Source organism: Amphiura filiformis, unplaced genomic scaffold (genome assembly GCF_039555335.1).
Source record: "Amphiura filiformis unplaced genomic scaffold, Afil_fr2py scaffold_597, whole genome shotgun sequence".
NCBI classification, from domain to species: Eukaryota; Metazoa; Echinodermata; class Ophiuroidea; order Amphilepidida; family Amphiuridae; genus Amphiura; species Amphiura filiformis.
In genome coordinates, this window is record NW_027306061.1 from 556,860 (window position 1) to 628,948 (window position 72,089).

Consider the following 72,089-nt stretch of genomic DNA (forward strand, 5'->3'; position numbering starts at 1 on the left):
GACACAGAGCTAGAGTGAACATAGCAATTGTATCTTACACACTCTCACATAAAACAATTGGCCTCACTAACCCTAACCGAACCAAACGTCAAAAAATTCACAAAGCATATGCACGCGCGGGTATTCCATGTGATGCGATTAAGCGTCATCATACTAACAATCATGTGGCCACGGCTTGGCCTGCCAAGCTAGACCCCGTGGCAAGGTAGGCGCAGCACGGGTGTGACACCTGAGGGTCGGGGTTCAAAACCGCACCGAGAAAAAAAAAGTTTTCTCTTCTTCTTTCTTTCTTCCTTCCTTCTCCCTCGCCAAAAAGCAACTGGGGCGTTAGGGTTAACAAATACTGTAAACGTGGTTATTTTCACGAGGGTTTTAATTTCGTGTTTTTCGCAAATCGGCATATAACCGCGAACCGTGAACACACAAATAGGTATATTTAGTGCGTAGGTGTATGAAAGAAAGCTCAAAATTGGAAACATAAACACACACGAGTGTTCAAAATGAGCAAAACACAAATTCAACTCCACATGAAAATAACCACTTCAATTATCTATTCTAAACAGGTGCAAAATAAGATGAGTATTTTATAGTGAAACTTTAGTGTTAATTTATACAATTTCCTCACGATGAGTATGTAGCAGTTACATATCTTCTGCTCAGAAGACACCAACTGGTTACCTAAGATGTACAATGAACTTTCAAACCAGAAGACAAACCGGCCATATTAGCACGAGGCTCATGTACGGCAAAACAGTGAACATCCCACTTGTTTCACCTCGCACCCAGCATTTTCATCTTGTGTAATTCAGGGCCTAGATTTCGTCTTGGTTTGCAAGAATCAAAATCAATCATAGTCACTGCACTTACTGTATGATACAATGAGAGAAGTCGCTTCTGTGATTCTCATCAAAATCTAGGCCCTGTAATTACAGCATAAAGCTTTGCAACTAATGCTAACCTAAACACTGATTTGATTTGAGTTTTTGACAAAAACTGCTAAAGGTACACTTTTTGGTCCCATGAATAACAATCCTATGTGTCAAATTTTCCTACTGAGTCTGCTTTCTACTGAAGTGTTCCGTCTCCATAGCAGTTGTACACCAAGGTTAAGGTCCATTCATACTACCACCGCACCCGTGATGCGTTGCTTTGCGATGCGGTGCGTTGCCGCACTGCATCCGACTGTAAACTACTGCATTGCGATATCGCAATAAAGTTAAATACATTTTAACTTGGAAATGCGACGAGTTGCGGTAAAAAGTAATCGATATATCGGTATCGCAAAGGCACGCATCGCAAATGCAGTGGTAGTATGAACGGACCTTTACTCCAAACATATACTGTAAACCCTATGTATATATATCATATATACAGACATGGATATTGAGCGTCTCTCAACGAGAACAGTTACTTTATACTCCCAACCATATATGACCAATCAAATGGGCTGTTCTTTGCAAACCAAAATCAAAGTATCACTTTCATTGGTCAAAATGTCACTGTCATAACTCAGTTAGGAAGTATCTGTGTGTTGTATGGTCCAGTGTTCACTATGATTTGTATTTGTAGACCAAGAAGCTAGGAGTGCCTGTGTATCTTGTGGCGAACCCTTTACCATCCGGTGTAGGATCTGAAAACGCTATGTCATCCATGGTCAGAATGGACCCATATATGAAGTGATTCCTACAAAATAAAACACACAAAAAAAAGCTTATTAAGTAAATTATCAAATATGACCATTTCTTGATTACATATGACTGTTTCTTAAATCATTTCACAATTCAATGCAAATATGTGACGTGTCATGTCAAAAGGAGACACTTTTGGGCAGGATCGTAAATGGAGAAATAACCAAAAATCTGCCCGGGGTGATTTTTTCACAATTTGGGTTTGTTGCGAATTTGTGATGTTATTAATGTTAAAAATATTGTCTGATAGTTTCAGAAAGGAATATAACATGCATCTTGTATTTTTTGGAACATTTTTTCAAGGTAATTCCAACTTTCAACATTGTCAATAATATTTTTAAAGGCCGATATCTCAATTTGCAATTTTATAATACCATAACTTACTAACTCAATATCTTCCGTTAGGAATGTCCAATTTCATTGGGGAAAACAGCGTTGTGGAGTAAAATATCTCCCTATTTAAGATATATAAAAACCTCAAAATTGACATTCTGCCCAAAAGTGTCTCCTTTTGACATGACATGTCACATATAATTGGCTATAATCAAATTGCTTGTACTTATTATAGAACGTTATCAACTGAACATTATAGTCAGGCATCCCAGTACTAAACTCATGCTCAAAAGACATTGCCCAGCATCATTATGTAGTCTTTCCCCCAGCCATACAGTGAAAATATGTTCAATCCCAATCTATATAGCATTTATGTTTCAGAGCATGTGACTTGTTTTGTAAAAAATTGTGAATTGAATTTTTATTTTTCCCCTCAAAATTCAGTGTACACATCACTTTAAGCTTAACCCTAACCCTGCCAAACCCATCATAATCCAACACCAAGGTGCCTCCCCTTCAGCAGCACAGGGGCAGGCAACACATAAGCTCCTACACTCAAACCACCAAGGTTATAATGAAAGACAGAGATAAAAAAATTTTTATCGCATCTGATGTCACTGTCTATTACAATCCTTGATTGGTTATCACAGGTTAATACCGCGTAAAAGGAAGGCCGATTTATCTGGTGCCGGTCGGAGAAAATGAATAGCAGAAAAGGGTGAAAAATTACGTACTTTTACAAGACAAAAAGGAACTTTTCTATGCATTGTTGATATGGTGCCTTCACGAAAGAAAGTTTCCTACTATAAAGACTTAACTTTTGAGATGGTTTGTATGTTTGAAGGTGCAAAATTAACAATAAGGAGCCCGGTTAATATCGCCACGTTCAGTAAGTCATCATCGCGACACTTGTAAACAAACCGTGCTCGAGTTTGATTGACAGATGACGACAGACGCGATAAAATCTTTTGATCTCTGTCCTTCATTATAACTGGTGGTAGAGTCAACTGTCTGTAACTTCCACACAAAATCCTGACACTCACCTAATACAATCAACCATCCGTCTTCCTATGTTTTTACGTCTCATAGTTGCAGCAACCCATATGCGACTGATGCCACACACCGCCCTCTCTGGTGTCGTCTGGCAGCACCACGCCCTCTGTTGTTCTTTGGCAGCTACCTCTTCTTCGCTGCTGCTTTGTGATAACGCTAGCTGTGGATCATTATCTGGGATCACACGATAACCCTAGTAGCAACATAATAAAATAATGCAATAAATTGAATGCACAATATGTGTATGTCCAAAATAATGCACTTGTCGGCTGATACATATGTCACTTTTTACATAATAGCTAGGAATAAATACCAGACTCATCTCAAGTGGAAGTCACTTCAAATCATCCCCAAATCACACGGTTTAGGAATACAAAGAACATTCCTAACCCATGTAACTTGGGGATGATTTGAAGGACTTACACTTGAGTTGGTATGTAAAAAGAATTAATATTAATAAAAATTTTAATATGGATGTACAACAGGTACATAAAAAATTTAAACCAAAATTCTGGGGTTTTATTAAGTTTTTTTTCCAATTACACAATTTCATATTGCAGACACCTCGTGGAAAATTCAGGAGCTTGTGATTTGGATCTGACAAAAAGCACAAAATATGTATTCAAGATGTCCTTGATTTATTCCCATATTATACAGAGCAGAAAAAAATTTAATTTCCTGGGAATATAATCTCAAAATTTACTTCCAAGAAGACAGGATTGCCCTATGTATTTCTTTATTTTCAAATCTTAAAATTTCCTTCAAACATCAAATATCCCTACAAAAATATTCCCAAATTCCCACTTTGAAATGCTTTTTTTAATGAAATTATCAATAATGAGATATCTCACTCAAGATAATGCCATAAGAAGCTGGAGATTAAGAACTTCATAATGTTATATCACGTGACCAGCCCAGCGGGTCAGTTGCCTGATGAAGTCCCAGACACAACGTCGCAATAATTGCAAAAAGTAAGTTCCAGTATTAGATTTAATTCCAAAACTCTGTTTGAAACTACTGGATGACTAAGAACATTCACTCAAAGAAAGAAGGTGGTTTGGGGTTAGTACAAGAGTGTAATGACTTACAGCAGTAATTTCTTCAGCAATGAGGCATCCTGCAACCTTCTTGTCCAAAGTCACAAACAGGAGTGTCTGATGGTGTTAAACAAAAACAGTGTCAACATCACAATTTTAACACTGATTTTCAGTTGCATCTCAAAATGACTTTTATCAACACTTTGATTGACCATATCGTTTTTGCTGAACCATGAAATGGTATCAGCCTATAACTGTGTATGTTACTAGGTTACTAGGTCCCTAGGTTACTAGGTTACTAGGTCCCTAACTAACCATTTGGTCTGAAATGGACATATCTCTAAATGCCACGAAGGTATCACCCCATGAAAGAGGAAAACATAAAGAATATAATAAAAATATTTCCAAACGTCAGAGGTCATCCAGGGGTCACAGGGGTCAAACAAAGGTCATTTTAACCAAAAATGCTCCAATTGAGCTGAAATTTAAACGCAATGATCCTTATGACATTCTAAACATGTTGCAAATATTTTAAAATTCATTTAAGGTCATAAAGGGGTCAAAGGTCAAGTTTTTCAAAATGCTCCAATTGAGCTGAAATTTATATGCAATGATCCTTATGACATGCTAAACATTTTAAAAACATTTTAAGATTCATTTAAGGTCATTAAGGGGTCATAAAGGGGTCAAAGGTCAAGTTTTACAAATGCCCCGATTGAGCTGAAATTTAAACGCAATGATTCTTATGACATTCTAAACATGTTGCAAATATTTTAAAATTCACGTAAGGTCATTAAGGGTCAATAAAGGGGTCAAAGGTCAAGTTTTCAAAATGCTTCATTTGTAGGTATAGGCCTACCACAATATACTGCCGAAGCCACATGGTTCAGCTATGGTGCGGTTATCGCTCTAGTTTAATATCAGTGTGATGCACATAAGATGGGAGTCAATCTTCTCTGGATTAATCTTTTTAATGTAAAAAACTAGAAAATTATATTCCAACTGACCAGCAGGGAAGCAAAGGATGGTTTCAAAAGGATACAAGTTAGTACAGCTGCTAAGCTCCCAAACAGGGAGCCATTGTGAACTTTTTAGTAGAAGATGTGGAGCCATTTTGGATTTGAAGTCACAAAAGGGTTCGGTTTTTGCCGGCAAAAACCTGTTTTTGCCGGCAAAGTGGCAAAAACCTGGCAAAAACTGTTTTTGCCAGTTTTTGCCCGTTTAAACCGCAAAATGGCAAAAACTGGCAAAAACTCACACATAGTCACTCAAATATTAAAAAGTGACACAGAAAGCTCATAAACAGTAACACACATCTTTCAACGAATCATTCAACATATTTTTTGTCTCATCAAGTCCTTAAAATGAAAAAGTTTTGAATTTGATACATGCCACATTTCGATTAAATGCACTTGAGCAATGAAAACGCATGCCTTTAATTTCTTAATATATTGCTTATAATTACAAAATCTGGCCTTGTTACACTCGGGAACTTATTTTTGTAACTTAAAAATTTGTTTTGAGATGAAAAAATTGAACTATAAATCACTTTTTTAGTTTTTGCCATTTTTGCCGGCAAAAACTGGCAAAACTGTTTTTGCCAAGTGGTTAAAACCGCGGTTAAAACCGCGGTTTTTTCCACCTGCGGCAAAAACCTGCGAACCCTGTATAAAATAAATGAAAATGCTCCGATCTTGTTGAGAGATGTACCAAATTACTCGTCTGATCACAAGAATTAAAACATTGTATAGTTTGTGCTATCTACAACCTATCGTTATGGAGTTATTGTACAAAAACCACATTTTTAGGTAAGATGTCACTTTTTTGGTTGTACAGAAAATCTATATAGCCAAGATGTCATCTCAATTTCAGTCATTCTTACCTTTAGTGATTGTTTATCAGCAATACTATTGCCTTCTAAGAACCCCAGCTCATGATCAACCAACTCTCGTACTTCTTCAATCTGTAAAATAAAATAAAAATACAATCCATTGGATGAAACACTTTTGAAAAAAGTCTTGTATCATATTCATGTAAGACATTTTCTTTAACACATTTTGCCCTATATCAGGTATCTTTAGCCTTTTGAAGCAGTCTGCAGTGTCACTTTATTGGGTAATTAAGGTAGGATAACCCAACAAAGAAGTCCAGGGACAATGTCTTGGATAGATGTGGAGTTCAGAGGTGCTGCCAAAATTGAAGGAAACACATAATTCTTCAGGTTGCTGATCCCAATCTAAAGCAACAATGCAACACAATTAAGGCCAGAGTAATGGAAGACACATTCGTCCATGACCGAATTTGAGATTTTTTGATATTTATCAACACTAAGCTGTATATGTTGTTAACGCCAGCAAATGTGGTGTAAATAAAACAAAAATTTGCAGTCAAAATGCCACTTTTTTTTTTTTTTTGCGGAGCAGAGATTATAGATTCATTGGTGCAAAAAGATGCATATTTAGACCATGCACCAGATACAGCTTTTACAAGAGTGAAAGTCTTACCGTTTTAAAATTTAAGGACATTTTGTGCATAATTTTGACATTTTTTTATTAAAACATCGATTTCTCAGAGTTCACTTTTGACAATATTGCGCGATTTTTGTGACAAGATAACTCGAAAAATATGCAAGCAAAGGGTAAACTTTTTGCACTATCCTTTAGAGTACATCAAAGTCTAGGGAAGGTTTTTTAATTTTTTCAAAATACTTGTCTTAGTTAAACAAAAATATACACCATTATGTGCAATTTTTAGCTTAATAGACAAAATGGCTTTTTTCACATGTTTTTTCAATATTTCAAAAAGAGACGAATTTCAAAAAATAAAAAACTTTCCCTAAGTTCATGTCTCTTCTTCATGAAAAGCTAACTGATTTTTTTTTACTCGAACGGATTTTTTCTAAGCTGTCACAAAAAAATTGGGGTAAAAAAGTGAATTTTTGTGATTTTTTCAAAAACTTGAGATTTTTGAACAAATCTGACATCACCATGGGATTCCTTGACTCATTTCCTTTCCAAAAATGTATAGTTTTATATACTTTGGACATACAATTCAGATACAATGAAGCTCGAAAAGATCCATGTTCTCTCCCATTACTCTGCCCTTAAATTGTTTTGTATACAATTTTGTCAGATGCATACATACATGTACTAACCTTTTTTAAGGCATATTTTGGTGAATCACTTGTTATTATCAAAATTCGACCATCATGGAACTCATGTAAAACGGTCTCCGTCTTCCAACCCTGTGTAAAAATAATTGAAACATGCAACTTGTATTAGAAAACAACTTTGACATGATTAAACACCTTAATATGTAAAACAGAGTTGAATTGCTCTTTCAGGGATGTAAATGGGCTACATATCCATTTTCTGAAAATCCATCTGGTCCTGATACAGGTGGCCGCAATGGTGTGCAGTATTGAACATTTAGGGGTTTGTCCGAAGAATAGGGTGGAGGGTATCACCCCCTCCCCTTCCTAAAAAAGGTGTTTTTTTTGCTCTTTTATGACCAAATTATTATCATCCAATTCAGAAATACATTCCAGAGTTTTTGGCCAAAATTCCACTAATTTTCTAAAGATTTACATGCATTCCTGATTTGTAAGATGTTAATTTTCTCTATTGTCAACATTTCTGGTTACCCTATCCCAAGTCTCTCAGGTTTTTCATGACCAAGGGAAAGCTGTTTAAATGGTCTGTTCAATTGTAATAAAAAGAACCAAATAGTTTACCCAAAGAAACTCTTATGGTATCGCCTATCTTCACATTCTTACCGGAAATTTGACATAGGTGAGGTACTTCTTGTGGAATTTAGAATGATTAGCCTCATCCTCGGGATGCGCATGTGTGTACACCATACTGCACGTCTTGCATATTGTGGTCCCAAACTTCTTCTGTCCTGCATCCAAAGTCAGCTGATCTCGTCCGTCTTTGTCTGTAAGCTTCTTGAGGATAGGTGACCGTTTCCTTGATGACTGTGGAGTGCTACGTAGCGAGGGGCTGGTTGGTGGAGTGAACATGGGAAACATTCTGGGCTGTTCCTTCACTTTACTTAAGGCATTTCTTGGTGATTCTACATAGACAAATAAAATTATAATTATAAACGTTAATTTTTGAAGAGCTTATTTCCAAACCCTGTTAAGTCCACAACCACATGTTTCTCATTTACTTGTATGATATAATCACAATTACTTTGAAAAGTTTTGACATTAGCAACAATGAGTTGTACCATCAACAAGCAATTATATACCACAATAATGCTGGTTAACAATATGCATACTATTGTTCTCATTTGGGAACCAAAGGCCTCACACAGTATTATTACTGTGCATCCATCCACTGTTTGCTTTGTAATGGTGCATCGATCCAACTGAAATTTGAATACCTATAGCATCACAACCCATTGCAATATCGCACAGGTAAATCAGAAACATGTGTTTGTGGACTTAACATGATTTGGAAATAAGGTCTTCATTTGCAAATTGTAATTGAAATGCTCATAGACAAAAGTGTTGGTATAAGTTTTAATATGAAAGAATCGGCCATTTTGTTCTTGGGCACATACAGATCGTAGTACATCTTTCTTAAAAACAATGATCTTCAGGAAGGTTACATTGGGCACTCACCAGTCACCAACATATCAAATTCTAAACCTAAAAGTTAGTCATCCACACCATGATAAGATATAACCTTTGACCTCTTAATGATCTACACTTTATTACGTACCTTGTGAAGTCAGAGAACACGATTCGGGTGTATCTGGCTGGGTACCTCTCCGCAATCCAGATGACTTCGCTGGTGATCCACCAGGTCTTCTAGCTGGTGACTTTCTTGCTGATGGAGAAGCTGCTAACAGAGACTTCTTTGGTGTGGATCCCTTCTTGCTTGGTGTTGCAGCTTTCGTTGGTGTTGCAGCCTTTGTTGATGTTGCAGCTTTCGTTGGTGTTGCAGCCTTTGTTGGTGTTCCTCTTCTTGGAGATGCTGTCTTACCCGGTGATGCCAGTCTCTTTCTGCTTGGCGTATTCTGTCTTTGTGGTGATCTTCTAGGTGTTGATGAGGAAGATGAATCTGTCCTTTGTGATTTGCTGGGTGTTGATGACTTTGCTGGTGATGGCGAGGCTAATCTTGGTTTCTTCGTCTTTGGAAGCTGAAAAGAGGAAATATCACAACAGTGTCTTTGAGATTTGCCCATGAAATGAATACAATTGCTCCATATACATTATATATGTGGTGTGATCAAGCAAAATCAGTCTGAAGTCAGACATATTCAATTTTCAGTTCCATATAGAATTGTAAACAGCATTTGCAAAGCTACATTTTGCAGAAAAACCGATCGCAAATATTGCATCAAGTACAAGTTCGCCTATTACTGTTCAAAAGTGAAACTGCAACATCTGTGTTGTTTCTGAACTGGTTCAGCAGTCTCCAAAAAATGGAGGTGTAATGACATGGGTACTAGATAGCTTAACTGCCTTCAATTGCCTATTCCAAATGGTTAATATGTTGGTTTGGCTTTCATTGGGGTATCTGATATATTTCTGAGTTCCAAAGTACCTTTACAACAGCTATATAATATCTATTCCGTTTGCCCATCCATCGATCAAACTCCCCACCCATTCTTTTCTCTATATGTGAATGAGTTTATTGTGCAATGCATTATGGGGCACTAACTTGAGGCTTAAGCTTTTAATTTTATTCAGATTTTGACCTCCAGTGGGCTATTCCAGTTAAAATCCAAACACCCCCTATGGAAGACATGATCTTAATCTCCCACACAGTTGGTATTTCAAATGGAATCACCCATTCAAGTATAACCCCATTTGATTCAAATTCACACTTCCTGTGTGGAAGATTACGGACATGTCGTCCATAGGAGGTGTATGGATTTCAACTGGAATTCGCCCAAATAGTCATCGTAGTTGTGACTATTTGGTACCAACTACAAAAAAGCATATGCTGAGCAACCCTATAGTTTGTTTTGGCATATTATTAATATTATTGGCGATATGCTGAGCAACCCTATAGTTTGTTTTGGCATATTATTAATATTATTGGCGAAAATTATTTGTTTTTTGCTACAATGCACTTCAATGAAGTCTCCACTACTTAGGCTACAAATGTAGTATAAATTCACATAAGCATGTGCCAGTCAAGTAAGTACTGCGCTCAACTGTGTGCATGCTATTCTATATCAATATCAATACATAATATGCTCATTTTTTTCGCCAATTTTAAGCCAAACAAACTTTAGTGAAAAGTATAACACCTGATTTTGCCGTCTAGATATGTAGAAATTTTAAACCCAACTTCAAAAATAAACAGAAGGGAAAACAGCAGTATAAGCTAGCATACCTCAACAGATTCCAAACTCTGTTCCTTCGTCTTCATCCTTCGTTTTCTTGGTGACATCTTTGGCGTAGCACTGACAAAATCTTCATTTTCGTCAAAGCTGCTGTCAATGAGGTCCTGTATTCTCTGCTGGATATCGGTCACTTCCTGGTCCACGTCATCCATTGTGTCCTCGCCAAAATCCAAACCACGCACTGCAATGGCTTTGTCGTCGTCGGCTTCCTCTACTGATGGACATTAAATAAATACATTTTAGGATTATAATAATTCAACAAATAAACTGAAGAGAATCAGATGAAGCTATGAAGTTCTTATGAGCTACAAACACAACACTGAATACTACAGTGCTCCATGCAAAACCAACAAGGATGGTAATTGGACCATCAAAACTCATTTGAAGACACAGAGTGGTGATTAGGAGGAAGTGCTTCGACCTCCACACCAACTTATTCTCCCACATGCGTTTGGAAATGAAAATGATATGAAAATACTTGATATTTTGTCGGTGTTATTTCATTTTATCTTATCATTTTTTTTTGTTTTGTTTTGTGGTTTTTTTTGCTTAAGCTTTATATTGCTGAGGAACTGAACATTCTGCCCCATTGCTTTAACTTATTTTGAGATGAGTCATTCTTTATCCCTTGACCAAAATTAATACTTCTTCATGTAGCACAGTTATGTACCAACTGGAAGGACTGAAATGAGCAAGATTCCATAATAACATGATGGAATTTACAAAAATCTACTGTTGATTTTGGACCAGAGGGACACATTTGCCAGGTATGCCCCCCCCCCCTGCGAATGCCACTGTTTACATAATAACATCACAAGCATAGAAACAAACAAGCAAGAAAACAAAGGATGAAGCAACAACAAATAACCTTAAGGTGGTACTACACCCCCTAATCAATTAATTTTGTGACTTATTTTGCATTTTTCTCAAAAAATAACTACACACTGGTAACAAAAGTTATGTATATTATAGGGCGAGGAATCCAATTACTTCACTGAAATTTCAAGACAAGTGGTTCATTATATATAGAAATGAGGTACATTCTAGCGGTACTCTTTTCTTATCATAAATAACGTACCGCTTGTCTTCCGAGTCACTGAAATTCCAGTGTAGTAACTGGATTCCTTGCCCCTTTAATATACATAACTTTTGTTACCAGTACAATGTATGTTATATTTTTTGAGAAAAATGCAAAAATAGTCACATATTTATCAAGGGGTGTAGTACCACCTTAATACCCTAAATTCTAAATACATGTACATATACATACCTTGATTCTTTCTTGGAGAAGATTTCCTAGGACTTGGAGACTTCTTTGAAGTGGCAGTTTCTTCTTTTGCAGTGACCTTCTCACTTTTCTTTGCCGATTTACTGGCCGACTTTGGCTTCTGCAAGCCCTGCTGTTGCATGTACAACTGAATTCCCTTCTTAGCTGACGTGGCCTTCCATGGGCTCCGTTTAGGAATGCTTCGTCGTGGAGACTTCTTGGGTAGTTTTTTTGATGGGCTTTTTCTGGCGACTCTTTTAGGGCTCACAGCTGGGCTCTTCGGTGTTTTACTTGAAGTTTTAGGTTTGTTCTGAGCTTTTGGAGTCTTTTTGACAACACTTTTAGTTTTTCTTGCTGATTTTGTTTGTTTTCTGGCCTTCTTCACGTTTGTTTTCTGAGAAGAAGCTGCTGCCTTCTTCCTTGGAGATACACTAGAATATAAATTAGATGAAAAAAACACATTAATGTTCATGCCTGGAAAAAATGTGGGAAGCTCCTTCCCGGGAAATTACGGAACTTTGGAGGGAAATTAAGGACCTTAACAAAGAACAGGGTCAGAAATTCGCAACCAAGTTCGAGAATCCTTTTGAATTTTGCAAGAATCCATGGATTCTCACCATATAACTTTGCATGATAAACTGAAATATTTACGAAAATCTATTCAGATTCTTGCAATTTTGATGACAAGAATCTTTGCGAGATTGGATTCTCAGATTCTGGACGATTTTCTGACCCTGAAGAAATTCATTAAAATGCGGAGAGAATTTTGAATTTTTGAAGGGAAATTTTGAGCATCTCCCAGGGAAGTTTTCATTTTTACCTGCCCTGTTAATTATAATGCTCTGCATGCTACATGTAGCTACAGGCTTCACCACTGAACCAATACTAGACTTGATGGGGTGACTTTACTAGTACTAGGCATGTTTGTACTCATTTTAATGCATCTTTTATGCTGATTCTAAATATGGTCATAAAAATGTACAATTCTGAAAATTTTCAAGAAAATTTGGAACTTTTCATCTGCAGTCGATGCCCATGTGGAGAGGGTTGATTGCCGGTTGAATTCCATGTGCTGTAAAAGATGATTAGCTTATCCCTATAATAAAATAATAATAAATATAACACTGATCTCTGAATAGAAATTGTACTCGTTTTGATTATATTGCATTATGTTTGCTATTGGGCGTCTGTGGAATAAATACAAAAGCTGGGCTGACTATATCAAGCTTAATAAGTTAAAACTGTATTCTTTTCTCCAGGCAAGCAGTGAAAATAAATTTCCCGCATTCCCAAATATAACCTTTCAGCAAAATGCTTAAAGAGAACCCTACATATAGCTCAGGCAAAGCATGAACTTGACTTATGGCTAAAATATTACCGTACTCATAACTTACATGTAACACCATTTATCTTTTCTTGCCTATAAAAGAGAAGGAAAAAAACATGTTTGCCAAAAACCAAAAGTGTAAAAGTTGAAGAACCAATTCTCATGAACTCCACACACTGTTTGCTAACTCACCTTTTACTACTCCCTAATGTAGTAGCATCATCCGCAGATTTGTTCAGTTTTTCTCTGAGCTGCTTTCTTTCCAGTGGTGTGAGGTACCTGACCTTATTTTTTGCGCTGTAGAAACTCTTGGCTCCTATCTTCTGTGGTGAGTTAATATCCGATTCGTCCGATTGGCTGCTACTGGTGAAAGAATAATGGCTACGAGATGAGGCTCGCTTGGAAGGAGAGGATTTCTTCACTGATGCCAGTGTTCTAAAATAAAAATAAAAATTTTAATAAAAACAAAGTGTTAAATTTGACTTGCAGAACCCTACATGAATCATAAATTACAATTTTGGTAAATTTTACATACCAGTACATGTATATACTCATCTTATATATAATTTTGTAATTTTCATATTATAAAACCAAAATTTTGACATTTACTTGACAGTTTCTCAGGTCATTGACGACATACTTCTTCAAAGTGATGGTATCCCATCATCCTGTCTGCTGGTGGTGGTGGTAACACAGCTCCATCCTGGCTGAGTGAGTCGATGTTCTTTGTTTGCTGCACACATGTGCTTAAGCCAGAAGTATGCAGTGGCAGCGCTGACGGGGGGGGGGATATTTATCTTCCCCCACACTTTTGAGGCAAAACCCCAAAAATCATGTAAATTTCCAAATTTGTCAATTTTGCCCCCCCCCCCCCTCTGGAAATTCACTTTTCCCCCCCAATTCGTAGCGCGACCACTGGTATGCCATTTCAGAATGGCCCATTCACATCAAGAACAAAGACATATTAGTTACTGGCTTGAACTGGTGCGCGGCAAACAGAGAACACCAACACATTAGCAAGGGTGTCTCAAAACTACCAACTTGTGACTTTATACTCATTTCACGGTAGCACTATTGCAACCACTCTTTCAGTATAAATCACTCACCTGAAAACTGAAGGAGAGCTTTCAGGAGAGTGATTACTTGCTCACCTTAATGATCAAAGCCCGACACATAAATGCTACATACCTTCTTGAGGCACTTGCTTTGGGAGACAAATGAATGTCCAGATCAGACAACCAATCAGGAGTGTCCATTTTACGTGGAGACTTCCGTGGAGAAGAATTCTGTGGCGGAGTCGCATCGACAGCTGGAGTGGCCTTTGACTGCTGCTTACGCTTTCTTGCTGATGCACGAGTACTCATTGTGGATGCACCTGGAGACAACCTTGGGATAAATTATGCAAGAGAAAGTAGGGATTCTTTTTTAAAATTTTATACAGAGATTCTTATTATAATCATGCCTGTAACATGATCTGGACGGGCTTTCCTAATTTGAATAAAATCGCACTAAAGACATCACTGGAAAATAACCTACATGTAACTTAACAATAAGGCCGATAAAATTAATGTTTTGGTTCTCGTCCAGAGGATTTTCATGAATTGATGAGGGAGGGAGGTGTTTTTTTTTTTTTTTTTTTTTTCAATGTAAAATTAGCATTGTCAGTAGTTTTCGGTCTTCTCCAACAGTGCTCGAGGAAACGATGAGGCCCTTCTTTTTTTTTTTTTCAAATGTGAGATTCTGAGTTATATATCCCCTAGAGTACCACAAAAAGACTTGGAAGTGATGCTTGTTCTCTAATAAACTTATTTATATGTATGAAGATTTCATAAATCATTCCAAAGTCTAAAAAATTAAAAATCTAAAAAAATAAAAAAATCTGACAAATCCCAGAAATTGAGGAGGGAGGGGACGAGAACCAAAATATTAATTTTACACGGCCTAACAAAAACATTTCACCTGTATTAACTAATTATGCTAATTGCCTACATGTACTAGGATTGATTTTCAGAGGATTGATTTTGTCTTCTCCGCAGCCAGTTTGGTTTTAAGCTCCCTCCACACAAACACCAAACTGGCTGCACAGTGCCGCTGGTATAGTCATACCAGTTGTTCTCATCTATGTAATCGTCAATCGTAGCCTACAAAACGTGGCTCAAACGCTCATCATGACAACAGGAATTGACGCAAATTTTACAGTACAATCAGTCATACCTACATGTACATGTAAAAAGGATAAAATTCAAATTAAAAATATTATAGGTATGATTTATTTGTAGTGGTAGTTAGTGTCTGACCAACTTTGGTGTTATTCTGCTAACCCTAACACCCAAAAATCTTACAAAATCTTACGATGAAAAAATCTGCGCATGCATGAATCCCAGGGTCTGCGATGACGCAATCACCCTAAGTGTTATATGCGCACGGAATTGCTGGCCGGGCAGCAATAACCCGTGTAGCTACCGGTCCGTGATCGTGTGCTTGGCATGCGAGGGGTCAAAGGTTCAATCTCGGGGTGCCAAGTCAAAATTCTTCTTCTCCTTGACTTTTTCGGATCTTCCGAACTTTGACTTCCGATCCCAAAAAGCAGGGTCCAGTGTTAGGGTTAACTAAGATGTATTTTTCCAGATTAGAGCCTATATACCATAACCCTAACACCCAAAAATCTTACGATGAAAAAATCTGCGCATGCATGAATCCCAGGGTCTGCGATGACGCAATCACCCTAAGTGTTATATGCGCGCGGAATTGCTGGCCGGGCAGCAACAACCCGTGTAGCTACCGGTCCGATCGTGTGCTTGGCATGCGAGGGGTCAAAGGTTCAATCTCAAAAGCCAAGTCAAAATTCTTCTTCTCCTTGACTTTTTCGGATCTTCTTTGACTTCCGATCCCAAAAAGCAGGGTCCAGTGTTAGGGTTAACATGTTTACATGTACCTTTAGTGTATAAAAGGCAAATTCAAATTTGTCATCAAACCACATCATGAAGCCATTGAGTAAAGAAAGACAAAACTGAAAACAGTTACTTTTGTAAACCAATCAGGTTAGACGTACTTTACTGGCGGGGTCACATAAATTAATACCGTAAAAGGCCGTCACGTTCATTGATTGGCTTACAATTGCAATGAATGGTTTTTGCAACCAAAACGGGTTATATGGCGCCCGTCGGAAATTTTGCACACGTCCATGACGTCATGCCCCAGTACCATGAGGCTTCGCTTTTCTGCAAAAGCGAGCGAGTGGTATAAAGTCAGTTCCACACCTGTGATTTATGAATCGCATCCACAGCGCATTTGACAGTTCTTTGTGAAATTTGCGATTTTCAGCAACGGGATTCCATGAAATTGACGATTATGTATTATTCTGCAGGATCGGTCAGGCATGGAACTTAACTTTTTTTGCCACTCGCCAATCGGGCGAGTAGGTCAAAAAATTTACCCGTCCGAACAAAGTTGTACTCGTCCGATAATCACGGCCGCCAAATCGCGATCAGTGCTGTTTTTCGTGAGTCCATTTTCTCAGCATGAAAGACGAGACAGCCGCCGTGTGTTTTAAAATCCATGACTCACGGTGTGCATGAAGCCAAAACCTTAATCATTAATTGATGATAAAAATAAGAAATTTCCATTCTTTTATATTTTGAAATAATAAAAGCCCCAAAATTTTGACCAACCTGCTAGGAATAATGCAGTAATATTTGTAAATGCAAGTATGCAACGTCAGGAAATCTTTTTTATGCTGCGCAACGACCGACATTCATGAACGATGGTTTGATGGGGAAATCCCGATTGATGAAATAATATTCAGACTGACGAGTGCCGACGTGCGGTAACTGTTTATTTACTTATTTATCACAACCTGAAAATATTCAGTTTTTAATACATGTATATTAAGTTAATGTTTTCCTAAATAATCTACGTTTCCTTTATTAATATTATTGTTACGATAAATAGAAGCAACTTTTTTTTTGTATTATTGTGGCACCACGTGCTTGGTGTTTTAGCATGACTACAAAACGTTAATTTAAGAAGTGCGGAAGTACATGTACATGTACATGTACAAACATTTTGTGAAAATTGGCTGAGTTTGCGCGTGTTTTTGCACCTGTTTCTGACCAAAACTGACTTAGAATTGAAAAGAAGAAAAAAATATCATAGCAACTACAGATGGAATATATGATAAACTATCACGGTGAAAATGCACTTTTATTTTAGAACAATCGACATTTGCTGAGGTCAAATTGTACTCTGAGCCTGGGCAAGGCCGGCCGTGAAATGTTACTCGCCAGTCGGGCTGGTGAATTTGAAACTTCACTCGACCGGCTGCAATTTTACTTGCAATTGGCGACCGGACGGGTGGAAATTTCCATCCCTGGGATCGGTAATAATTAATATTTGTTTTATTTTGTGAGTAGTGCAAGTTGAAGTTAGTGAGTTTGTGGTTTTGTATGAGGAAGAGTGTTTTCAGGAAGCGTAAATTGGCAGGCCATCATGCTAAATTGTCCACCTTATACATGTATGTTAGTTTGCCGATTAGCTGGACATATCACACATGAAGTGTGATATGTGTCCAGACTGGATATCTATAGGTGAGCAAATTCTTGGCTAGACTTCTCGAGCAATGTTAGATGTTAGTGCCGTACTATTAAGCTGACTTTCCTATTCGGGGAGGATGACAATTTCAACCTCCTCGTCTGTTTACATACAGAGAGGTAGGCTACCGTAGACAAAACACTGTTCCGCTTGTCCAAATACTCAAGTATCAGAAGGACGGTCCACAATGATAATAGCGTGATTCACGTAACATGAATAGGGATTAAAAGGCTGTCAAGTAGAACCATGTGCTTCTTTTGTCCAATTTGCCATCAAGATTTCATATGGAAACAGTTCAGACCCAGAACACGATCATGTCAGAAATTAATATTTTGTTCTGGGACTGATTATTTGGACTAGTTAGACATACTTTTAGGGGTTTTATTCTTACATGTTATAACATGTAAGAACAACCGAATACAGCATCTTGCTGTAAAAGAGTGCCAGACAACTACACCCATCGAAAGTGTGTCATCAGCCCTCAGATCGGCCCTCAGACACACACATACAGGCATAGAGTTCTGCAGTAGCATGTTTTGTTGACATTTTGTGTAATGTTTACATCCATGACAGTTCTAATACCATCAACAGACAACTCAAATACAAAGGATGTCAGTTGGCAATCTTAATGTTATATGCAATCAAGTTACTGAGTCATGCAATTCAAGTGCCAATATTGATTACCTGAAGTGGCCTATTGCAAATGACCAGATATAACCTTTCTGATTTTCTTGTTATTTTGCAATAACAAAACCATGTTTTCCTTGATTTTGGTATGAAATTGAGCAAATAGAATTAATTGTCATGTCAATTTGCAGTGCCGTATATTACGCTGACTTTCAGATTCGGCGAGGAGGACGATTTCACCTCCTGGTTTGTTTACAAACAGAGAGGTAGACAAAAAACCGCTCCGCTTGTCCAAACATTCAAGTATCAGAAGGATGGTTCACAAATAGCGTGATTCACGTAACCTGAATAGGGACTAAAAAGCTGTCACGTGAGAACCATGTGCTTCTATTGTCCAATTTGCCATCAAGATTTCATATGGAAACAGTTCAGACCCAGTACACGATCATGTCAGAAATTAATATTTTGTTCTGGGTCTGATTATTCGGACTAGTCAATTTGGAGTTATTAGGGGCAACTAAAACTGATATGAGGTAAGTTTTATATGTTTGGAGATCTGTATTGCCTATTCTGAAGGAATGATTGCCATGTAAACAAACCATCCCTTGGCCCATATGGACATGGTGTACTACTTTTCAGTACCCTGTTTTCCATGGGTGACTGTACCCATGGATTCGATCCATGTACCAGACAACAAGCTTCCGGGTTTTTTGGAGAACAAATATTAATACTGTTACGTAAGACGAAGAAGAAACCCGCCCCGGAGCCCGCCCTACTCATTATTTCATTGTACTTATTGCAATTTGCCTCCACACATTACATGTACATAATCAACACAAAGCTTTTGTGAGGACTAGTGAGTGGATAAGAAATTGACAGCGGAGGATACGAACGACACGCCGATTTTGTCAATCAGTTGTCAATCATGAATTGCTGCAACGTTTTAGTATTTTGCTGCATGGCATTCCACAAGCACCATGACAAATTATGCCGTATTTTTCCAAAGATCATCTCATATGAAGTAAGCTGAATGCGATCTGTAGACTGTAGTTTTGTAACATTCCGATCGCTTTTAATTTGCTTGAAAACATGTGAGTTCATGTTGTGTAAACATAATTAGCATGGACACAAATGAAATTACAATGCAATACGATACAATGTGAATGCGCGCGCAGCAGATCTATAGAAATAACGTTGCCCGGTTTTCAGAATTAGACCACGTCTGACACTAGCTCGAGATACTCTAGCTAAAATACAGGTTTACATTTACTATCTTACATTATTTTGCTGTATTTCAGCTAGAGCGCCAAACAACAAGCTTCCGGGTTTTTTTGGAGAACAATACTGTTATGTAAGACGAAGAAGAAACCCGCCCGGAGCCCACCCTACTCATTATTTCATTGTACTTATTGCAATTTGCCTCCACACATTACGTAATCAACACAAAGCTTTGGTGAGGACTTGTTCGAAAATTTCTAACTTTCGTATGAACAACCGATAGCTTGTGATACGAAAGTTAGAACGTGGAAGGATTTGCGCTCATGTAACGTACCTTGTTTGGTACATGTACACGGTTGGCATGCAGGTCCCAATATCATGCATGAATAAAACTTCTTCCTCAAGTTAATTATAGAAAAAAAAATATGAGGATATTATTCTTGACATATTAGTGACACCATGTGCTACATTCCTTCATCAATTCATCATGACTTTACTCACGAAAAACGTCATTTTGTGCCAATTTTTCTCGAGTGATCGCCAGACATCACACAGTCCCCATTGTAAATAGGTGATCAACACATGTAGTGCTGGGCTCACATGTTCAAGAACCGGAAGGGTATCACCATCAGTTTGCAATGACAAGTTAACCTTTGCAAATCGGGAGATGGATTGATTTGCCCAGCACTGGATTTTCTCAAATCTTTAATCACCGACGCAGTTGGCAGTTGTCAAAACATCTTTGATCAAGCAAGGTTGCAGAATTAAACGGACTCATAATATGGTCGGAATTTGCACTTCAGCGCCTGTGTTTCCGGTTAAAAGGAAGCAAACACTTCAGCTAAGATACATAAATGTTAGCCAAGCTAAATTGAAGCCAAACTGGACAATCTAAAAAATTGTTTTGCTGCGTTTTAAAACTGAAGACGCTACGATGACTGACCGTGTTATACTAGCAATCTCTATCTTCTATTCACATATTAACTATCGTGTCGTCGTGGATAGTAGATAGATTTCTTGATCAAGTGAGGACTAGAGTGGATAAGATATTCACTGACAGCGGAGGATACGAACGACGCAACGATTTTTGGTTGTCAATCATGAATTGGCGCAACGTTTTAGTATTTTACTGCATGGCATTCAGCAAGCACCATGACAAATTATGCCGTATTTTCCCAAAACAAAGATCATCTCATATGCAGTTGTAATAACTACAAATTTCGAACGTTTGAGGACTTGTTCTCAAGTTGTAGAAGGTGCCATAGGGTGTCTTGAATGTTAATTATTTTCATTATAAATGTCACAAAATATTAATATTGACAATAATTAACAACCTGTTTGACCTCTCCATATATTCATACATTGCTCACCTGTGTTTTCATATCATATTTTGTTGTGAAAAATTATTACAAATGTGTAATTTGCAGTCATTTTTGGAGCAACAATTTCTTCGTACCGACGGCTAAGCTAGTCACGATTATGCACTTTCAGTTTCCCACGCGTTTGAACAGGAATTGGATTGCGTACTTTTTCGATGTCTAGTGAGCAAATTTTTCAATATTTTGAGAAAATGATGTGAAATTTTCTCTCTATATTGTTTGGTAATAATGTCTTTTGCCAATAGTATGTTTAAAGTTGTAATTTTGTGTTTTTGATCGCAAAGATCGGATATTTTCGCTCCCGATTCAATTCTGAACCCTTCGCAAGGGTGCCGATTTCGCAGAACTTTGACGATAATTTTGCCTTTTTGGACACTAAAATGCTTTCGATCCTTAATTTTGTTTCAACCGAGTCTTAAATTAGCAAGCACAATACGGTTGGTACCACTTTTATATACATTGATGAAATTTTTAAGATTTTTTTTCAAGTTTCTAACCGGCGCAAATCGTCAATATTTCCCATTGACATCCAAAATGGCGTAAGCCAGTCCTCAATATACATAGGTACGGCGTATATAGGACTGGCAAGCGAGTCTAGGCTAAGCAGTGTACGTGTGTATGTGAATGCACATTAAACACATACAAACACATACACAGTACCTGTTGGAACCCGCCGGGAGTTTCAATTATTGGAACTGTCTCATATGTAACGAAGTAAGCTGAATGCGATCTGTGCTTTTGATCGCCTGTTATCGGCGAATTTGCTTGAAAACATGACATGTGATGTTGTGTAAGCATAATAAATTAGCATGGACACAAATGAAATTACGATGCAATACAATGCAAATAATGCTGCCCAGTTTTATGCAGAATTAGACCACGTCTGTCTGACTGTGCTAGTCCGAATAATCAGACCCAGAACAAAATATTAATTTCTGACATGATCGTGTGACTGTGCCAGCCCAGTGCATGCATTGGATTTGCATGACATGTCTGCAGAATTGTGCAGTTTCGGGGTATTGTTTTTACAATCATCATATTTCACGACAAAATGGGAGTAATCCTCATGTTCACATTGATCTCATACATACCTGAAGTCTTAAATTTCAGTTCGTTCGCATTAAACAGACGAAGAATTAGGTCAAACGCTTTTAAATGTACAAAAACTGCAGCTGTTCAAGTCCGATCACTGATAACCCGCCGCCATTTAAACAGAAATGGCGCGAAACAACCTCTGCCACAACCCACACAGTCGAACGGTTTATACATCGCAAATATATTTGAAATCGGCAACTATGCGGTTGGACAGAGACTGCATAACAGAAAAAAATAAACAAACTTCCTGAGCTGAGCTGCGGAAACCTGTCTCAAAGTCTCTGAATTATACTTAGGCTGTAATAGCCCAAATATCCGTGCCAAATATAAATTATTTAGTCACCAAAACGGACAGAACTGTTCTCTCAGAACATCCTGAAATTTACCGTGTGAGTGGTATATTGCACGTACCTTCAAATCGACGTACGGTAAGGGAGCGATCGTTATTTATGGCAGGGGGGGAATGGGTAAATTTAGGGGAACACGAAATTTTTTGTGGTCTTGAGGGGGAACCTGAAATTTTTAGTTGAACCAGGAGGGGGGATTGTTAAATTTTAAATGGAGAAAATTGGGAAAACAAGGGGAACGCGAAAATTTTGAGCGGACGCGAGGGGGAACGCGAAATTTTTGTCGATATTTTTGCCAAAACACCCATTCCCCCCCCTGCCGTAAATAACGATCGGTCCCTAAGCCCTATTTTATGTCATGATGAATCATGATCTGATCATGTCACTGGCACTGCATGCTGTGATCATGCATGTAATGTATACATAAGCTATAATTTTACATTACATCCATCATTGTACATGCAGGCCTACAATACAAAATTAAATAATTGATGTAAGGCCAAGTAAAAAATAAAACATGTTTCACGTCCGGTTTTCAAAAAAGGAGGAAGAGGGGCTTTTTATTTTCTATTTTTATCGCAAAATTGGTGTAAATACCCATAATTAGAGCTGTTTTAACGTATAATCCGTACATACAATAATGCCTGGAAAAAGGAGGAGGCCCTTTTTTATTTGTTGTTCTGAGAGTTACACCCCCTCTAATGATCACAAAACCTTCCTAAAATGTTTCTTGTATCTTAACAAGGCTATAGAAAGCATCCCAACTTCCTAAACATATTTTTTGAAAAGTTATAACAGAATTTTAAAAAATAAAAATTTATTTGAGAAAACCTCAAAAAAGGAAGCGGGAGGGGACGTGAAACATGTTTATTTTTTTATTTGGCCTAATAATGTATTAAGCTTACTCATGTAGTGATGTACTGTACTGTCTGTCTATATCTATATGTTCGTGTTGATTTGTTTGTATAGCATGGGTATCAACAAAAATATATTAATTTTGGTCAAAAAAACAAGTTATAGGCCTAAAATTACTTGTTATTCAATGTTGGAAACCAACCTTGTAAAAAAAATTATTATTTTTTAAGTACCGGTAGCCGTATTTCTACGGTTTCCAACCTTGAATAACAAGTAATTTAGGGCCTATAACTTGCTTTATTGGCCAAAAATATTGTTGAAAATTATTATTTTAAAATAAAAAATTACAATTTTTTGATGTCGACATGTCAACAATGTGCCGATGTCGACATTATGTCAACATTTAAGACATGCATGTCGATGACGGCATAGCATTCCAAAATTGTGATGAACATTCCAATTTTTTTTAAATACTACCAATTGTTGGGTCTGAATTGTCTATCAAACAACAAACAAACGCCGTATTTTATCACTGCTTGCCCCGTCGTTATTTTTTCACCCTTGGTCTATAAAATGTATACAAAGTTAGGTTTCAATAACAGGAAACTTCTTTTGGTGAAAACACCATGTCCATAAGGCATAGAAATGTTGTTTTTTGCCCCCTAAAGGTACATGTATTAGTGGATTGTGCACCATTAATATCATGATTTTCGGGGATTCCTTTTTTGTGATGAAGGCACCAGCCGAAATGTCCGTATTCCAGAATGTAATGAACATAACTCTGTACTCCCCGGGAGATGATGTATTTTATGACACTCATACCCCCTGGAATAGTGCATGATGGGAAAGAGGGAAAAAGGTCTATAACTTGCTTTTTGGCCAAAAATATTTTTGAAAATTATAAAAAAAATTTCAATTTTTTTATGTCGATAATGTGCCGATAATGACATTATGTCAACATAAGGCATGTTGACGACGGCACTATTAAATTACAGGAATTTCCGATCAGTCGGAAGTTCATTCCCATTGTTGTCTACGGGAGGACTGATGTGTTATTATATCCCGTTTTGCATCTGAGATTTTTACCCACAATGCACTATGTTCCAAATTATCGAATAAACTTATTATTTCATAATAAGGGCATGGTACGGTAATGAAAGTTTTAGTTTTGCATCCACCGCCCACATGCTTGTATAGCCATTCCAAAAATGATGTTATGTGTTTCATGGTGAATGGTACTATTTAAATCAAAATCAAATGGGACCAGATTTTGTTTGAGTGTTAAAAATGCCAATACTAAGTTTTTGTTTTAAGGTAGGAAATTTGTTTTACTGGGGTGCATTACAGTCCCCGCAAATTGTTTAGGTGCTTTATTTTACTGCTTTAAAAAAAAAAAACATGGTCATGATATTTCCTTGTCATTTTGTTTTTCAATTTTTCAGATGGAAAACAAAAGGAAGCTCATTACCTATGTTCTGGATGCTGCAACAGAAAACCTATGCAACAATCTTAATCCTGCCAAAATATTACAACGACTCAAAACCAGAGGGGAGTTATCAGGGGATGACATACAAGAGATCACAAGCTCTGCCAGATTTGACGATAGAGTGGATAGGATGCTGGAGATGTTAAAACGACGCAGGCCAAGCGCCTACGATGAATTCATGAGGGCTTTGGCGGAGTTTCGACAAGATCTGTTTGATGAGGTGAAGGAAATTGAGAACGCTTGTCCTTGTAAGTGTAAGCTTTAGTCAGTGTAAAACAGTTCTGACCAGGTCAACGCAATTGGCTATTTTTTTCCTATGGGCTGAGAATATATGATTTGCAAAAGTTCCACGCAATCTCCGTGCTATTAGCTATTTTTTCCGCGCATATCAATTGTCCCTGGTTCTGACTGACCAGAGGAACTGTATGCGAACTAATTAGTGCCCTGAACATTTACTTTAGGCCAAAAAAAATAATTGTTTGTTTGTCCTCCACAGCTTTGAAAGAGGAAGTGTGGCGGGCGGATTTTTTTTTTTTTTTTTCGGATTTAGCGTATTTCTGGACCTTGCTAGAGCTAAATGCTACAATCATTCATGGTGATTTAAAAAACCAACATTTTGTTTCTTTAATATGCAGTTAAAGTTATAATTTGTGTTCATGTCATAGTCTTTTAATGATTTGGTGGGCTTTTTTTATTTTCAACCATGAAAGATCTTAGCATTTAGCTCTAGCTAGGTCCAGAGATACTCCAAATCTGGAAAAAAATATTGAATTTTACTTATTTTTATTTTTAAAAAAAATTGAAAGAAAAAAAAATTGGTCAGGCCTTCATCTGAGGAGCGGGCGGTGGAGGACAAACAAACAACTTTTTTTTGTTGGCCTTATCGCAATATTGTAATGTTTCCATAAAAATATATTTTATTTTTATCCCTAAAATAGTTTTCACTGTCAGATTCATACCCTTTTAATGTTGAGCCCTATGAGGTGAAACAGTAATATGAACATCACATCGAGGGTTCAGAACCAGAAAGCTGTAACTCCCTATGACCAACTCTCACAAAATGAGCAATTGCTTTGGCAGAGCTGCCAGCTCTCCCTCTTTTCACAGGAGACTCCCTACTTTTAAACTTTCAGAACCCTTAATTTTTGGCCATCTCTCTGAAAAGGAAATGGTTTCATCCATTAAGATGTACACATTTTGACAAATCTCCCTGATTGCAACAGGAAATATCCCTTTTTTCAAGATTCAAATGTTGGCAGCCCTGCTTTGGTCTACAAAAATCAATATTTCCTCCATAATGTCTTTTGTTTTCTATTGAAAGTTGTCATTAATGGACTCTATCTTCAATAGTGCCATGGCGACTTTATGCTCATTTTGTGGGAGCAGGCTTTGACTCTCTCAACATATGCATTCCAATAATATTTGGATCATATCAATAACTTGCTCAGTTGTTTTATTAAAATCATAGATTTTGTTTATCAAAGTAGAGGGGTTGTGTAAAAAGTAAGAATTTGAAGAAATTGTAAAAATAAGAATTTGAAGAAAAAAGGAAAACTGGATATTTTGTTATGCAAAAAATGTTGTAATTCAAGAAAAGAGCAAATTTTATTTATCAATAGAACAAGTGTCAGCTAAATTTGCAGCACAAATGTGTATAAATTTCCTGCGATCATACTCATTGAAAATGATTCCCTTTTTCATGCTATCAAAGTGGGTGGGGGGGGGGGGGCTTAAACACAAAATTAGCATAAAGTTGGCTCCCTGCTTTGGTCTACAAAAATCAATATTTCCTCCATAATGTCTTTTGTTTTCTATTGAAAGTTGTCATTAATGGACTGTATCTTCAATAGTGCCATGGCGACTTTATGCTCATTTTGTGGGAGCAGGCTTTGACTCTCTCAACATATGCATTCCAATAATATTTGGATCATATCAATATAACTTGCTCAGTTGTTTTATTAAAATCATAGATTTTGTTTATCAAAGTAGAGGGGTTGTGTAAAAAAATAAGAATTTGAAGAAATTAGACCAGATGCTGTAATTTGTTCAGATGAATGAGAGTATAGACCTTTTTGCCATTGATGTACTGATTTATCTACATGTATGATATTGGGACTGAAAGAACTATGTATAATTGCATACATGTGTGTCAAGACTTTAAATATTTGGTCCTTCTAAAATGTATGTCAGTGTTTTGAACATATGTCACTGAACACATCGGGCAAAATTATCGGGCTTTATAGGCCTACATGTTGACGTAAATTCAAGAAAGTAGAAAACTTGGAAGTATGACTATGCTATATCCCGGGACCATATCTGCCTCTGTATTTTGCAAACTAAAACAAGAATAGGGCCTACTCTTATTAAATAAATACGAAAATGAGAGTAGGCCTATGACTGAATTAATTTAGATGCCAAGTCACTGAAACTGATATCGTAGAAGTCACCGTCACCAGCGCTTGCACAAAGTTATGAATGAATCATGCCGATGATGCCGTACAATGGTTTATACAATACTTTGGTTTATACTCATCACATGTATATCGCCATGGTCGGGGCACGTATGTAGGGCTATTTGAATGCTTGTCATGGGTCGACCTGGCCCTGACCTGGCTAAAAATCCTGGCGTTTGCGGGCCGAATGTGGCAACCCAAAATTTACGGTCGACCTGGGAGAAACCGATTTATTTATAACTTAGGTGGTCTATCGTAGCGATACGCTATTTTTGGTCGACCTGGGATTTTTTTCTCCCAGCTTGACCCAAAGCGCTACACTAACCCCTGCCTGATATGCCACTGACCAGCATATATTATTGTGTATGTATCATAATTTACAAATAATGATCTCTATGTTTTTTCTACACAGTTTCTGCATCTTCATCTGCATCTGCATCTTCGTCATCAAATAGAAGACAATATCATCCTTATGCAGCTCCACAAAGACGAACACATGCTTCCAACATCTCATCTAGAACTGCAGCTCAACGTAGACCAACTACCAATACAGGAGCTACTACAAGTAGCTCAGCAGACCTAAGCAATAGAAATGATAGACTATGCCCCAATCACGCAGGTAGGTTCTCTCCTTCTTTAGAACTTGTTGAGGGGTTGAAATGCCTAAAACGTGCATTTTGTTATGTTATTGGCTTTAACTCAAGAAATGTAAGACCTTTGGAAATTTAAAAGCTCATTATTTTCCTTAGGGATTCAATCATGTTTCATCATCTTTATGGTTTACTTCGCGAGGGCAGACATGAAACATGATTGAATCCCTTTCAACAACGAAAACATTAGGGCATAATACATGTATAACCGGTATCGCATCGCATTTGGCTACACAATCTGGCCAAATTGCTATGCAATCACACAAACATATGTCATTGCTATACATACGAGGGGTATCCAAAAGTTTTTGACATCGCCCAGAAGCGAAGGAGCTATATCGATGACATTTTGTCAGTGTAATTACTGGTCCTTCTCTACATTATGGTCCAAAAATGGTCTCATAAGTATGTTTACTTTTTTTTACAGGTGGCGCTTAGATGGGCAGTAGGCGCATAACCTGCAAAATGGTGAAAATTGAGGCACGCAGCGTGATTAAGTTCCTGCATTTGAAGGGTTAGGCCTACAATGCTCAGAAAATCTATGATGAAATGAAAGCTATCCGCTACGGTGATGATTGCTCATCATATGGCACTGTTGCTTTTTGTAAAAGGAATTTCCAAACTGGCCACATGTCCCTCACAGATGAGCCAAGAAGTGGACGCCCATCACTTTCGGATGATGCGCCACAGTGAAGAAATTCAAGAAAGTGGAGGATCTTATCATGAAAAGGTTATGCGCCTACTGCCCATAGCGCCACCTGTAAAGAAAGTAAACATACTTATGAGACTATTTTTGTCAGTGTAATTACTAGTCCTTATTATACCCGCATGCGAAGCATGGACGGGTATCTTCCCATCCTGTGGTTTCTTCTCCTCCTTTTCCTCCTTCTCCATCAAACACAACATTCTGTCAAGGCTAGCGCTAAAACTACAAAGGCCCTGGAGCCCATATGTGGTACACGATGGGCCCTACCCAAGAAGTGCCTTTTGCCCATCTTGGCCCCAGAGGTCAAAGGTCACGGCCCCAGGGGCCCAAATGTGAAAATACAAAGCACGCCATTTCTCATCAAATGAAGCAGCCTCAGGGCCCTGAGTTGGTACACTGATAGCCCTAGGGGTACTCTATATTTACAAATATACAAGAGACCCATATGTTATATATTATGGCCCCCAGGGGCCCAAATGTTAAAATATGGTGCAACAGATTGACAAGCCTAGCTCTAAAAGTACAAAATCACTAGGGCTCATAAGTGGCATATGTATGGGCCCTAAGTTGTAGATGTGCCTTTTGCCCATTTTGGCCCCAGATGTACAAGGCTAGGGGCCCCAGGGGCCCAAATGTTAAAAACAAAGGGCCGGCCGCTTTCTCAGCAAATAAAGTAGCTACAGGGTTCAGATTTGGTATACAGATAGGTCTTCAGTATTATATTTTCATATGTATATATGAACCCCATATGTCACATAATATGGGCCCCTGGGCCCCAAACGCTAAAACATAGGGCCGGCCGTTACTCTGTAAATAAAGCAGCTTTAGGTCTCAGAGTTAGTACACATATTGCATCTTAAAATCACATTGTTATATGTACATGTGAGCCCCATATATCACATTATATGGGCCCCAGGGCCCCAAATCGCTAAAACATAGGGCCGGCCGTTACTCAGTAAATAAAGCAGCTACAGTGCCCAGCTTGAGTCTACTGATAGCACTAGAGAATTAAACTTCAACATATGTCCATGGACCTCATAAGTCAAATATTATGGGCCCCAGGGCCCCAAATGTTAAAACAAAGGGCCGGTCGCTTTCTCATCAAATAAAGCAGCTTCCGGGCGCAGAATTTGTACACAGTAGCACCTGAGAATTATATTGTTACTAACACCCCAATATCCCCCTCCCCACACACGTGGACTAAACAGACATATCCGTATTATAATTATTAATATAATAATTGGAAATACCAGCGTGAAGCCTTAAGGCTGTTCCAGTTAAATTACATACCCATTGGCTGTTCCATTTAATTTACATACTCCCTCTGAAATGGTCTCAAAATAGGCTGTTCCGCTTAATTTACATACTCCCTCTGAAATGGCTGTTCCATTTAATTTACATACTCCCTCTGGAATAGTTTTCCCTAATCATATTGTATAGCCTCACTGTGAATAAGAGAGACTGACAACGGCAATCTATGGAGAGACAACTCCCCTGGGAGGGGACTTTTTACAAGTTCTTTATTTGCACGAGAGTGCAGCAAATAAGGACCGTAAGTTTGGGTACACCGATAACATGCGGGTATAGCCGTATTTGTGTACAAATATATAGCCTTCTAGTGTACATTATGGTCCAAAAATGGTCTCATAAGTATGTTTACTTTCTTTACAGGTGGCGCTAGATGTCTAAACATTTAGATATTGTAACAAAAAAAAGACTTTTCTGATTGCTTGCTTTCTTAAGAATTTCAAATTGAAAATTGAAATTTGATATCCTCCTGCATATATATCCATAGTCAAGCATTTGAAAATAGGTAAGATTTAGATTAGAAGTCTTTGATAAAAAAAAATCTTTCTCTAACTACCTACCCCCCATAAATTACGTCATGCCATTAAAATAACTACTTTGTTTAGGACTAATGGAAAATTTAATGAATGAAACCTCTGATTGTATGGAACCTGTTTTTCATTCAACATATTACAGGTGATGCAGCTGGTATTTCCCAAGCCTCACAACCCGATGAAAATGGCCCATCAGACCAGGACACAATGATCGGTGAGTTCTATACAGGATGATATTGAAAATATTAAATAGGGTTTTATTAATAGAATTGAGTGCATGCTTGGGCATTGTTCATATACAATCAATCGTGCTCTCAATTCTGTTAATGATCCCTGTACATACACTCCCCAACATTTGGTGAAAATCTTGTATTTCAGCAGATAATATAATAAAAAATCCAAAATGTAACATTCTTAAAAATGTGATTTTTTATTTGGAAAGTAGCAATAAACATTGAAATTAAACACCTTTCTAGGGTGTGGCATTCATGCTTTAAGAAATATTGGAAGATGTCTTTCTAAATCTACATGCTTGCTTACACCTAGGATTCTTGTCATTGCCAAAAGTTGACAAAATTTCGAACACAAAACCAATTTGGCAATGAAACTCCCAATTTACCCATAATCCTCTGAGGACACCCCTCCCAATGTTTTAAATAAGTATGAGCTTTAATTGCTGACCTACTTATACATGTTAATCATTTGGTGTAGCATCTGATTGCCAGTGGCAGCGCCAGGAATTTATTTTAGGGGAGGGGGAAAAATCAACAAAAAGTGGACATTTTCGTAATATTGAGTTTTTACTGGGAAGGGAGCAACAGTTCTGACTAGGGAAAATATGCCCCCCTGGCGCCGCCACTGCTGATTGCTCCATTAAATCATTACAAATATGATTTTCTTGTTATAATCTTTGTTTATGTTATTTTGCAGACCCTGATGCCCCTGGTGACAGCTCGTATCAATTTAAAATTGAACCTTATGGCTCAATGCCTGCTGAACCTGAAATGCCTCGTTACTCCATGACACACATACCTAGAGGTCATTGTGTCATCATCAACAATGTGGACTTCTCACCATGCAGACCTCGCCAAAATTTGAAAGACAGGAGAGGATCGGATGTTGATGCTGGTAAGTATTTATCAAAGAATTGAAATGAAGCAGGTAGACTGCCATTTTGTCATGTTGCTGATGGATTGTTTAAATTCCAGCTGGAAATTGTTGATATTTATTAATCCAGTTGCACAATTTGGCCAAAAAATTTAATTCTGTTTTGAATTCTAAAATCTTCCACACCTTTTCCACTTTTTATGGACGAATAGACTACCAGATTTCTATTGCTGCCACACCTAGAGGTACACTGCTGCCCAGCTACTTCATTGGTACTCAAAGAGTACATGTGTGGCACTGGCACTTGAAGTATATTAGTGGAAGAAGGGCCCAACTCCAGCTCGTATTAAGACCTGTACCATTGCCATTAAAACATCAAATATAATTTCAAATGTATGTAATATTGTATTTTCATGTATTAGAGGTCCCCTGAAGATGAAAACATTCCAAATATTAAGTTTTTTCTTAATATCTCAAAAACGGATATCGGCCGATTTTACAACATCGATATCGGATCGGTAGACAAATGCCATATTGGTTGAGCCCTAATAATTTTGCCTTTATCTCAATTTCAAATTTGCCACCTTTGGCCTCCATGGACCAGATTGTCTCATAAATGCTTTTCTTTTGTTCACAGCACAATTGGAAACACTATTCACAAGCTTGGGTTACCTTGTAACTGTTAGGCACAACTTGTCAGCTGGAGAGATGTACAATCTTCTGGAATCATGTCGCACAAGTGACCACAAAACTTACGACTGTTTTATATCATGTATCCTTACTCATGGCAGTCTAGGAGTGGTGTATGGATGCGATGGTCTAAGTATTGAAATAAAGGACCTCACTGGCCTATTTGTTGGGGTGAAATGCCCTTCCTTAAGAGGGAAACCCAAAGTCTTCTTTCTCCAAGCTTGCCAAGGATGTGAATTACAAGGATTACAAGAAGGTGTGGAATTTGACGACCCAAATACAAGAGCAGCTTTGATTCCAAACGAAACAGACTTTCTTGTGGGGTACGCCACTGCACTGGGCTACGAGTCTCTCAGGTCTAAAACCAAAGGTACATGGTATATCAGCACGTTGATACAAGCGCTTCAATTGTACCATGATAAGTTAGATATACAACATTTACTAGCACGTGTTAATGCCCATTTGGGGAAGTGCTGTACCAAAGACGGAAAGAAACAAGCTTCCATGCACCAAAGTTTGTTGACAAAGGCCTTGTACTTGTAAATTTTGCATGTCAAAAAATATCATTGCAGATGTGCTCAAAAACTGTCACCTATACTATGATCAGCTGGTATTATGCTTTGTATTTTATTTATTCATACATTTCTAGCATTACATCAACGCAACATTTGCAGCTTAATATACAGGGTGTCCCAAAAGTAACTTAACATTGTGAATTTGCCATAACTTGCGTTGTGTTAATAGTGTTGTTACAAAAATTGCACAGTATGTAGATAATTCTTTTAGAAATGTTCTGATACCAAACACGCCTATGTTGTCATTACCCTTTGGCATGAAATTAACGGATATCTACCGTACCATAAAACCCACTTTTATAAACGCAAAATAAGTCTCTTCATTTGAGATGTGATAACACGATATAACGTGTTATCGTTTTAAAATCTGTTTTGTTTAATTTTGCTGTGTCTGTTTGATTGTTTGTTTGTTTTCAATGCGTATTCTTCATTTTCTGTTTGATCTGGATTTTATACGGAAACTGCTTAAGATCTTTTCTGAGGATTCGATGAACAGTTGTACGCGGTACGTTGTTCTCCATTGAAAGTCGACGTACTGTTCGTCTTGGGCTATTCGCCACCGCTCTTCGTATGACATCGATGTTTGTAGCCGATCTTCCTGTTCTTTCACGTCCTGCCCGAGGTAGATCATGAACAGATCCAGTTGATAGAAATTTCTGCACTAGTTGCTGGATTGTATTTCAGCTGGGTGCATAATTTACATTAAAATGTTCCCTAAACTTTGCTTGAGTGAGTTTGTCCGACTTTGTCTCGGCAAAGAATCTGAATCCGTTGATCTATAGGAAACTCATCTTCACTTCAACTGTTTTAAAGTAAAGTTTAATATTGCCAATATATCCTAATTATAATCTAAAACAGCAGTCACGCTTACGCTAGGCCATGTAATCCATGAATGTTCATACCTAAATGTAGCGTGTGCAGTGAGTGAACCAACTCTATTGTTCAGGGAAGCATATCATTCATGTGCTTGAACAAAGAACATGAGCTTGCTTTTGTGGGTTTGATACACACATATGTACGGTCGCACAGTAAGGTCAAGGTGTTATCAATAATGCTGTTTTTGGTATCAGAATAATTCTAAAAGATCAATCTATGCGAATATGTTCTCCATTTTGGTATGAAGTGGGAAATATTTGAGATATGGCAAATTCACAATGTTAAGTTACTTTTGGGACACGCTGTATTACTGGTTTATACCTTATTTTTTCTTTTATGTGATTTTTGCTGCAAAATTTAACATTATATGTCTTAATCAAGTATACTTTCATGTGTAACATTAATACATTTTGTCTATTGTATATGCTATGTATAGACTTTTTCTGTAACCATTAAATAGGTGCCACAACTCTACACACAACATTATTATAGTATAATTTTAAAATCGTTAATATATTTCCACCAGATGTTTGATGTCAAATGTAATTGATTTTTCATGAACAAACATTTGATAGAAGGTAACAGTGAATTGAAGCAGATTGAAAAACAAATATTATATTGAATATATAAAGAATGAATCAGCCCTCAGAGCACATGTCATGCTCTATTTGTGGTTACTGTAACATGGCTAGCAAGTGCACAACCCATAGGTTTGCTGAGCTTAAACACTAAACAGTGATCATATGCATATCATAGATGAACATACATACATTTTGTTTCCCCCACGCCACTGTATTACACTGACCGTTTTGAAGTAACATCAAAAACAAAATTTAACCGAATTTGCAAGCTACTGCGGCACTTGAAACCCTGGCTATAATAACATATGAAATGAATTATGGATTGTATGTAAATCATGTACTGGTCTCAGTATAACATTGTAAAATGTTTTGATTATGTGGTAATAAGATTTGGAAAGCAATATTATTTTAATAGTACAGTAGTAGGTTTAAGGCTTAAAACAACAGTTGCAAGACTTAAATATATTTTAATTTATGATATCTCTATTTGTATGTTTTGAATATGTGGTATACCGTAAACGTTTGCCTAATGGTGCTATAGGCTCCCTTGGCATAACTTGAATTTTAGACACAAACTACAAAAGTGCCCTCCCATAAAAATCCCAAATAAGGGCACATACCCTTAATTCTTGTTGGGAATTTTAGAGGAAGCAGCTCTCTATAAATTGTATATGAAATTTACCCCCAGGCAAAGGAGCCCAGGTGCGCCATTAGGCAAACGTTTACTGTAAAAGCTTTGAAAGCAACTGATGATTTTAATGGTACAGTAGTAGGTTTAAAACTACAGTCGCAAGACTTATATTTTAATGTATGATATTTATTTTGTATATGAAATAAATACAATGCATTTTTAACTTTATACTGAAGTATCTATAGTTTTTTCTTGTTTTCTATATTGTAAATGGTTCACAAGTTCCTCCATATGACTTAAATTGAAAGTGTTTTACGAAATTGAAATATTATAAAAAGTTATTGGTAGCCTATTTTTTACAGACCTGGTCCAATTGACAATGTCACGTTGCGTTCGCACACACTGGCTCATTATTACATAATAAAATTTGCTATTTCAAAAGTTGCACTTTGATCTAGGAGGGTCAATCCATAAGTTTTACCTTCACTCTTGTGACTTCTGTAAGTTTTAGTTTCTTCAAATGTAGAATGATTATACATTCAAATTTCACCTACAAGTGAGGGCAAATGTATATTGATACCAAACCATTTTTGTAAATGACTTCAGAACCAAAATAAGATTTGATACACTGGAAACGGTAAAAACAAAATATTTACATGAAAATACGAGGGGCGGTCAATAAGTCTCTCTCATGAGCAGGGTCACTACATACCTTAATGTACCTGTCGCAATTTTTCTTGAAACCTTCTATGTCAACAAAATGGAAGTCTCCGATAGCTCCTTGAGCCACTCTTCAGTGAAGGCTCGCCAGCATTTATCACCACCAAACCTGATATTGTAAAGGTAGGACTTAAAATTCTATAATAGATTTCACTAGCTTGAGGCCATGCCTGAATCACAATATGGTTACTTTAATTAACTGACCCCTCTGTCGTGAATGACAGCTTGACAAACTAAGAATATCGTTCAGGACACAATCTCTTCACATGATGGCTTGCCTCAATTTTGCTAGCAAAATTGTATGATACAAGTGTATATGCCTTTGATTGTACTTTCATTTAGCAAATGATCTGTCATCAAGACTATCCCTGGATCTCAGAAACAGCGATGAAGACCTTGCACTATGGTGACCGAGTGATGATCTTCTTAGGGTGTGCGATCCAGGTGCTTCCACTAAATTCACTCATAATTCCAGTGCCTTATCTCCTTTAACCGCATATAGATTAAACTTGCATTGGTCCTCATTCTAAGTGTATAGAAGGTGTGGACCTGAATATGTCAACTGGTATCAATTTTGTACATGAAGATTCCGGGACCCCATCTAGAAGACACCCTGGAATACCAAAATGTTAATGGATTAATATTGAAAACACATTCATCAGAGTTGTCATATTTTGTGGCTATCTCATCTTTCTTATTTGGCTCTTTATTCATTATCAATGTCACTGTACCAGCACGTATATTATTAATGGTGACGTCAGCAAGTCTTTTGGACCTTGGATGATCTTCAAGGATGCTCATTCCATTCTTGAACTCTAAGAACCATTTTGTTGCTGTTGAATACCAAGGACTTAATTACCATTTACAACAACTGTACATTGTTAAAGTTCATTTGAGTTTTCACCACCGTCGGGAGACATTTCCATGATGACCCTGTATTCACTTCTGGTAGTACCTGTGAATTCATGGAGGTAGGTTTCCTCTGAAGAGTGTCCAGCCCATATACAGTGATGCAAAATATACAATATCTTTGCAGTACTGTTTTGAAGGAACAAGCTTTCAAATGAGACCAAATTCAATACCGCGTGACAAAGTAGAATACCGAGTTCTACGAACTTTTTGACCGGCCCTCGTATGTGTATCATCCTACCAGATTATCTCCTTCACGTCCTTGATCTTCATCAGCTACAACATATAAGAGATTATAATACCTCATCCGCATCCTTGATCCTCAGTTACAACACTAAGTGATTATAATTCCCCCTTCACATCCTTGATCTTTGCTACAACAATAAGTGATTATAAAACCTCCTCTACTTTCTTGATCCCTGCTAGAACAATAAGTGATTATAATAATTCCTGTACATCCTTGAACCTCAGCTACAACACTAGGTTATTATAAAACCTTCACATCCTTGATCCTTGCTGCAACACTAAGGGATTATAATACCTCCTTCACACCATTGATCTTTGCTACAACGCTAATGGATTATAATACCTCCTTCACATCCTTGATCCTTCTTGCAATACTAATTGATTATAATACCCCCTTCACATCCTTCATCCTTGCTACAACACTAACTGAATATAACTCCTCTTTCAGATCCTTGATCTTTGCTACAACACTAAGTGATTATAATACTTATTCACATCCTTGATCCTCAGTTACAACACTAAGTGATTATAATTCCTCCTTCACATCCTTGATCCTTGCTGCAACACTGAGTGATTATAAAACCTCATCTACATTCTTGATCCTTGCTACAACACTAAGTGATTATAATTCCTTCGTCACATCCTTGATCCTTGCTACAACACTAAGTGATTATAATTCCTCCTTCACATCCTTGATCCTTGCTACAACACTAAGTGATTATAATACCTCCTTCACATCCTTGATCCTCAGTTACAACACTAAGTCTACTTTTTTTGATCATCTACTTTTTTGATCCTTGCTACAACACTAAGTGATTATAATACCTCCTTCACATCCTTGATCTTTGCTACAACACTAAGTGATTATAATACCTCCTTCACATCCTTGATCTTTGCTACAACACTAAGTGATTATAATACCTTATTCACATCCTTGATCCTCAGCTACAACACTAGTGATCATAATTCCACCTTCACAACCATTGGTCTTTGCTACAACACTAAGTGATTATAATACCTCCTTCACATCCTTGATCCTCAACTACAACACTACGCGATTATAAAACATTCACATCCTTGATCCTTGCCTTGCTACAATACTAAAAGATTATAAATACCTCCTTTACATCATTGATCCTTGCTACAACACTAAGTAAATATAATTCCTCCTTCACATCCTTGATCTTTGCTACAACACTAAGCGATTATAATACCTCATTCACATCCTTGATCCTCAGCTACAAAACTAAGTGATTATAATTCCCCCTTCACATCCTTGATCCTTGCTACAACAATAAGTGATTATAAAACCTCCTCTACTTTCTTGATCCCTGCTACAACAATAAGTGATTATAATAATTCCTGTACATCCTTGATCCTCAGCTACAACACTAGGTTATTATAAAACCTTCACATCCTTGATCCTTGCTGCAACACTAAGGGATTATAATACCTCCTTCACATTGATTGATCTTTGCTACAACGCGAATGATCCTGTGTCATATACTGGGGTACCCAAAAAGGTGGCTTTGTTACATTTTGATGTGCAGCTTGGATTTCAAAACACTGTCTCTTGAGTATTCCTTCACTTAGAAGATTCCATTAGGTCTTAAATTGAGGCTAATTTATTCTAGATTACTCATGTTTTTATCCTGTACATCCTTGAACCTCAGCTACAACACTAGGTTATTATAAAACCTTCACATCCTTGATCCTTGCTGCAACACTAAGGGATTATAATACCTCCTTCACACCATTGATCTTTGCTACAACGCTAATGGATTATAATACCTCCTTCACATCCTTGATCCTTCTTGCAATACTAATTGATTATAATACCCCCTTCACATCCTTCATCCTTGCTACAACACTAACTGAATATAACTCCTCTTTCAGATCCTTGATCTTTGCTACAACACTAAGTGATTATAATACTTATTCACATCCTTGATCCTCAGCTACAACACTAAGTGATTATAATTCCTCCTTCACATCCTTGATCCTTGCTACAACACTAAGTGATTATAATACCTCCTTCACATCCTTGATCCTCAGTTACAACACTAAGTGATTATAATTCCTCCTTCACATCCTTGATCCTTGCTGCAACACTGAGTGATTATAAACCCTCATCTACTTTTTTTGATCCTTGCTACAACACTAAGTGATTATAATACCTCCTTCACATCCTTGATCTTTGCTACAACACTAAGTGATTATAAATATAATACCTCCTTCACATCCTTGATCTTTGCTACAACACTAAGTGATTATAATACCTTATTCACATCCTTGATCCTCAGCTACAACACTAGTGATCATAATTCCACCTTCACATCCTTGGTCTTTGCTACAACACTAAGTGATTATAATACCTCCTTCACATCCTTGATCCTCAGCTACAACACTACGCGATTATAAAACATTCACATCCTTGATCCTTGCCTTGCTACAATACTAAAAAATTATAAATACCTCCTTTACATCATTGATCCTTGCTACAACACTAAGTAAATATAATTCCTCCTTCACATCCTTGATCTTTGCTACAACACTAAGCAATTATAATACCTCATTCACATCCTTGATCCTCAGCTACAAAACTAAGTGATTATAATTCCCCCTTCACATCCTTGATCCTTGCTACAACAATAAGTGATTATAAAACCTCCTCTACTTTCTTGATCCCTGCTACAACAATAAGTGATTATAATAATTCCTGTACATCCTTGATCCTCAGCTACAACACTAGGTTATTATAAAACCTTCACATCCTTGATCCTTGCTGCAACACTAAGGGATTATAATACCTCCTTCACATTGATTGATCTTTGCTACAACGCTAATGATCCTGTGTCATATACTGGGGTACCCAAAAAGGTGGCTTTGTTACATTTTGATGTGCAGCTTGGATTTCAAAACACTGTCTCTTGAGTATTCCTTCACTTAGAAGATTCCATTAGGTCTTAAATTGAGGCTAATTTATTCTAGATTACTCATGTTTTTATCCTGTTTTAAAATATTTTTTAATTATTTCCTTATGACGTTTGCCATGAAATGTGCCAAGGGTGGCTGAGGATTAGGGGGAGGGATTCATATCGTAAATTTGATTTAAAACCCCCATTAAAAATTTGAATCTAGTAAAAAAATGTGTAAATGGACTCCCAGACATCTAAACCAAGTAAATAAATACAGAAGTTCATTTAAAAGACCAATACTTGCTCAATATGATTGTAAATGTGGAAAAAGAGGTGGGGTTACATCCTCCCTACTTTATGATTGTTTTTGCCCTCACTCTCTCAATTTTTAACCGATTTCCATAAAAGAGGTGTCAAAATGCTCAGGAGGATGAACCACTTAAAATGAGATGTGTAGATAAAATGTTTGAACCATTTAATTTTTTTACTATGTAACACAAAGGTACCCCAGGTTGTGACACAGGACCTAATGGATTATAATACCTCCTTCACATCCTTGATCCTTGTTGCAATACTAATTGATTATAATACCCCCTTCACATCCTTCATCCTTGCTACAACACTAACTGAATATAACTCCTCTTTCAGATCCTTGATCTTTGCTACAACACTAAGTGATTATAATACTTATTCACATCCTTGATCCTCAGCTACAATACTAAGTGATTATAATTCCTCCTTCACATCCTTGATACTTGCTACAACACTAAGTGATTATAATACCTCCTTCACATCCTTGATCCTCAGTTACAACACTAAGTGATTATAATTCCTCCTTCACATCCTTGATCCTTGCTACAACACTAAGTGATTATAATACCTCCTTCACATCCTTGATCCTCAGCTACAACACTAAGTGATTATAATTCCACCTTCACATCCTTGGTCCTTGCTACAATACTAAGTGATTATATATAATACCTCCTTTACATCCTTGATCCTTGCCACTGCACTAAGGGAATATAATTCCTCCTTCACATCCTTGATCCTTTCTACAACACTAAGTGATTATAAAACCTCATCTACATTCTTGATCCTTGCTACAACACTAAGTGATTATAATACATCCTTCACATCCTTGACGGATCCTTGCTACAACACTAAGTGATTATAATACCTCCTTTACATCCTTGATCCTCAGCTACAACACTAAGTGAATATAATACCTCCTTCACATCCTTGATCCTTGCTGCTATACTAAGTGATTATAATACCTTATATACATCCTTGATCCGTGCTACATTACTAAGTGTATATAATTCCTCCTTCACATCATTGATCCTTGCTATAACACCAAGTGATTATAAAACCTCATCTACATTCTTGATCCTTGCTACAACACCAAGTGATTATAATTCCTTCGTCACATCCTTGATCCTTGCTACAACACTAAGTGATTATAAAACCTCATCTACATTCTCGATCCTTACTACAACACTAAGTGATTATGATACCTCCTTCACATCCTTGATCCTCAGCTACAACACTGAGCGATTATAATACCTTCTTCGCATCCTTGATCCTCTGCTACAACACTAAGTGATTATAAAACCTTCACATCCTTGATCCTTGCTACTTACAACACTAAGTGATTATAATTCCTCCTTCACATCCTTGATACTCAGCTACAACACTAAGTGATTATAAAACCTTCACATCCTTGATCTTTGCTACAATACTAAGTGATTATAATACCCCCTTCACATCCTTGATCCTTGCTACAACACTAAGTGAATATTATTCCTCCTTCACATCCTTGATCTTTGCTACAACACTAGTGATTATAAAACCTCATCTACATTCTTGATCCTTGCTACAATACTAAGTGAATATAATTCCTCCTTCACATCCTTGATTCTCAGCTACAACACCAGTGATTATAATACCTCCTTCACATCATTGATCCTCAGCTACAACACTAAGTGATTATAAAACCTCGTCTACATTCTTGATCCTTGATACAATACTAAGTGAATATAATACCTTATTCACATCTTGATCCACAGCTACAACACTAAGTGATTACAATTCCTCCTTCACATCATTGATCCTTGCTACAACACTAAGTGATTATAAAACCTCGTCTACATTCTTGATCCTTGCTACAATACTAAGTGATTATAATACCTTATTCACATCATTGATCCTCAGCTACAACACTAAGTGATTATAATTCCTCCTTCACATCCTTGATCCTTGCTACAACACTAAGCGATTAACCCTCATCTACATTCTTGATCCTTACATCATTGATCCTCTACAACACTAATTATAAAACCTTCACATCCTTGATTCTTGCTAAAATACTATGTATTTATATTAGTGCCTCCTAATACATCCTTGATCCTTGCTACAACACTAAGTGAATATAATTCCTGCTTCACATCCTTGATCTTTGCTACAACACTAAGTGAATATAATTTCTGCTTCACATCCTTGATCTTTGCTACAACACTAAGTGAATATAATTCCTGCTTCACATCCTTGATCTTTGCTACAACACTAAGTGAATATAATTCCTGCTTCGCATCCTTGATCTTTGCTACAACACTAAGTGAATATAATTCCTGCTTCACATCCTTGATCTTTGCTACAACACTAAGTGATTATAATACCTCCTTCACATCCTTGATCCTTGCTACAACACTAAGTGAATATAATTCCTGCTTCACATCCTTGATCTTTGCTACAACACTAAGTGATTATAATACCTCCTTCACATCCTTGACGGATCCTTTCTACAACACTAAGTGATTATAAAACCTCATCTACATTCCTGATCCTTGCTACAACACTAAGTGATTATAATACCTCCTTTACATCCTTGATCCTCAGCTACAACACTAAGTGAATATAATACCTACTTCACATCCTTGATCCTTGCTGCTATACTAAGTGATTATAATACCTTATATACAGCCTTGATCCGTGCTACATTACTAAGTGTATATAATTCCTCCTTCACATCATTGATCCTTGCTATAACACCAAGTGATTATAAAACCTCATCTACATTCTTGATCCTTGCTACAACACTAAGTGATTATAATTCCTTCGTCACATCCTTGATCCTTGCTACAACACTAAGTGATTATAATTCCTCCTTCACATCCTTGATCCTTGCTACAACACTAAGTGATTATAATACCTCCTTCACATCCTTGATCCTCAGTTACAACACTAAGTGATTATAATTCCTCCTTCACATCCTTGATCCTTGCTACAACACTAAGTGATTATAATACCTCCTTCACATCCTTGATCCTCAGCTACAACACTAAGTGATTATAATTCCACCTTCACATCCTTGGTCCTTGCTACAATACTAAGTGATTATATATAATACCTCCTTTACATCCTTGATCCTTGCCACTACACTAAGGGAATATAATTCCTCCTTCACATCCTTGATCCTTTCTACAACACTAAGTGATTATAAAACCTCATCTACATTCTTGATCCTTGCTACAACACTAAGTGATTATAATTCCTCCTTCACATCCTTGACGGATCCTTTCTACAACACTAAGTGATTATAAAACCTCATCTACATTCCTGATCCTTGCTACAACACTAAGTGATTATAATACCTCCTTTACATCCTTGATCCTCAGCTACAACACTAAGTGAATATAATACCTCCTTCACATCCTTGATCCTTGCTGCTATACTAAGTGATTATAATACCTTATATACATCCTTGATCCGTGCTACATTACTAAGTGTATATAATTCCTCCTTCACGTCATTGATCCTTGCTATAACACCAAGTGATTATAAAACCTCATCTACATTCTTGATCCTTGCTACAACACCAAGTGATTATAATTCCTTCGTCACATCCTTGATCCTTGCTACAACACTAAGTGATTATAAAACCTCATCTACATTCTCGATCCTTGCTACAACACTAAGTGATTATGATACCTCCTTCACATCCTTGATCCTCAGCTACAACACTGAGAGATTATAATACCTTCTTCGCATCCTTGATCCTCTGCTACAACACTAAGTGATTATAAAACTTTCACATCCTTGATCCTTGCTACATACAACACTAAGTGATTATAATTCTTCCTTCACTTCCTTGATACTCAGCTACAACACTAAGTGATTATAAAACCTTCACATCCTTGATCTTTGCTACAATACTAAGTGATTATAATACCCCCTTCACATCCTTGATCCTTGCTACAACACTAAGTGAATATTATTCCTCCTTCACATCCTTGATCTTTGCTACAACACTAGTGATTATAAAACCTCATCTACATTCTTGATCCTCGCTACAGCTCAACTTACTGTACTTTTCCTAACCAGACAGTCCATGCCAAAATTGTTATTACACCTTTACATTTCATCGAATCTCTTTTTGATGTCTGTCATTTTGAACATCACACTTGAAAGATGTATGCTATGTAGAAACTTTATTTTGCAATTTCATAATTTGCATATTATTAGCATATTTGCAAGAAAAACATGAAAATCAATAAATACCTATATTTTTCACAATTTCAATATTTTATTAGAAATTAAGCATGTAGGCCGTTTGTTATGACTTGATGAATGAAGCTGTTAAAACAGATTTTGATATTTTTGCTTATTTTTCCTTTTTGCCCCAAAATGTGTAAAAATCAACATTTTTGGATGACCTATATTTTCTTTGAATATTTATCAAATTTCTTAATTTAGGTATAATACAGTGCAGAAAAAGATGTCACAAAAATCTGTTAAAACAGATTTCCAATAAATTGTTCCATTTTCCATTTTGGGTTAAATACTCAATTTTCATGCGCGGGATATTTGAAACATAAAATGAAAACATGTCCATTGCACTTTTTCCTCGAGATGTACTATAATATCAAGGTTACGGATATATTATAATCCCTTCTTATCTTCACTGATCCATCAGATACCTATTGTTATGAATGATCAATGAAAAGGTTCAGAACTGGGCTACTAATGGTCGTCAAGTATCTATAGTTATTTTCATGACTGTGTCAACTCAAAAATCATGCAAGGTCGAATGTAGGAAAAGTATGATCAGTTGAGCTGTACAACACTAAGTGATTATAATACCTCCTTTACATCCTTGATCCTCAGCTACAACACCAGTGATTATAAAACCTCATCTACATTCTTGATCCTTGCTACAATACTAAGTGAATATAAGTCCGGCAAGGTCCGTAGAGCTGGCAAAGTAATTGCTCGCGGGCAACTCAACCCAAACCTCCACGTGGTGTCGGATGGATAACGCTAACTTGGGCTCTGGGGAACAGGCTTGGATGCGAGGAAGTCAAGCTAGCGTAGGATCATGCAAAGTAATTTGACCACGTTTTAGCCCTTCCTCGGCTGACTCAGCCTGGTGTGGCTCTGAAGAGACACCGTTTGGTTTTTACCACGCAGACAGAGGAAAAATCTACATTTTTTGTACGAGCATATACAGCAGGGGAAATACAACGAGCGTGGCATAAAGAAGATAGAAATAACTTGGATGCAGTGAAGCAGAAAACTACGTATTGTGACTGAATGGAGTTATACAGGTGCAACTTGACAAAGGAGTGAGTACTGGCGCAAATAACCTCAGTAGTTGAAAGCGCCATACAAATCAACCAAAAACAAAAACAAATAAGTGAATATAATACCACGGAATAGGCCTGGAAGCGGCACTAGACATTAGCATGAAGCCGCATTCATATGTAAATAGCGTATTGTTATTTAAATTTGCGCTCAGACGTATTGAGGGCGACAGTCATGTTATCCAGACAGAGAATGTCTTGATGCGCCAGGCATGTCAAATTGCTGAGTGAATGTGTATAAATCGCCTTTCTGTATAGGGAATAAGCTAGTACATTTCGTGTTCCAGTTTGTTATAACAAAAAAATAAGTATTATATTAAATATATTAAGTGTATAAACTTTGAAATTGACGTGAATTTGAAGTGCAGAGCTCTAAATCTAGCTAAATCGTGTAGTGTGAAATTATGCTGTGTGACCCCCTCTGCGTGGTAGAATTATATTCATAAAACATTGAATTTAACATATAATATGGGCAGCCAACCACGATTTATCAGCATTTAAAAGATATATTAATTAACAAAGATAAATAATCAACAGTACAAATGACAATTTAACTAGTAAACAAGTCTGAAATCTTAAAATGTTGCCACGTGATTTCCCGAACACATGATATGTCTACATGTGACCATTATTCAGATTTACCGAAGTATTTGGAGTATGGTGCACGGCTTGCAGGCAACTGTGTATTTCTTTACCTCCGTATAAAATCAATAATTCATGCTGGGAGCCAAGTAACATTCTGTCTGCTTAGTGCATATTGGTATTTTATTTTACTTGAGAGCATATAGAAATACATAAAGACGAATAAGGCGCCATGATGGAAAGCTATGGAAGGTCAGGTCGGGTATCAAAGGTTATTTTAACTTCAAATACTACTTGTGTTTCACACCTTGCCTCTGTCACGTATTTCCTTCATGTTATTGACCTCAAGTCCTAATTTTGACTTTGCTATTGCAAAATGTCATTTCATATCAAATTAGTAGACTTTCTTTGAAACAAACATATCACTGGTGCCTGATGGGAATATCCGTCCGCCATTTCATTAAACTGGATCGTTTTCGCCTGGTTTGCGCCCAGATGTATTGAGGGCGCGCTATACTCTCATTGAACAGGCAAAGTTCGCAAAACTAACAACGTTGTTATTTGCCAATAGCAATTAACATGATCCAAGGGGTCGAACATGAATTATTCATAACGGATCGATAACTGGCCTCACTTTCTAGCTAGTAAACCAGCGGAATTTTTCATAGGTTTTGCGTTGCTAATAGAACAACCGTGAATTTAGTGTCACCCCCTTGATAATACCTTATTCACATCTTGATCCACAGCTACGACACTAAGTGATTACAATTCCTCCTTCACATCATTGATCCTTGCTACAACACTAAGTTATTATGAAACCTCGTCTACATTCTTGATCCTTGATACAATACTAAGTGATTATAATACCTTATTCACATCATTGATTCTCAGCTACAACACTAAGTGATTATAATTCCTCCTTCACATCCTTGATCCTTGCTACAACACTAAGCGATTAACCCTCATCTACATTCTTGATCCTTACATCATTGATCCTCTACAACACTAAGTAATTATAAAACCTTCACATCCTTGATTCTTGCTACAATACTATGTGATTATATTTGTGCCTCCTTTACATCCTTGATCCTTGCTACAACACTAAGTGAATATAATTCCTGCTTCACATCCTTGATCTTTGCTACAACACTAAGTGATTATAATACCTTATTCACATCCTTGATCCTCAGCTACAACACCAGTGATTATAAAACCTCATCTACATTCTTGATCCTTGCTACAATACTAAGTGAATATAATACCTTATCTGTTTTTGCTCTGTTATCATGTTCCCCTTTGTGGTCATATTCCTGTTGTTGCGCAGTGAGCGGCTCTGACGGATACTTGCGCATTATAAATTTCCATATTATTATTATTATTATTATTATCTTGATCCTCAGCTACAACACTAAGTGATTATAATTCCTCCTTCACATCCTTGATCCTTCCTACAACACTTGGTGATTACAATACCTCCTTCACATCCTTCATCCTCAGCTACAACATTAGGTGATTATAATTCCTCCTTCACATCCTTGATCTTCACGTACAACACTAAGTGATTATAATACCTCCTTCACATCTTTGATCCTTAGCTACAGGCACATTCTCCGATAAAGTGTCCAAAAAGCCAAATCTGTGTCGCCCATAGTGTCAAGTCGTATTCAGACTTGTTTTGTCAGAAAGAAATGACTTTTATTAATATAACTAATACTTAGGAGTTGCTTTCTAAAATGTGTGGGGCTGGAGGTTGTAACATGCCTAGAAAGTATAAAACAATAAAGCTGATTATGCATGTCCATTGTTTTCCTCCATGTCGCCAGCCAAGGTACGTTCCGTATAATGTGTCCCTGTTCGTTAAACATGCGCGCATATTAATGGAATATAGGTACTTTTCATTAGTGGTATCATGCCCTAATTATAAAGTATAAAACATCACAACGCAAGTTATTAAATTTTTCCAACAGGTCTTTGAGACTATGTCGCCAAAATTGTTCACAGATACGTTACCATATTTCTAATGAATAACAATCTGTCAAAATAACTGGCTATATGAATGTTCCCATATGTTATGGATCAAGCAGGCTCTATAGTTATATTATATATGTGGTACATAACACAATGGTTTCAAAGTTAAAAAAATCAGGTTTATTAATGGCAAAAAATCCTGACGTTACGTTCATGCGTTCACAGATACGTTACCTCGGAAAAAACGCTGTGATAAATGAAGCCAAATACCATACCAGACTTTAGTACATTGGGTGATGACTGATCAAGTATGGGTATTAAGTCGGTAGTTTTTACACTTGCACGATTAAGACAAAAGTGGGAAAGGGCTTCACAGATACGTTACCACTGATACGTTACCCCCAATGCGTACAAGTAATATTGCTCAAAAATGAAGTATTGTTGAAAAATCACCCATGCATTGTTTTGTGTTCTGAAACTATTAAAGTTTACGATTCTGAATGATTTTCACGAATTCTTCGTGGTTGGCATTTTGCAATTCCTGAGCCCAAACTTGGACGCTTTATCTGAGAATGGGCCTACAACACTAAGAGATGATAATACTCCCTTCACATCCTTGATCCTTGGTACAACACTAAGTGATTACCAACCTCCTTTACATCCTTGATCCTCAGCTACAACACTAAATGATTATAATTCCTCCTTCACATCCTTGATCCTCAGCCAGTGGCGTAGCCAGGATTTTGGAACCGGAGGGGCACAACTTGTAAATCTACCGACGGAAATATATTTTGCCGACGAAAGTTGTGATTTGTTGACCCAAATTTTTGAAAAAGTGAAGAGCAAACCGACGGCCTTACAAGAACCGACGGCCATGACGAGCGGGGGCCCCTGCCCCCCCCCTGCTGGCTACGCCACTGTCCTCAACTACAACACTAAGAGATTATAATTCATACACAAATATGTGTATCGAGGATGCGAAGTAGGTATTATAATCACTTAGTGTTGTAGCTGAGGATCAAGGATGTGATGTTTGTTTTATAATCCCTTAGTGTTGTAGCAAGGATTAAGGATGTATAGGAGGTATAATAATTCCTTAGTGTTGTAGCAAGGATAAAAGATGTGAAGGTTTTATAATCACTTAGTGTTGTACCCAGGTGTTGTAGCTGAGGATCAAGGATGTAAGGGAGGTATTATAATCACTTAGTGTTGTAGCAAGGATCAAGAATGTAGATGAGGTTTTATAATCACTTATTGTAGCAAGGATCAAGGATGTGAAAGGGGGAATTGTAATCCTTAGGGGTGCACATCAATCCTTAAGGGGGGGGCACATCAAAAACAATTTATGTGCCCCCGCCCCGGATTTTACTGTAGAAACTTTGCTACTGATTCATCTGCCTCTTCGAGATAAAAGCACAATGTATTGCACAGTATGAATGTGTTTCGTTTATTTCATTGAGCATTCCAATCCACGCGTTCCAAAGGTAATATTTACTCAATTTTGCATGACACGTAGGCTATACCTAAATAAATGATATAGGCCTATCTATAAGAGATAACAATTGTTGACTTTTGCATATGAACACTCATTATCATACAATAATTATTTAGGCTTACTGATTTGCCAAACATATGATTTAATCGTACGAAAAGCAAAACTTGATACATATCAAGCCTTTCACAAACTCGTGAAAATTGTAGTTGGAAATTCTTTTCAGTCACTCATATCCTCTGTGTTCTCGCATCTCATCACATTGGATATACCAGGTATGAGACATTATTATTAATTATGACGTAGAAAATGGTGCATTTCGAAAATAGGTATATAATTTCACATTCGTGTTTACGAATGAGGTTTATTATAGAGAGTTCCCGTGTTTTCAAGCGGAACGGACTACAATAGTGTTTATAACGTGATTCGCACCGCCGTATTGGGCTATTCCATTTGAAATCCACACCCCCCCTGTGGAAGATTTCCAATGCTACCTAAATTCCAGTTGGGCCAAATGTACAATCCGGTTGGAAATAGTCCCATGTTTCATTGTAATTCCAGCTGAATCATGTAGAAGATTTACAAATTTAACGCAATTCCAGCTGGATACCCTGTGGAAGATTTGCATTTTGACCTCAATTCCAGTTGGAAACATTTACATGTTTTGTGTGGAATTCTAACTAAAAACTTCATTCCAGTCAGATACCCTGTGGAAGATTTTCATGTCGACTTCAATTCCAGTTGGAAACATTATCGGTGGAAAATTTAACTTTCAGTCGGATACCCTGTGGAAGATTTGCACTTCTACCTCAATTCCAGTTGGAAACATTTACATGTTGTTAGAATTCCAGCAGAGAAGGTCTAAAACAGGGTAGAAATTCCCGGGGGGGTCACTCCCATTGTGGCCTGTACACCAATTCACGATAATCAACTTTTGAAAAGCACCCTAAACAAGGATTTAACCCTTGGCTAAAACAATATCCTAAACAGGTGTTTTTACACCCTAAACAGGGATTTTATTCCTTGCATCAAATTTCATACCCTAAATTTCATTTCCGCGTATTAGCAATTGCAATTTTGCTACCCTTTTTCCAATATTTCATGTTTTTGACACCATAAACGCGTTACGCGCGAATCATGCTTACCCACGAAAAACTACCCATTTTACGCGTTTTCATTATCGCGGATGGTGTACAGGCCACAATGGGAGTTGCTTGTTTTCTGAGTATGGTGGAAATTTAGAAATAATAAAACTGTTGGATGCAAAAACATGTTTGCTTAAAATATTATCATGCTGAAATTTCCAACAATAACTGACACATTTTGAGTTGGACCATCATGGGGAAATCCCCCCCCCCCCCCAACCCATTGGCTCGAAAATTATTGCACAGCCCCATATGAGAATTTTTGCCCGAATTTTATTTTGTTGTCCAAATTTACGAATTTTTTATAGATAGAATTTTTGACAGTTTCTTCAGATTTTTATTTTGCTATACATTCATTCATTCAAATACCAGATAGACTTTATAGTCAACTTTAATAGACCTCAAGTGACAAGAAATCTATTTTGTCTGCATTGTGAAGTTTTTGTTTTAAGAACAGATAATTGCAAAAATATAATGCCACATAAATTAAACCATTAACATTCTAAAACCTATTTTTAGGATGGGTGTCCTTGGCCCAGTGGAATAGTTTTGTAAAACCACTACAAGTTTGTGCACAGAAGCTGTGGACCACAGTGGACAGTGTATGGAGCATAATTTGATTATGATCTTTAGTCTGGGCTTTTCTCAGGATAGGCCTTGCTTCATGTTTTTTTGTACCGGGGCCAGCAAAGCTGGCCCCCGGTACTTATTAATTGGATCAAGTTTGTTGTTGTTTCTAACTTTCTATTTGATAGTTTATGAATAAAACAGAAAATATTGTCAAAAAATGATCAAGTTGTCATAGCAAATAGAAATACCAAAATTGGTGTGTGAAGAAAGCAGAAGTTTTGTGTTGATTTTGCATGACTAAGGTAAAATCAGTATATATTTTAGGAACTTTCTTTCTAAATTGAAAATTGGGCAAATTCCCTGGTCCTCTTACCATGCACATTGACCTTATTAGAGTATAAAGTGCAGGGGACAATAAAATACTCAGTAAATGTGTCAGTGTGTGGTCATCATGTCATAGTGCTTTTCAAGCAGGGTCAAGGTTATCTAGCAGCGATCTTGCTATAGGTTAATGAAAATGTTTTGATGTCATTACACATCTATTCCAGAAAACTTACACATGAAAATTAATTGGCAGTTGGTGGGAGATAGAGAATAATTGGCAGGACAATTGGTTCTACATTTAGGAGTTTCACATGATAATAATAATATGTTAGGATAGAAGAGGGTGTATGTTATGCCCTTAATCAAAAGTCTGGTATCAAAAGCTATTTGCACACATGATAAACAATTACCTTCTTTTGGATAAGTTGATTAACTTCATATATTTTTGTCTATAATATTATGATGATATACAGAAAAATCAGAAATCAGTAAAATGTAGCTTTGGTGCAGATGTAACGAATTATGTTCCTACGTATATATCACTAGTCTTTAACCATGCTATAAACAAAATTAATACAATAGCATTGGGTTTCAGTATGTGTAGGCCTATAATATATTTGTTGTTTATATATCCAAAAATAATTATTCTTGATATAGTGTTTAACATTCTGTGTGTTTAAATTTTCAAACCAGATTGTTATGAATTAATCTATACTAAAAGATGCGAATGTTGTTTGCTTTTACAAATTTCATTTGTGCAATCACAATTATACTATATATAGACAGTTTTGAAGTAAGTATAGTGTGAGAGAGAATACAAAACAGAGTGTAACATAAACTATTGGGCAAAATCGCCAATGAATTAGCTTCCGAAATTCTTGAGGATGTAGAAGGGATCACATTTGGTACCAAATATTTGGAATCTATTCCATCTTTTTTCAAATTTATGTAACAACGTAAAGACTGATGTTGAAAGAATAGCAACAAATGGAACTTGGCTCAAAATGTTCAAACAACCACAATCTTTACACTTAAAAATTATTTTTACTGTAGCTATATTTATATTTTAAAAAAGAAAATACAATAAAACAAATATTTCTGGAATGTTATAAAAGGTGTAGGTGAATTGATGGCACAAACTTGGATGAGTTATTGGCAATGGGTACATTGTAAAGGAATCACTGTGATCTACTTTTTGTTATATAATCTTCACATGAAATCATTCCTGTCCCGGTACATCCCTTTTTAAAGGGTTTTTTATTCTACCTGGTTACAGATTTTCACATAACAAATTCAAGTTTTATATTGACATGTGAATTAACCCTTTTTACTGAAGTTCAAGTATAACGAGTCTTCTTTTTTTACTGAAATATAATGCGTCTTCTAACCACAAAACTGATTACCACTTCACTTTTTGTATTGATATTTTCATACAGATAACAATATAATTTAATTATTATAATTGCCCTGGTTGCTTATTTCTATTCTCGGCTTTCTAGAGTTCAAAATCGTAAACATTTTCAAACAAAATTGCCTGTATTTTTATACCCAGGGCATTTTAATTTTAAGGTGTCATTTTGGTGTCTAAAGGTGAAATTCCAAGTTGGTTGGACAACATACTTTGATGGACAAATTAAATTTGGCTACAATATAATTTTGAATTGATTTCTAGGCTGATTCCTATATGTATTGTGCCAATGTCTCAGATTCAAATGTCAAAGAACTTGCCCATATGAAAAAATAAACACTTAAAAATTCCACACTACATTTTCTGATATCAGAAAGATGAGAATTAAAAAACTCATTCTTAATTAATTATTTCAAGATATTGGAGATATTGAAATGAGGGGATTTTTTTTTCAGCTTTGATCGTTATCAAAGCAGATGGACAAGAAAATTTTATACCAATTACCTTTTCCAAAAAGTCATTGATATATTAGATGGGTAAATGGTATTTTGTACTGAGTACCCCCCTAGCTGTTTATACAGGCTATTTGAACCATCAACCATGCCCCCGCATATTTCATTATAGTCTATTAGAGCATGACAGTATCCTACTATGACTATCACCTTCCACTTTGTCATATCATAGGAACTAATATTTTCCCCTGGTCTGTTTTGAAGGGAAAAACCTCAGGCCCTTCTTGATTTTGAGTTTACTGTTTCCTGCCTGCATCCAAAATGATTGAGAATTGCAAAATATTTAGGCCTAATTATTTGATTTTTTATTTGATATTTTGATTACATTTAATAGCTATGATGCTGAACAAACAAATAACATCTCTGCATTTGTGTGAAATCAACCATAATTGCAAACCCGCAGTGCCAAAATGTACCGTTGATATTGCATATGTGAACACTCATTTCAAAAGAAAGAAAATAGTCGGTTGGCTTACGTGATATTTTTCATATTTGTCAAATTTTTGGGTAGATTCTTGGCAACCATGTTTAAACATATCTAGAAACTCCACTGATTAAGAAAAAAATGGTTGCCAGTTTTTTCATTAACATTTAGAACCTCCATTTTGAATTTCAAAATGGCCGCCAATTTTAAAAAAATCCAATAAACCATAACTGTTCATTCAAATAATTCATACAATAATTATTATATTTCATCTAAACTCATAATAAAGGTGTCAACGATTCATTGGAAACAAAATAAGAGCATTATAAATACTCAAAATTAGTAAAAATCCAAGATGGCCGCCATATTTTAGGCTTTTTTACGTAAAATGCCATAACTTTTGAAGCAATTGACATATGAAGATGCTTTTGATGGCTAACCATATGATTCGGCATATGAGGATTCCAATAATATCAATGTATTTATGATTGGAACACTTTTTACTCGCATTAGAACTTTTCCTGTATATGCTTTTCCTGTATTCCCCGAGTGACAAACTTTAATGAGCTCTGACATCATCGCCCAATTTACATCTCGTCGTGACTTGATAGTATATTCACTATGCAAATAACCACTTTCCTTGCTCCACAGTGTATCAGGAACTAACCCTTTGTTATGCCAATTTTACGTGCTGAAGGCCACTCTTGCCATACCTCAGTAAACATCAAAATAGGTGCTACATGATTCCTGTGTGTGTGAATCTCTAGCGCACTTGTGTATAATATTTGTGTATTTGCCAAATGCCAAATATGACATAATGACCAATATTTATGAATATTGCATGGTAACTATAGGGAAATCACCGGAAGGCGGAAGGTGTCTAAATTTGGTTAGAATATACCTTATGGTCAAAACTATCGAGTGAGTTTGATATTTTTATAAATAAATTGTAGTATGGATGGCAGCACGCCGTCATCCACATCCACATTCACTACAAAATAGTGAAATGCTTGGTTGAAATTAAATCAGGTACCTGTGTCGGGTTTTTTTTATAGTTTTTTTTATTTGTTTTTTTGCATGTAATATGAAGATAATATATTCAAATCAATATTAATAATTGTGATATTTTGGCCTAAATACATTTGCTTAAGATACGGCTTTCGAAAGGATTGGGTACATGCATTTGGCCTATACCCTTGAGTGTGTAATTATTATGTGGTCTATTCACCACATACGGGTGAATGGGAGATGTCCTCTTAACTTTTTCTAATGGTGAATGGAACGATTTACCCATTGCCGTTAGAACGTCTAAGTTGTAACAAGTATGTTCAAATATCTTTGTTTATTTGTTTGCTTTCCATTATTTTGTTCCTTTTTGTATTTATCATGTTATTGTATGAGCAGTGAGCTTTGCGCCTCCTGAGAAAAACATATTTTTGAAATGAATGTATCAGGGGTGTTAATGTTATTGATTAATTGTTCCTAATTGTCATTGCTTCAATGATTTCTAGATCTTCGCCAATCATTGGTGGTCTAATGTTAATACAGCTGTCACCTTCCCCACCACACTTGCAACTTTTGGTACAGATCACATTGTTTCCTTTGCATGGGCACCTTCTCGAACACTTTGATTTCGCATAGTTACACCTGATGAGCTGCAGACCGGATCTGGAGCAACCTGAGAAAGAACTGTCAGTAGCTTGCTGTCTAGGCTACCCAACCCCAAGGTCAGATGTTCAAGATGAGTTGTGTTCAATACCATATCTTATAGCGCTAGATACTGGACATGGGCACGGCGTATATGTTCAATCCATGCTCCCTCAATCGGTGGTAGTTTATCAACTCCTTGTTCATCTTTGAGTTGTTTGAACCAAAACCATGAGCATCTTCACTTGCCCAATGTGGACTCACTGGGGCAGAAAAGATAGCAAAGAAACTTTTCACATCCATGTAGAACTGTATGGGATGGTTCATCCGCTTCGCCAAGACCAGCTAGTACTATCAAAATTGTGGGGCTTGCCTTCAGGAAAGTTGCAAAGCATATACCTTTTTTTTCCTTGGATATGTGCTGTCGTATCACAACCTGTAAGAGCATGCCAGTTGATCAAAACGGCTGATTTCTGTGGGCCAAGCGTGTCATATATAAGCTGCAGAAAGACTTTGTGTAATCTTTCACTTGTTCGATCCTATGATTAGCGCAGAATTGTTGCCAAGTAGTGGTGTTCTTCGACGTTCGTAGAGACAAAAGTAGCACAAAAGTGTCTTGTGAATATAATGTGGACATTCATCCCCTTGCTCGCAACTTCTACAGCATGGTAAGAGTGTCCACCTCTTCCGTGTGTGTTGACATTGTGCTGCTTTCTTCGTGCCATAAGAACTTGGTTGATATATGCATCCTAATTACATCTTCCAGATTGACGCTCTCTCGAGATGACCTTTCGTTGATATGTTGAGGTGTTCCATTGCCAGATCATCACCAGTTCGTGTGAATGGAATATGGTTGCTGGTATTAACTGCAAACTTGCAGTTGGTATTATAAAAAACTTTGCCATAGTTCTGGGTCAGTTTTATGGCATCCATGCGTGCGATGAATTCTGGAATGTTTTGAGCATAATCTAGCCTGGAATAGGCAAAGAAGAACTTGCAAAGATGCTTCAATGATACCAAGTAGCGTTGCCAATTACCCTCCCGTATAGCCCTCTGGAAACCAATACTGGCTTCATATACCATCCATGGCCACGGGTTGGAGACTATGAGCTTGTTGACTCTGTCTTGGGTCCACCTCGACTCGAAGCTGGTAAACTTTAACATGCATGTTGACACTGTGGCAAAGAAAGCCAATTCCACCAGAGCCTTCCTCAGTAGAAAAATCGGCCACTGTAGACACAAGATCAATGAGACCAGCTACAAAACCTTCATCCGCTCAATAATTGAGTATGCTGCTACATCCTGAGAACCTCATATACAACGCAACATCAGAAAGACTGAGCAGGTACAGAAAAATTGTGCAAGGTTTGTCACAGGTATCAAATATCGCTGCAGCAGTGTGACAGTCATGGTTCAATATCTCCAATTGCCTACCTGCGCTTGGCTACCAGACGTCCCTAAAGCATTGTATCGCATTCCGTTTGACCTCATCAACATCAGGTGGTTCCAGTACATGACTCGGCTAGCTTCAAACACCAAAGGCCATGGTTCCCGCTTTAAAAATCCGCGATGAAGTTTGACAACTTGAAAGTCATACTTTCCACGCACTATCCGGGACTAGAACAGCCTGTTAACCGACCCAGCAGCATCCTGTTTCTTTAACGCTGTCAAGACTGTGTTGAAGGCCTGCTGGCAGCAATCGCCTTGCTGAGCAGTCTTACCTACACCTGAGGAGGAGGAGCAGGAGCAGGAGGAGGACTAGCGTCTAACTCTCGTAGCTGTTTCTTGCAATGTAAGGATTCTATCTCCATTATAAATGCCTGGTGCGCTTCTGTAGCGTCTGTCTTATCCCTGCCGTCAGCTGCTTTATGCTGGCTACCAGGGTGTTACGTACAACGGGTTGATCCTCAAATAATTTATCCAATCAGAGATTGAAGAGTGCCAGAGTTAACTGGCGAGCTTCAATCGCTCTGTTGTAACAATTTTTATTTAGTTTTATTTACCAGCAATGTTCAGATAAACAGTTGTCTCAACTATAATGCATTTGGTACCCAAACTCTTCGCACACATTACGAATATATTTAAAATAATGTTGAACACCAAATATCATGCAGATCGGTTCAAAAATGTGGCAATTGAAGGATTGGCATTGTTCTAATCATAAATACGTTGTTATTATTGGAATCCTCATATGCCAAAACATTTAATTAGTCATCAAAAACATCTTCCTATGTCCATTGGTTCAAAAGTTATGACATTTTACGTAAAATTTCTGTAATATGGCGGCCATCTTGGATTTCTGCTAATTAAGAGTATTTCTAGTGGTCTTATTTTGTTTTCAATGATTCGTTGGCCCTTTTATGTGAGTTAAGATAGAATATAATAAATATTGTATGACATTTGAATGAATAGATATGGTTAATTTGTAATTTTTTTCTCAAAATTGGCGGCCATTTTGAAATTCAAAATGGAGGCTCTTAATGTTAATGGAAAAACTGGCAACCACCTTTTTCTTAATCAGTGATGTTTTTAGATGTGTTTAAACATGGTTGCCAAGAATCTACCCAAAAATTTGCTTTTTTTACATAAGCCAACCGACTAAAATGATATATAAAATTAAGAATAAACTTTTTGCAGTTCACATTGTTAATTTATTCATTCAAGGTTTATTTTGATTCTCATTTAAAATGTATACTAACAGTTATAAATATGCTCTTGTAATGTTTTCCGTTTGATTCGTCAGTTTACTCTTTATTCATTTGCTTATTTGGAAGACAAATGTCTCGTTCAGAAAATGATTCTTCAAAAACTTGTTCTGTTATCATGCTCCCACTTAATAAAACCCAAAAACAATAAATAATTATTTTGCCCTATAGGTAATTTTATCCATGTTTAGCCATATCAAGCATTTATAAAATGTCTAAAATTTACATTTTAATATTTAATTACATTCTCTGTTAAATTTCTTGTTTTGACTAATATAAATTTGTTAGTTTACTTTATTTGTACACCAAGCACATGAAGTATAATTAATTCATTATTTAACAAACAAAATATGGCCATACATACTGTCTTAGTTGAAAAATTTGTCATGCATGCGCAAATGACAAATTTTTTATTTATCGTGAAAAAGTTCCTTATTTGACAAATTCAGAAAATTTCAGAAAATTAATTTTTATTGCAAACATTTTGATTTTAATAAGATTGTCACTGAAGTTTGTTAGGCTGATGTGTGCAATACCATGTCATTTTATTGTCTTCTGGCATTCTACATTTGCCTATGAACGCATAGTAGATGTGTCAATCAATCGAATTGGTCGTTCATTTTAATTCATTCATTAATTTCAATCATTTGTATTATATTTGTTTTAATATATCAAGCCTGTAAATATTGTCAACTGAGGGAGTATGGGCAATTCACTTGCATGACTTATTTCTGCCCAATGTTTGTTGACTTTTTCATCAAAAGTAATATTTTCAATGCTAAAAATATTCATTAAATTTTAAATAAATTTAAAATAATTAGTAATGCAAGAAAATGAATTTTTAATGCAAACATTTTGATTTTAATAAGTTTGTCACTGAAGTTTGTTAGGCTTATGTGTGCAATACCATGTCATTTTATTTTATATTTTATTGTAATATTTGTCAATCAATTGAATTGGTCGTTCATTTTAATGCATACATCAATTTCACTAATTTGTATTGTATTTTGTTTTTGTCATAAGCCTGTAAATATTGTCAACTGAGAAAAAATGGGCAATTCACTTGCTTGACTTATTTCTGCACAATGTTTAATGACTTTTTCATCGAAAGTAATATGTTCAATGACAAAAAAAATATTTAAAAAAATTTACTTATTTTAAAAGTTGTATTTCTAAACATTTCAATATGATATTCTTTTTTAGACTTAAAATGAATGTCAATAGCCTTTTCAATTAATTAGTTATCGCCAAGTGGATATTTGATGAATATCAATGCCGTCATAAGCAAATATTTTGAGTTTCTGTGGCTGCAATATTTTTGGAATTGGAATATCTTTTCACAATATCAATGACAAGTGCGGAATTAACTAAATTAATCAAATATTTCATAAAAACAAAGGCATTATGAAGATCATTAAAATAAAATGAATGCCTTTGATTTTCAAATTGTTTTGCAGGTTGTAACAAATATGTCACATTTTGTTTTGTAGCCAGCCATATTTCTGAAAGGAGAATTTGTATCAATTATTCACTCTCTTTCTCACATTCATTGGCATGTTTGAGAAAAGATTGTAAATAAAAATATATAAATTGGGACTCATTTCCACAAAACCCTGGACATGTTGACAACCCTTCTGTTGAAATAAAAAGATATGTTGCACTTTATCATGTCCCTTCCTGTATTCTCCCGGGATCCCTTAAAAGGGCATTTCGTGATCCACAGCCTCATCCCCCCACTTTTCCCAAAAAAAGTTGAGATTTTTATATTACTGGATACCTGTGGCTACATAATGTTTATGTACAAAATATATCTTGCAGATTAATTCGTTTAGCAAAGATATCGTGAAATTTTAATTTCGTTCTGGTGCACCAGAACGAAATTACAACGCATTGTCTATGGAGCAGTGTAATACACATAATCATGCATAACTCGCAAATGCAAAATCAGAATCAACTGAAATTTTGGGAATAGGCTTTTTTCGTTGATATCTACTGAAAAAGTCATAAAAAGAGGATGCTAGGATCACGAAATACTCCTTTAAGATTAGTTTACTATTTGGGTATGCTGTTTTCTATTGTCTTTGTACGAGGGACAATGCAGTCAATATATTCCCGCAACTATTATTTATCTCCCCTCAAGCATGACTTTGATGACTATTTCTTATGATAAATACAGGTTTGTACTTTTGAATTACGTAATCTCATTTGTATCAAGTCATTGCTATATGTACACAGACAACTGTCAACGTTGGTGGGACATTTGAATTGCAGTTACAGAACATGGGAGAAGGATAAGTAAGTACCAAAGCAGTTTGCAAGCCCTGTTTTGGTATGAGGTAATCTGAGTATATTCACTTCATAATTGTGAAAGAAGAATTGAACACACAGACGAGGAAAGGTGCAGTCTTTGAAATTCATCAGAAATAGGCCTTAATGACAAATAAAAATGGTGTGAAAATCATGACAGACGACCATACAAGTTAGACACAAGAATAAAAAATATCTCCAAAATGAAACCAAAACAATTATGATTATTGGTATGAAAGATCATAGTCAGGACAATAGAAATTACTGCAATAAAAGAAATAAATATGCGCATGTTGGTGGTAGGCACACTTAAAAGTACCAAAAATGTATGAAAAAAGGTAAATTTAGGCAAAAAAGTGCTATAAATATGACTAAATACAATGCTGCTGGACGTTGTGAGTTAGTTGCTATACTAAGTCTCAGAATGCTGAAATTTTAAAGACACGGTTTCAGATTTGAAGCAGGTTTGACTGCCAAAAATGGCAAAATATAAAGTTTCAAAAATATTGTTTTAAATATGTTTTCTAGACTGAAATTTTGTGCAGAATTCATTTCTGAAGTCAGAAATGCACAATCTGTCATTGTTTTCCTGATATGAGCATTACAGTAGAGGCATATGCTTTTGACGGAAATAAAAATATGAGATCCATTAAGTGACAACATCATCACAACATATTTGAACTCTATTGGCACACTTATAAAGGCTCTGCAAGGCTCACATCATGTTGTAGTGCAAGTCTTACATCTGATTGGGGCACACACATTGAATATAGGTCACATGATTGCACAATATTACAGGTACTAATTGTTCCCGATTTTGCTCAAAAATGAGGTGGCGAGTCAATTTGATAAAAAAATTAGAACTCAAAAAATATGCATTTTAGCACAAGTTTGATACTATATACCTGTAGTACTGTATCATAGGAATAACTGATTAGTTTTTTACACATGTCGCCCTCATATTTTTTTGTTGCGATTTTTCGAAATGCCAAATTTTACGTAATTTACAGATGTCACAAATTGTTAAAAATTGTTATACCCATGTAGGAACTTATACTGTGCATAACTGATTAGTTTTTCAAGCCTATAGCTCTTGTAGTTTTCTTGTATAAATCCCGATTTTTATAAATGGCGGGAATTTTTACACATATCAACATTTTAAGGGGTAGGGGAAACATTTTTACATTTTGCAAGTCTTTTCCTTAGTTCAAATGAACAAAGTTAGGTATCAAATGAAAGCCCATTCATTACTGCATAGACTAGTAGGTCAACCATCACTGTAGCACCTTCCTATCAAGAGTTATGATTTTTCAAATCAATTTTTTTGCCGAAAACAGCTGATTTTGGCATGTCAATTGTCACAAGGCATGTCATATTTGAATGATTCTGGTGCGCAAATGATTAAGTCAATCACAAAACAAATGCCTGAATCCATCAAATAGTACCCTCAGCTGATATGTTAACATTTTAAAGGACCATATCTATGTATATTGTAGACTCTATGGGCGAATTTCTCGATAGGAGTCTTAGTAAGCCTTAGGCTTAAGGTGGCCTTGAGGCTACTAAGCCTAGCCCGCTCTCGAAGCCCGAGTCTTAACTGTAGCCGGATTTCTTGAACGCAAATTCAAGCTGGTCTTAGTGGCCTTTCAGGCTTAACGCTTGACAACCGCGTCCCTTTCTACCAGCGACTTAATTGTATAGGCAGTTGGAGGTAGATGTGCATAAGCTGTTGTCCTTCACGGTTTACCGTACTAATAAGGTTACCAGCGCAAAGACTAGCCTAGTCCGGCGGTCTTGTGCTTGTATTGGGCTTACACGGTACACAACTTGATGCAAGGCTAGTATTTTTTGTCTGTGTCTTTTATGTATTATTTTATTTCCACTTTACTTTATTATGAGTCCTGCTTGCATGAATGATACTTCTATACTTTTTACTCGACACATTAATTTTTCTTTGCATTTCCAAAAGGGTCAAACTGCAAGCCGATAGAAAAGAATACTTTGATTCCCCTAAAAGTAGGCCTAAAGCAAAAATTGTTTCACACTTCAAACAAATCATACGCATGTTTGTCAAATGTAAAACATTATTTAAGGATCATTTTGGTGCAAAAAAACACCTAAGCAAGCATTTGACAACCGATGATATTTTCATGTTCTATTTGCGAATTTAGCATGAGTGCATAGTTTAATATGATGATGATGATGATGATGATGATGATGGTGGTGGTGTTGGATGATGATGATGATGATGACGATGATGATGATGATGATGATGATGATGATGATGATGATGATGATGATGATGAAAGCAAGGCGTCCGATAATAAATCTCAGGCAAAAAAGAGGAAAGCATGGGAGCAAGCTCATGTGGAACGTCAAGGTTTTTGGACATCTCAAATATGGGGGGGCACTTCTTGTAGCAAAATATCGTAAGGTTAGTAAATTTTTAAACATGAAGGAGAAGGTTGCTCCTATTTGTTGACCGTTACAAGTTCAAGCAGATCAGTAAGCCTTAAAACATTGCCTTTACTGAATCGGCCACGCGATTTAAATTTGGTATCCGAATACTTCAGAAAAGGATCATTCCTCTCCTGAAGACGCTCACAACAGCAAGTTGACGTCGAAGATTGCGTCTCGCTCCAAAGGAAAGTTCATCATTCAAAATGAGTAGGCCTTATAGCAACAGCCAGGGGCGTAGCCAGCTTTCTTGGTCAGGGGTGGCAAAATAAAATTTCGAGGGCACAGACGAAAAATAAATTGCAGTTGCATCATACATATTAGCTCATATTGGTACATAACCGTTTTTGTTTTTAGAGAGATTGTACATGACATGTCTTGGAGCTTCCAAAAGGCTTTACTGGGACGATGTGCCCGCGTAGCTCTCGCACAATTTGTGTATTTGACACTATTTTCGCCCATGAAATTTTTTTTATTTTACACTATTTTTTGGCACATGATCTGGTTAAATTTTGGTGGAAAAGGGCTCCTTGCCCTTTTTCTTTTCCATTGCCCTCTTTTCTCTTCCTTTTTTGCCAGAGGGGCACTTTTTTCTTTCATTTTTTTGTCAGGGGTGGCACTCTGCCCCCCTTGCCCCCCTGCTGGCTACGCTACTGGCAACAGCAGGTTTAACTGACTCGAATGAACACTAAAATAAAATGGTGAAATGTTCAACTAAATCGAACAATAATTATTACTTAGGGGTAGGGGCCTACTCTATGTTGAATGAAAGACAGCATCTGATTCGATTTCCCAAAAATATGAAAGAAAAACTTTGCATTACAATTTAAGCAATTGTCAATTGAAATAGACCACGGCTTACGACCTAAGACCTGCTCTGAGGCAGGGCCAAGAAAAGCCGCTGTAAGCCTGGCCTAACAGGCTTGCGTAGACTACGGCTACAGAAGACTGATTTCGAGAAATGCAAATTTTACCAAAGCCTGGGGCTAATCCTACAAGCCTGGCCCACAGGCTAACGAAGCCTCGAGGCTATGGTAGCCGTGCTTCGGGGAACGTGTTTTCAGTTAAGCCTGGTCTTACGACCTCTTAAGCCTTGCGGCTAGACTAGCCAACTGCTAAGCCACCCGTCGAGAAATTCGCCCTATGAGTATACAAAGTTGGCATGTGAAAATTTTTGTCACCCATAAAGTGTGTTTTTCGGGCAAAATCGGCCACAAATCAACATTTAGTAGCAAAACGATGTACGATGCACGCGTTTTGACAAAAAAATCATGTTCTACAAACAATTTTACCCTAGAAAAGACACCTTAGAAATTAAACATAGCTATTTTCACTCTGGGGTGAATTTTTACACACTTTGGCAGTGAAACCTGCTTCAAATCTGAGACCATGTTTTAAACACATTTGAAATTCAAATTTCTTTTTCAATTCAGAGCCTCTCTATGGTGTGCTGCTTTGATTACATAAACATGACATTTTGAAAACAAAGGGTTTAAAAAGGAAGAAATGTTTGCGAATTCCCCACGGGGTAGTGCCGTCGTCGACATGCCTTATGTCGACATAATGTCGACGTCGGCACGAATCCCGACATGTCGACACCAAAAAAAATTCTAAAAAAAAAAAAAAAAAAAAAATTTTTTTTTAATTTTCAAAAAATATTTTTGGCCAGAAAAAGTAAGTTATAGGCCCAAAATTACTTGTTATTCAAGGTTGAAACCAGAGAATACTGCTACTAAAAAAAAAAAAAATGCCAATTTTTTTTTACAAAGTTGGATAAATTTGTACATTTTGATTACCTTTCTTTCTATTGAACAGTCAGGGACACATTGAATTAGTATGCATTGCTAGCTGTTCAATAGAAGCAAAACTAATTAAAATATACAAATGTATCCAACTTTGTAAAAAAAAATTGGCATTTTTTTTTTTTTTTTTTGAGTAGCAGTATTTCTCTGGTTTCAACCTTGAATAACAAGTCATTTTGAACCTATAACTTGCTTTTCTGGCCAAAAAATATTTTTTGAAAAATTAAAAAAAAAAAAAAAAATCTTTTTTTTTTTTTTTTTTAGAATTTTTTATGTCGACACACTGTCGACGTCGGTATACGAATTTTATCGACATGTCGACATTAAAAAACGGTGCCGACGACGGCACTACCACGGGGACCTCCCATTTTACCTTATCGAACTAGGTACCATTTTAATCTTGCTATTTCTTATTATGTAAGAACAATGTGTGATAACGCCTACTCAAAATTGGAGATATTCAACATGATCCCCTATCTCTAATAAAAATAGTATAGGTCTAAATAGAGTATAGCATGAACCCTGTGTTATCAGTCTACCAAATTGCAAAACCGCACCAGATTCCATACTTTTATTCTCGAGATATTTAGAATTATGTAACAATACCTCAATTTGACTCATTATTTTCTCCACTATTTTTCACCACTATGATATATCAGGCAGTGTCCATATGCTATTGTGTTTATGCTAATGTCATTACGTAATCAAGGATTCGACTTGTTTTGAAAGACAAAGGTACAAACTGAACTACAAACTAGTCATCAAAGTCATACTTGGCAGAGATAAATAATAGTTGCAGGAATATATTGACAGTCCCTCGTATGTTGTTATTTGTGATGGCAGAGAAATTTGAATAAATAAATAAATACATGTATACATGTAGGCATATAAGAAAACCATGCCAATAGCACATTTTTGTGAAAGCAATCTGATAAAGACCAAATTTGAAAAGCAGTTCTAGGATAAGTAGTGCAATTGAAGTTGTTGCATTTTGAAGCCAATGTTCAAGATTATATAAACATTTTGGGGATTGCTATATAATTTTATCATGAACAATTTTCCAACTGTGCCGAAGGTTGGTCAGTTAATTACCTTCCCTCCTTTTTTTAGCATTATGTGTAACTTTCAATATTATGATATTGTGGTTTCTCGGAAAAGTTCTTTGAAGAAAAATAAATTATCTCGCTATCTGAGGGGGAAAATAAATTAGCTCCACACCTCCACCTCAGACTAAAAAATATTTTAAAAAATTGCTCCACGTCGGGTCAACAAAAAGATTTGGTGTCAAGGGTGAAAACAAATTCATTTTCATCATTTATAATATTTTAGCTTCATACATGTATAATTCCCCAATATTTTGATAAGAAGGTATGATCTATACAATCCTCCCCATGCATCATGTTGATATCTGTATGCGGCTTTTTGGCCTAAAAATAGCCTTTGCGTCTATTTATTCTATTTTTGTATAAACCATATTTCACACAATTTAGCTTCAATATGGCAAATATTAGGTGCTTCGTGCAAAGTTGTACCATAACTTTATTCTGTGGGTAGGTTTAGTTTCACACTTGAAGAATTGTTTTCCAACCCCGGCCCCCCCCCCCACCATGTCTAATACAATTCTATGCCACTGACTTGAAGGCCCTGCATTCATGTCCCACATTCTCCCCCTTTTCACTAAATTTCCACAGCTTTATATTTTTAGATCACATTAAAATGGCAAAAAAATATATTTAAAAAAAATGGATTGTTTTTGTTTAATATAGTCTCTATTCAATTTCACTATTTTTTTTAAATCTGGCAATAAACTGTAGTGATTGTATCTGTTGACTTAAATATTTACAATATTATACCAAAAAATAATTTAGGCCAAAACATAAGGGTGACATCCCGCTATCTCTAAGGTCCGCTATCTCTAAGGTTCGCTATCTCTAAGGTTCGCTATCACTAACGTGTAAAGTCTATGGAGATCAGAATCCCGCTATCTCTAATAGAGAAAAAGGTTCGCTATACCTAAAAAAAGGTCCGCTACTTCTAAGGTTCGATATCACTAATTTAGAATACGGTTCGCTAGTTCTAAGGTTCGATATCACTAATCTTAAATAAGGTTCGCTATCACTAATTTAAAATAAGGTTCGCTACTAATTTTGAATAAGGTCCGCTATCACTAATTTATTGAAGGTTCGCTATCTCTAAGGTTCGTTATCACTAATTCCAATAAAGGTCCGCTATACCTAAGGTTCGCTATTACTAATTTTGTTAAAGGTTCGCTATCCCTAATTTATTAAGGTTCGCTATCTCTAAGGTTCGTTATCACTAATTTCGATTAAGGTTCGCTATACCTAAAGTTCGTTATCACTAATCTTAAATAAGGTCCACTATCTCTAATTTTAAATAAGGTCCGCTATCCCTAATTTCAAATAAGGTCCGCTATCTCTAATTTTAAATAAGGACCGCTATAGCGAATAGCGGACCTTATTTTAAATTAGTGATAGCGAACCTTAGAGATAGCGAACCTTCAATAAATTAGTGATAGCGGACCTTATTTAAAATTAGAGATAGCGAACCTTATTTAAAATTAGTGATATCGAACCTTAGAAATACCGAACCTTTTTCAAAATTAGTGATATCGAACCTTAGGTATAGCGGACCTTTTTCGTAATTAGTGATAACGAACCTTAGAGATAGCGAACCTTAGAGATAGCGAACCGTAACCAACATTAGAACATTATAATTAGGTGTAGGCCTAAGTTTAACTCTTTAAAACTGTTACTCATATTAAAATGAAGCTTGTTTTCACTATGCAGCAACAATAAGTTTTGTATAACAGTTTAGTCAAGAAATGGCAAATTTCTTGTCTTTATTAATTATGTCTAGAATTTCCTTCGAAGTTTCATTCAAGACATAGTGAAACAAAAGTCAAGAAATTTACCACTTCTTGACATCATTTATAATAGTTTAGCTTCGTTTTATATAATTCCCTAAAATTTTGATAAGGGGTATTGACAATCCTCCCCATGCATCAAGTTGACATCTATGTAGCTTTTTAGCATAAAAAGAGCCTTCATGCCGGCCTATTCATTCTATTTTTGCACAAACCATATTTCACACAATTTTATATAGCTTTAATATGGCAAATATTAGGCACGTCGCACAAATTTGTACCATAAACTTTTGTTTAAGGGATCTGGAATGAGCGTTTCTACAGTATTTTTTGTGGGACATGAGAGCACATCAGACATATCGAATTGCATTCTGAATACGAAGAATATGTCTTTCTGATATCAAATAATTTTAATTTTTGAAATTCACGATATAATACAAATTTTATGACAAATTATTAAAATTACGCGCGTATCGTGTTTAGGGTGTAAAAGCATGAAATTTTGGAAAAAAGGGTAGCAAAATTGCAATTGCTAATATGCGGAAATGAAATTTGATGCAAGGAATAAAATCCCTGTTTAGGGTGTGAAAAAACAGGTGCGTGTTACCTGTTTATGGTAACGTTTTAGGCAAGGGTTTTAACCTTATTTATATTATCGTGGATGGTGTACATGCTACAATGGGATTGACCCCCCCCCTCAGGTTTTCAGAGCTAAATGCTCAAACAAAAAACCTGAAAGACAGCGTCAAATTGGTGATAAAATAACTCAAATTGGGCTGAAATTTTTTTTTAATGTATGAATTTGAGCAACAAAAGTAACTGAAAAGTTTCAGGTCTGGGTTTCCAAATTTCACAACTACCCGCGGATACACAGAGTGCGGGGACTGGGAGCATGCAATCTCATTAGATCCAGCATTTGATGGTTTGAAACCATGATTACTAGCAAATAATAAGATCAGGTATAGTGATTTTATACCAATACTAAGGTACTATGAAATGCTGGAATTCCAAACATGCACTTTTCATATTTATAATGAAAATCTGGAAGACTCAAATTGATGATTTTGGTTGGATTTCCAAAATCTTCTACACCCTTTTCAGTGTCAATCTTCAATTCCAGTTGGAAATTTACATGTTTTTGGGTTGAAATATACATGTTTTTCCAGTTGGAATGTCGACAACTCAAACTGATGATTTTGGTTGGAATTCCAAAATCTTCCACAGGGGGTGTGTGGATTTCAAATGGAATAGCCCATTCCTCATTCCTTTGATTTGGTCAATGACCCTATTGGTGCTACATTCTACAAAATAACATTTGCTAATTATTGCGCGAGTGTTGGTATTCTGAAAATTGTAAACGGAGTTTAGGTTTCCCTCCAAGATGGCGGGTAACCCAAAACACGGGAACTCTCTATAGTCTTTATACAGGATGTGTCAAAACGATTGATACCCATCAAATTTGATGGTTTATTGAAAATGCAACATTGGATACTTTTCAAATGTCCTGAATGTAAAGTTTTATGACTTGCTATACCAGTCTGCCGGCTGCGAAGGCCTTAATCCGTAACTGATCTGCTCCGGTGACTGCACTGACCCTTAGCAGTGCTGTAAACAATACATTTTGATGGTTAAATTATGATAAAAACCAATCAAATTATTATAAAAATTCCTTGAAATTTTGATTATCAACAACGTAAACTTGAACCCCGTCTTTATATCATCGCAATCGGCCACAAGATGGCTAAGATGCAAACCGCGGGGAAAATTAGAGTCAAAGATACCGTTTTATTTAATTATAAACCTCCCAATTTCAGATTTAGGTTCAGAATCTTCTCAAAAAATTCACAGAATATTGCAGGATGTCAGATGTTTGTCAGTGAGAGAGAAGCACTTTTTACTATGCAATGGAATATCTAAACCCAGTAAAATTCAAACTCACGAAGGGGGATTGTGCTACACAAAAGTGTAATGCCATTTAAGATATTGCTGTATGAAGATGCCCAGGACTTTGGCAGATGAAACAAAAGAAGGCAATGAATGGCCTATCTTCAGAATGGAATGAGCAGGTGGGTTTCTTATGAAACATATTTGAATGGCTTGACATCTGTCAGGGTTGAGTTTCAGGTGTTTATTTACAGACCAGTCCAGGAAGTCATCAAGATCAGACTGAAGGTTGCCTTTCTCACTACACGCACAGTTCTCAACGAATGTGAGATCGTCGACATATTTCTAGTAGTGAGAACTGCAACCTTGAGCAGAGTCGTTGATGACAGCCTGGAAAATGATGGGACCAAGTTTGTTACCTTGAGGGACACAAGGGGGCATAATCAGACATGGTTGTTACTCACAGATGATGGTGGATGCGATATCGCTATTTTTGACGTCGCCATTGGATTAACACATAATCATGAAATCTTCACAAACAATTCTAAATTTGTTATGTGGTGTCAAAGCAAAATTATCTTACTCTAAAACCGTCGGGGTTCTGCAAAGTACCCCACTGCAAGTATGTTAATTTTCCATTTGTAATTGCTAACCGTGTATTTTGAATGGGGCTGTCAGCCCTGTATCTTCGCCAGCCTCGTACGTCACGGTCGCGCGTCCTATGCCGCCTGGTTACTCATTGACCATTTGTTGTCGAAGGAGCCACAGACCGTCTGGAACTACGGCTATTCGGCTACACTTCGATCTGTGCTATATTGATTAGAGGGTATCTCCAAATTAAGAGTCTGAAGAATGTCTGGAAGAAGGTCCGTATTTAACTTAATGTATTGGTTCCTATAATAATTTTTTATTGAAATTTCGATTATTTCCCTACAGCAAGCTGAAACGCAGTTACAATGGCAGTGTTTTATTTCATTTGCATCGCAACCGTCTTTTATGCAGTTTTCCATGGAGGAATTGTCTCGAGTCAAACGACTCATGAACCAGTTGAGAATCACTCGCCTTCCTTCAATACATGCTTCCAGAATGGAATACCTGGGATTCCCGGACAACATGGCTTACCAGGGTCAAAGGGTGACCCTGGGGTAAAAGGTGACAAAGGGGACTCATGTCATCACGACAGAAGAGCCAAGGGAGAGAAGGGTGAACCAGGAGATGTTCTGGAAGTACAAAACTCTCCGAAAGGAAACATGGGTACGCCTGGCAAATTGGCCCCTCGGGCCCTCGAGGAGGACTTGGATCAAAGGGTGAAAAAGGAGAACCTTGTGTGGTTCCTCCGACGCAGAAATCTGCGTTTACAGCGGTGAACACGCACGACAAACGTGTAAGATCTGGAAATGTTTTGAGAAACTGGGACAACGTAGTCACCAATAAAGGTAACGACTTTGATCAGACATCCGGGTAATTCACCTGCCGTATACCTGGGACATACGCCTTCATGTTTAGCTGTGGACATACAGGTACCAATCCAAACAACATTCCAGTGTGTTCTCTAAGTAAAAATGGGGAGACGGTTGTGGGCATATTTCCGGGGCCAGCGACACATCGCGATCAGGTCACTAGCGGAGCTACTTTGGATCTAGCTGTTGGAGATAAAGTTTGGGTTGGCATAGATTACCAAGGAGGGACTGTGATCAATACAAATTTACTACATTTTCAGGATATCTTCTTTTTGAGTGGCTGATTTTGAGAACCATCTGGGACTGTCAATTGATGATTAAGTCTTCCACGAAAGCAATTTGCCTTAGACACGATCAATGCGTATGTGAAGGGATGTGTTCCCGGGGGTTTGTTGGGATTGTTGTGGTTGTGGTCGTGGGTGGGGTGTGTGGGGTGTCTTTGTGGGTGGGGGTGTGGGGGTGTGGGTGGGTGTGTGTGAGAGTTCGAATGCACCATCAAAGTGAGGCCGTGTGTTTAGCAAAATACCAACAAACCGAGGATTTTTGTAATACCGAGGTACAAAGCGAGAACCAAAAACAAAAAACAAAGCGAGGCGCGAGGTTGCCGTTTATAATGCTTCTGACGTAGTGAGGGGGTGTATCGGGGGTATGTGAAGTGCATATTTCCTCGGTCTTTATGCATGTTTCTTTTTTATCCTCGCTTTGCAGTGTGTATAAGTGCATGTAAATCTCGCTTTGTATGTGGGACTGGGTAGGGGGTTGGTGTGTGTGGGGGGGGGGGGGGGATCGGGGGGGTGAGGGGGGGGTTCTTGTGTGAGTGATAAAATTGATAGAACTATACTATCTCCCTCCTTTCTAATAATCAGGAACTGCTTGCTTCACGTAGGCTATAGCGGTAAAAGTAAATAGAATTAGCAACATTTAACGTCTACGTTACAAAAATTTTGTACACTCACCGAAGTGCTTTAATCGGCTCATCTGGTGTCTTCCAGCGGATGTTATTGTTCTGAAGATTTGTTGTTGCTAGTGATGTTGAGACACCTCCGATGACGTCACAGGTGTAGAATATATGTCAAACAAGAAGATGACATGACCCCCGGAATCCACCTTTTCGGTAAATCACATACCTAAGTCTTTGCGGGTATACCTGTATATGCGACTCCTCTAAAGACCAACCAACAATGTGTATATAGATACGTGCGACGCATGAGGTGCCTGAGGGTGTGTTGAAGCCATTTGGGCATAATATTTACACTGTTATTGCGGCTGTCCAAATCAGACTGAGCCAAAGACATTTATTCTTAAAGTAAT

General features: G+C 36.8%; 2 protein-coding genes across 3 annotated transcripts; one reads left to right on the forward strand and one right to left on the reverse strand.

Annotated features, from left to right (window-relative positions):
* Window positions 1-267: 267 nt before the first annotated feature.
* On the reverse strand, window positions 268-22,089 carry LOC140145772 (uncharacterized). 2 transcript variants are annotated; one of them, XM_072167448.1, is made up of 12 exons: window positions 21,974-22,089; window positions 14,257-14,454; window positions 13,261-13,503; window positions 11,745-12,172; window positions 10,465-10,685; window positions 8,839-9,259; window positions 7,887-8,185; window positions 7,266-7,355; window positions 5,994-6,074; window positions 4,163-4,228; window positions 3,065-3,267; window positions 268-1,683 (listed from the first exon to the last, which is right to left on the reverse strand). In XM_072167448.1, exons 2-12 carry the CDS (start codon window positions 14,430-14,432, stop codon window positions 1,551-1,553), a joined length of 2,361 nt encoding a protein of 786 aa, XP_072023549.1. In that variant the 5' UTR covers window positions 14,433-14,454; window positions 21,974-22,089; the 3' UTR covers window positions 268-1,550. The 2 variants fall into 2 exon arrangements, with proteins under 2 accessions (XP_072023549.1, XP_072023548.1); XM_072167447.1 differs by having other exon boundaries at window positions 10,465-10,688.
* A 116-nt stretch (window positions 22,090-22,205) lies between these two features.
* LOC140145777 (caspase-3-like) lies at window positions 22,206-34,973 on the forward strand. The gene is made up of 6 exons (XM_072167451.1): window positions 22,206-22,405; window positions 24,622-24,913; window positions 27,531-27,737; window positions 30,458-30,529; window positions 31,246-31,443; window positions 32,060-34,973. Exons 2-6 carry the CDS (start codon window positions 24,622-24,624, stop codon window positions 32,653-32,655), a joined length of 1,365 nt encoding a protein of 454 aa, XP_072023552.1. The 5' UTR covers window positions 22,206-22,405; the 3' UTR covers window positions 32,656-34,973.
* The last annotated feature ends 37,116 nt before the right edge of the window (window positions 34,974-72,089 follow it).

What these genes read in the sequence shown, in the direction of transcription:
- LOC140145772 (XM_072167447.1), bottom strand. Translation starts at nt 14,432, where the DNA reads ATGAGTACTCGTGCATCAGCAAGAAAGCGTAAGCAGCAGTCAAAGGCC. An exon ending in AAAGCAAGTGCCTCAAGAAG is followed by an intron (nt 13,504 to 14,256) that starts GTATGTAGCATT and finishes TTTTTATTTTAG; the next exon opens with AACACTGGCATCAGTGAAGA. An exon ending in TCACCTATGTCAAATTTCCG is followed by an intron (nt 7,356 to 7,886) that starts GTAAGAATGTGA and finishes ATTTTTACACAG; the next exon opens with GGTTGGAAGACGGAGACCGT.
- LOC140145777 (XM_072167451.1), top strand. Translation starts at nt 24,622, where the DNA reads ATGGAAAACAAAAGGAAGCTCATTACCTATGTTCTGGATGCTGCAACA. An exon ending in AATTGAGAACGCTTGTCCTT is followed by an intron (nt 24,914 to 27,530) that starts GTAAGTGTAAGC and finishes TTTTCTACACAG; the next exon opens with TTTCTGCATCTTCATCTGCA. An exon ending in ACTATGCCCCAATCACGCAG is followed by an intron (nt 27,738 to 30,457) that starts GTAGGTTCTCTC and finishes AACATATTACAG; the next exon opens with GTGATGCAGCTGGTATTTCC.